Genomic DNA, 72,089 nt, shown 5'->3' on the forward strand with positions numbered 1-72,089 from the left:
CTGCCGCCCACTATCTTCAAGGTCGTTTTTCATATGTTATCGATATACGGTGCGACGGCGGAGAATGAGAGCGAAAGATGAACAAAATTCAACTTTGCTGCTTTTATATCAGTGAAGGGGAAACACATTTCACCATAATAACGTAAAAACCAACACAATTCCAGCTATCGGTATAATCGCAAATGCAATTAGATCGAGTTTACTACCAGTTTATAACAGATTTCACTAGCAGAAACGCAACCGGATTTTTATTGTTTTATGGTAGTAACCCCTAGAAATGTGAGGTGTTAATAGCGTATCTCTGCCTTTATGGTGTTGTTTATTCAGTTGCTACATGCGCGCAGCTTTGTTTATGCGTATCAAGCGTGCCTCCTCGTTTTGTAATTGTGCTTTATTCCCTAAAAATGAGTAAAATACTTAATTAAAAGGTGTGAAAAGGAAGCGTCCTGGTGAAGACACTGCAGATTCAGAGAGAAAAAGAAAAGCAATTATCGATAAACAGAGGCGGACTGGGTCAAAAATTCTTACCCGGGAAAATTTATAGTGGCCTCATACTATGGTTTATGGCCAAAATCACACTGGCCCACCGGGGTTTCCCTGGTAAGGCTTATGGCCAGTCCGCCTCTGTCGATAGAGAAAAAATATGAAATTGTGAAACGCTTTGAGCGAAATGAAAGACCATGTGATATTGCACGTGCTACAGGCCTAAATGAAGCAACGGCGAAAAGCACATGACAATTGCAAACTTGACAGGTTGCAAATTGAAAAGGGCTCAATTGTAAAGGGCTTAAAAATTTTAGAAAACAGACTCCAACGAAGAACACGTTATAGCTACAAAGCAAGGAATAAAAAAATTATCAGCTTGCTACGAAGAAATTCTGCGTGAAAAAAAGAAGGCGCTGTGTCGTCGAACGAATTTGTTAGATTTTATGAAGCCATCGACATCGAAATAACTTTTTAACGTAAGTCATTTGTTTTTTAATACATATTTTGTATTAATATGTATAAAGAACTGCAATTTAATTAATATTTTTCTTCTAAACTAGTGTTTTTTTAGTCCTTGGTCCCAATTAAGCAAATTTTATATGTATTTATATGCAAAGTTGTACCCCGACTTACGCGAATTCGACTTAAGCGATTTTCGTCGGACCCACCTATCGCGTAACTTCGGGGTATTACTGTATTGGTAATTGGATTCAAATTTCTAACCCTATTTTTGTTCCCCCAACAGCATGTTCTGATGAAGGGTATTGGTAAGATACCTGAAACCTTACCATAATGTATAGTAGTTTATGCAAATAGCTTAATAAACTATATTATTAACTTCATGTGGTATTATATTTAATAATCTTGTAGAGGTTTGTCAAATAAGCAGTGAAATTTTATTCGATGATTAAAAAGACTTTAAAAATAATGCAAAATAATATATTTGTATGAAAATATATTTTCTTTTTGATGGAATGCTTGCTTGTCAACAAAATTATGGCTGTGTGAATCTGGAACCCCATTCGGCCATATCTCCATTTAGTGGCCATTTCATAAACTTTTCAGACTTCATATATTTTTCAATATTTGGTAGAGCCTATAAAAAATTTTAATTTAAGCATTTTAATTAATATAAAATTAATTTATAATCTTTAAACTTAACCATTCATTTACTCAAACTAGAAATCAATGCTAAATAACTAAAAATATTTTATGATGTGCATAAAGGATCAAATAGGATCCTAATAAGCGGCAAAATCACTAGCTTATCTTATCAGAATTTATGCCTATGTGAGGTTCAACATTAGGAGTAAATACACAGCATTTTTCTGGAGGGGGGGGAAGCTAAATGTTATAATGATTCAACCAAAGGTATTGTTAGCCTTGCACACTGGAATTTTTTTTTGACTCCTTAAAATTGCAATAAGTGCTATCATCTGAAAGAATGACTACTCATCCATTAATGCACCAAAAGGTTGGCATTAGGAAATTTCCATAACAATTTTAAGTTCAAGGAATGCTCTGCTGAATATTATGTTTCAGTCTTTTATTCTTAATATTAAGATTGTTCAAATGGAATATAGAAATATTAAATGAGGAAAGCTGGTGTGAACTAAACAAGTCTTATTTTGCATGTGTATTACTGTTCACAAAAGGACATTGTACCTTTTATGTGCACTGTATGGTGTAAAAAAAAAAAAAAAAAAAAAAAAAAACCACTTTGAACAACACCAGGTTTATTTCAACAATCAATTACTCTTTGGCCAAAAGCAAATAAACTTGACACTTAACTTCCAATTAATGAACCTATTCAAAGCCACAAACAACCAGATCTCAGAGATTGGCTAATTTCTTGAACTGAAGTCTTCAGTATGGGTACTCTTTTGGGCTACTGGCATGTTACTACTCTTCTCTACACCTGTTCAAATGGATATACATCCATTCTAATTTGAGGCTTCAACATCTATATATGGATACTCAAGATGCTGTCTTATACAATGGGATGGTCACCCCTCTGTGCCTTATGGGAAAATTGCTGGTGCTTGAGGTTGTCAGAAATTCTCTCAGACATGCAAGAAAAGTTGTATTTGCTACCTTGGGAGTCTAAAACACTGATGGAACTGATATTTTAGTGACATTCAAGTCAAGTGGACCCAATTTTGGTGAAGTCTGGACAGTCTGTGACAGCCAAATCCTCTGCTTGCAGCTTCTCAATGGGTGACTATCCAGGTGTAAACCAACAGGGGTTGAGGTGTGACACCCACACCACATGGAGGAATGCAGTCTCTGTGTAAGGTGGTAGAACCCATGTTTAGTCTTCAGCGCTAAGTTCTGGTCAACCCTTTCCGATCTTTTCCCTCATGCAGTATGTAGACATGTATAGTATCTTATGTAGGACGGCACCTGAACGAAAGTTCAACTCCGTCTTTGTACACTGATGGTTACAGAGCGCTGTAACAGACCAGAAATGTGTGTAACGTTATGTTCGTGCAGTGTGTGTGTGTTGTTGTGTTGTTTAGTTGTTTCTGGCCGTTTTGTCACCAGGCAGGCGATCACCTGGAAAGCCTGCCCAGTGTCCGTCTACACCACGGGGAGGTAGGCCACAACTGCGCAAGAACCGGCCAACCTCAACAGTCACGTACTGAATGTCCAAAGAGGGTTTGGAGCCATTCAAAAGAACCCCGTGCCAGCAAGCCGGCAACATCGCACACACACACACATTCCCAGGAGACAGGACAGCAGAAGATGAAGAAATAAGGATGAGAGTGGCATAAAGTAAAAATAAAAAATAATAATAAAAATATATATATAGAAAATATATGTATTAAAAAAAAAAAAGTAAAATAAAATCTTGATCCATTTTCTTGCCCACATCTTTATGCAGTTCTGCCCAAAGTGGTCCACAAAGAGAAAAGGTGTATTGTCAAACAGAGTAGTAATGTCATTCAATCATGATCGGCAGGAACAAATTATAGATATAATTCTGAATTCTGTTAAACTGGAGTGGTGTCAGAAGTCTCTGGTGGATGACGGTATCACTGAGCACAGTTTTAGTTGAAGAGAGTCTTGATAAAGGATGAGTCAGAGAAGTGCAGCATCTGTTAAAATCTTTGCGTGGTCTTGAAAGCCACAACAATTTTGTATATGACGTCATCAGGACGACAAGGCAGCGCACAGTTCTATTATGATTTATGATGCATTTTCAGTTTCATTTCTTGAATTAACATTGAGGTTGAGAGACTTCCTGCGATTAAAAGCAGCATTGCAGAAGGTTTGAAGGGCCTGGAAATTGTTGACAGAAATGAGTATCTTCTCGCCTCCGGGACACAAGTTTGGTACTGTTGCCTTAAGAGCCGATCTTAGATCCTCGTAAATGGAGCATTCAAAAAGTACGTGAGGAGAGTCTTCCGGTAGCCCACATCGACAGGAAAGTCTGAATTGGTAGAGTTTTGCGTTAAGCGAACCATGCCTAGTTAGTATGTAGGAGGTAAACAGTGAGGGTGAAAACCATTTTCTGGTGGATGATGAAAGTAGTGCAGTTACGTCGGGAACGAAGTTTTTGGTGATAGCTCCTTTTTCGGTAGAATTCCATCTGTTCTGCCAAGTGTTCACTAACAAATTCCAGCATCTGGTTCGCTCGGTTTTGGGATCAGTCTGAGAGTTAACAATGATTCACTGAAATTCTGCAGAAATGCCTTTGCAGATGTAAAAGCAAATCCCTCTAAACACAACATGCAAGTCAAGTGGTATGGTGCCTGCAAGAGTCTGTAAAGCTGGAGTTGATACTGTTCGGCAAACATGAAGTAGGCTGAGGAGAAAGCAACGTTGAATAGTGGATAACTTGGTTTGTACTGTTTTGAGTGCAGTACGTCTAAACCAAAGGCTGGCAGCACAGGTTGTAATTGGGATTATGGCAGCATTATAAAATAGATGTAGGGTTTTAGTGTTCAGTCCCCAGTCTTGTCTGGTAATTTGTTGCAGCATTGCGGTAAAACTCTTAACTTTGACGGACAGATGTTGAATATGCTCAGTAAAGGAAAAGCGGTCGTCGATGATGACTCCTAAAAATTTGGTGCTTCGGACAAGTGGAAGTGATTTCTTGTGAAATTTTACAACTGGTGGGCTGCGATAGTCTAATTTGTGTTTAAAAATCATGATCTTCGATTTTGTTGGGGATAATTTTAATTTGTTCTTAGAGGACCAGGACGATAGTTCAAAGAGTACTTTATTGGCATAGAGTTCTAATTCAGATCTTGAGTTTCCATTCACTAAAATGATAATGTCATCTGCATACGCAAGTTGTTGCACATTTTGAAATTCAGTCGTCCTAAGCAGCCAGTCATCGAGAACTAGGTTCCAAATCAAGGGACCCAAAATTGATCCTTGGGGACAACCACGGGAGACAGATCTGTTAATCTTCGTGCTTTTAGTGATGACGGTGACGGTGCGATCAGCAAAGTAGTTTCTGACAAGTTTATAAAGCTGAAGAGAGCAGTGATTGGAACGGAGTCTGCTGAGGGCACTTCCCACCATAAAGTATCAAAAGCGCCCTCAATCCCTCATGCAGTATGACTGATGATGATTTCTGAGGTTATGAACATCATGGAGAGATCCAATCTTCCTTACATTTCGAGGGTACAGTTTGAAAACTGTTCGCAGGCCGGCCACTAGCTAGTACACTGGACCAAACTTATTGGTAAGTCTTTAGGAGGCTTCTGAATCAGCTAGTGTATAATCTTGCTACCTCTACTCTGCAAATAGCGACTGGAGGGAATCTGAGTAGTGTGTACGTGGGGGGCACTGTTGAGGCCACATGCCAAGAATCTGGGTATATTCTTACGTGTACGCCGTACCCAAAAATTTCATTACGTCATACAGCATTTCCCCCCCCCCCACCTTTTCTTACTATTAAATATACCATAAATTCTTAAACTAATAGAGTAAGCTTATCTGCAAAAAGATCTGAACCTCCCAAACACTTCCTAGCTCATTTCACATGTGGGTCTCAACAATGTCCATTTAGAGATATGACTGTATTTTGATGATTGTTTTATTCAGTTGAAACAAATATCATTGTTTATATTTGTATACATATATAATGTAAAAAAAAATGCACTTCTCTTATTTAATGACATAATACAGAAGAAACACTGCTAGAGGAACAATATTAATATATAAAAATTAGATTTATATGAATAGGTACATAAAGTTACTATATAGGAATGCAAAATATTTTTAGATTAAACCATGCACACCAAGCATTTCTCATATTGTGGAGTTATACTTCATAACTGGATTGTCACTATTGCAACAATAGGGTATCTGCCCACCCACCAAGAGTAAGTAACACTAGTCTTCTCCATTGGTGAAGTGTTTTACTTATACAAAGCAGCGCAATCCTCTGCCACTTGTTAAAAGTATTCAACATGAGATATAATTCAACAATGCATTCAATGCTACCTTAGTAGTAAAAATGTATGTGCAGTAACCATGCACAAACCAACTCATACCCTTAGGTATTTAGCCAAGAAATATTTTTAGAAGTTTTAACTTGCTAAAACTCCTTCCAGCAGTGGCTACTGTTGTTGGCATTGTAAGGAATATTTTAAGAGCTTTTTTGATATTTGGATAGGTTTCTTGCAACTCCCATTTATCCAGTATATTTAAAATATCCAAGTGTATGGGGATTTTTGTTTTCTAATATTTCAATTATTTGGTGTTTAAAGCATTTGATTAAATCTAAATTGGTCTTGATTAATTTCAAGGTATTTTTCTAACAATAAAATAGCTTTAGTTCCTAAATCGTAACTTTTCATTGAATGGAATGCTTTGCTAGTCAAAAAAAAATTAGTCTCATCTTTTTTAGATATTCAAATCTTTCATTTAACTGCATTATAACAGAATCAATTGAAAAACAAGAAACTTATTTCAAAGTTTGACAATTCATCTTTCAGCATGCATGCACACCAGGCATTTTTTTTCATTTCACCTTCCTCTTTTCAACTGGTACTACATTTTTTGCAAGTTTCCTCACTTTCAGTAAAAACAAAATTGTTATTTCTTAGATGATCTAAGAAATAATGAATTTGGTCCCTTCAAAGGTATATTCTGGATGGCAAATAGAGCTATGCAGCATGTACTCAGATTTAAGGATGCACGCAGGCTTTAATTACTCTCTGAAAACACTGCACTTGGTGAAAATTAATTTTCATCCCATCACCTACTCTCCACCTTGATTTGACATCTAGGGGGTGACATTTTGTCAGCTAGCCTCATGTGTCGAAATGGCTTGGCACTGATGTAGCCCATCAGTGGTGCCCTTGGCACCTGCCCCAATGCCAAGGCGTTACCTATGCTACTGCATTTCAATAATAACTCTAAAGTTTAAGCATATTAATAATATCTTTTGTTATTAATGTACTTAATTTTTGTTAGGGATGAAGCTCAATTTCAATTAGGTAGCTGTACATCATATGGTTTAAATAGGAAATCCATAATAACCAAGTATAAAGAAAAGATACCTCAAATCTGTTCATGTAGTCCTTCAGGTTTTGGTAGTCACTGAGACAGCCTGGAGCAAATAACACATGATGATCAAGTATTTCATACAATAAGAAATCCACATAAGTCAACTGCAACAAAAATAAGTGAAAATGTAATTACTTTCTCAAGTGGCAATTCAATGTCAAAGAAGCAGCAAGAGAAAAAACCAACTTATTGTGGTTTTGTGTTAGTAATTAATGACTGAAAAAAGTATTTCAATTACTCACAATTGTGAACTGAATTCCTTACACTTTTGAAATTATGATTAGCATGATTGCATATTACTGCTAAATATTTTATAGCATAAAAGCAGTCAGACATTCAAGTCTTTTTTAATCAACAGCTTTAAGAAAAATATTGAAAGATCTTTCTAATAATCAAACATTTTTTAAGCAATCTTTTTGTTAACAGTAAAACCATTTTGAAAAAAAATAACTTTCAAATTAATTTTCAAGTAAAGTTCACTGACCTCTGGCAGGTAGAAAGGTTGTTTCCAATAAAAAAAAATCACTTAAAAATATTATTAAAAAAAACCAAACAGACAACTAAGTGATGGGCACTCAGGATGAAGGATCCATAGTCACAAATGGTCATTAGTGTAGTATCTCAAATAGAGCTTTATGGTAACTGAAAAAGTTACCAGTACCCTGGCTTGGCCTAAAATTGAGGCACTAACAAAAACAGTATTTGATTCTTTCCAGGTGTTGTGAATGACATGGTGGGAGAAGCAACTCAGATTTCTTCCTGGAGAAGAAATTAAAATCTTGGGGGAGAAGTGACTGGCAGGCAAGGGCTGTGCAAGACTCTGCACAGGCACCTCCCACCACTGGCTCTGAGTACCTCTTTGCCAGGACAACTCCAGTTTTGAAAATTGTTAAAAAAATACTTCATCGCAAAGTTTATAAATGACCTTTATAGAATTAACTAACTATTTAGCAACCTTTTTGTCACCAAAAGGAGAGTTACTTAGTACAAAGAAGTGCACAATCAAAGTGCAATAAAAAATTGTTTTTTAATTTTAATACAAAAAGTAAGTGATAGATTTCACTAATCGGAATAGTTTTCCCTTGATAAGCATCGAATAATACATGGCAATTATTTTTAGCTCCATTAGCAATGGAAATAGGGGGGAGAGACACTAAAATTACTCACATTTTCCTGTCTGGCGCTGCCATTTTTAATTTTAAAAATACTCACGCTCTTTCCAACAGTATATAATTAGCTGTAGGTTGTGTACAAATTTTACCCACGTTTCTCAGAAATTTTTGTCAACAATGATCAATATGGCATTATGTTGGCCCACATGATGTATAAACCCATGCAAAATTAAGTCAACAGGTTGAGTGGCTCCAGAGATACAATGCTGTGACAGACTGACAGCCAGCCAGCCAAGTGACAAGGGTCCTTCATTAGACTACAGACCTTAAAAAGAGCAATGAGTTTTTGAAACAGTAATTGTGCCCCAGGCAAATGTCTTTTCTGCCTATAGGATAATGTGCCATTGTATCAAGGAATGTACCAGTAACCAAGAAGCCAAGTGGTTGTACCACTGCTATTTTGAGCATTCAAAGTTTCTTATAAGAATGATTAAGATTTACATAAGGGAAGAAAGTTCTTGTTAAAAGAAATTACCAGGTTGTAACATGTGCTTCTGTACAGTGCACAAGACTTACAAATTTAATCAGCCACAAACCACGAAGCTTTAAGATCAATGTATCATTACCATAACATTGAAATTGGTAATGCATGTTCTTGCCATTTTCTGTTTATTTCTCTTCTTTGAAACTGGAATTTCTTTTACAAAATTCTGCTTATCTTTGGTAATTGCAGACAGACTTGAAACAAAGGTCTGTGGTTATGCTGAATAGTGTTCTAAAGCTATGTGCCAGAGAAGAAAAAACTATTCATCATCTAACTCAGTGATTTTCAATCTTTTTTTTTTTAATAACAGCACCCCTACTCAATTTTCTGCCTGTTAGATCCGATTCTGTGTGTGTATATAAAAAATAATAATAAAAAAAAGTTATATTTATTACAATAATATAATTATAAAAATTACACTTCATAATACAAATTATATATATACAGTATATAATTTTATTCTTTAGAGGTACTAAAGAAACATCAATTATAGATCACAAAATTAAGATACTGTACACCTTTTTATAATTAAATAAAAAAATTAAAAAATAATAAGTTTAAGTAACTTAAACTCAAATTACGTGGCACCCCTGGAATGTTGTTGCAGCACCCTAAGGTGTCACGGCACCCCTGGTTGAAAACCACTGATCTAACTGATCATTTAGAATTCACATTATCTTAAAATTAAAAAATAAATAAAATCTATAAAGGATAAGTCATTTTTTTTTTTTTTTTTTGGCTGGTGCAGCATAAGCCTCAGGCTTCCTTGCACCACATGGCTAATAATAATAATACAGGAAGTTCCTGCTTTACGAGTTGCCGGGTTTAAGAGTTTTTCCCCACCAACAACAAAAGTATCAACAAAATCAAAAATATGAACATTAATTGCAAAAAATGTTAAAAAAACATTCATAAATACTGCATTTCAAACCATGTGCATAGCTATACGATACAGTTTCTTCTTCTTCTTTGGTCCTTAGCTGGCAGCTGGGGGAGGCGGTTGGCCACGCAACCATTATGCTGCTGTAGGTGCCGCAGGGTTTCGGACTTGCTCTGTGATGTTCTTCCATACCTTACGATCCATGGCTTCAGTCCTGGCCTGGTTAAGGTCGAGACGTCGGCTCTTCAAGTCATCTTCCACTTGCTTGGCCCACGTTTTCCTAGGCGCGGTCCATTGGATGCTCCATTGGGTGGGTCGTTGTCTCCAAAGGAGTGTGGATGGTATTCTGTTCGGGCCCATTCTACATACGTGGCCAAACCATCTGAGCCTTCGCTTCTGGATTTGGTCGGCAATGGTTGGTTGCTGTTGGCATCTGGCGCGGATGGTATCATTAGTGATGCGGTCGCGAAGAGAGATGCCCAAGATCTGCCGCAGGCATCGCATTTGGAATACCTCAAGTTTGTTCAAATCTAACTTGAGACAAATCCATGTTTCCGATCCGTAAAGAAGAATGGGCAGGATCAAAGTCTGGAAGAGTCGGATTTTAGTCTTTGTGGAAATGTTGGTCCTCTTCCACAGACACCATTTGAGCGAGGCGAACGCAGTGGCCGCCTGTCCAATTCTGCTGTGAATTTCCATGGTGGATGCAACTTTCTTCTCCTGGACCAGCGACCCAAGGTATTTAAAGTCCTGCACTTGCTCGATCTGGACGCCTTCGAGATAGATGGTGGCTTGCGACCCATCTGTTGTCAGGGCCTTTGTCTTACCAGCATTGATCTTCAAACCATATGGCCGGGCAATGCGGGCAATGTCGTAGAGGATGTCCGTGGCTTCAGCGTCGTTACCGGCAAGGATAGCACTATCATCAGCAAACATCAGGTCAGTCACATAGTGATCCTTGTCATATTGTATGCCCTGTCTGTTTCTGAATGCTTGCCTCATAATGGCGTCGACCACGATGTTGAAAAGCAACGGGGAGGCCACATCCCCTTGGCGGACTCCAGTTTGGATGGTAAATTCCTCAGATAAATCGTTCTGGATGCGCACCTGGCTCGTTAAACCGTTGTATGCAGTTTGGAGGAGTGTGATGACTTTTTGAGGTACATGTTCAACCTCTAGTAGTTTCCATAAGGCAGGCCAGTGGACACAGTCGAAAGCAGACTTAAAGTCAATGAAAACAATGACGGTTCGCTGTCCACACCGGATCCTCTCCTCCATCAGCTGACGAATGGCAAAGATTTGATCACAGCATCCTCGCCCGGGTCTAAATCCTGCCTGTTCTTCTCGACTGGTTTGCTCGCGATGTTTTTGCAGTCTTGACTGGATGATCTTCATAAAGACCTTTCCGATGATGGAAAGGAGGCTGATGCCACGGTAGTTCTTGCAGTCCCAGTTATCACCTTTCTTGTGGATCGGTACGATAATGGCTTTCCTCCATGTTAACGGAATTTGTTCAGTGCACCAGATGGTTTTGAGGAGCGAGTGTAGTCGGCGAAGCAGTACATCTCCCCCGGCTTTGATCGCTTCTGTGGTGACTTGGTCCACTCCTGGTGCCTTGCCATTCTTCAGGGATTGTATGGCTGCTTTCACTTCTTCTACTGTAGGCTCAACATCGACCATGGAGACCTCAGGGGGGGTCGATCGAGAGTGCTGTTGCTGGCGGTCCCTGAGGTGGGTCGTGATTATACAAAGCTTTGAAGAATTCACTCCACCGTTGCAGGCGTTCGGATGGTGATCGCACGAAGGTCCCATCAACATTCTTGATGTCACTAGTCAATTTGGTCTTTCCACTCAGACATCTGAGGGTGCGGTAGAGAGTGCGGTACTCGTTTTTGGATGCCGCCACTTCAAGATCGTCTGCCACTTGGTTCCAGTATGCTTCTCTTTCTGCTGTCATTCATTGTCGGACTTCTCGGTTTAGCTGCCGGTACCGTTCAAAGTCGACCAACTTTGCCTGTTTCCGTTTGTCCACGAGGTCGAGGCACTCGTCTGATATCCATGGTTGCGTTCGACGTCGGGCAGGTGGACATAGGGGCTTGGCACATTCCAGGATGGCATCAGAGATCTGCTTTTCTTCTTCATTTATATCCTCGGGCACGGCCAGCATCTCGAAGCGGTTGGATAGGGCGATCTGATATGCCTGTTTGTTGGCAGGATTCATTAGCTGCCTCCAGTCCAGCTTGGCTGACCGAGATGATCTTTTTGCATGCCGTAATTTGAGCTGCACCTTAGCCCGGATGAGGTAGTGATCAGATCCGCAATCAGGTCCCCTCATGGCACGAACGTCCATGAGTGATGAGCGAAATCTGGCATTGATCAAAATGTAGTCGAGGATTGCTGAGTCCTTGCCAGATGGATTTCGCCATGTAAGTTGATGTTTTTGAGGGTGCTGGAAATGGCTGTTTCCAATGATCAGGTTGTTAGATGCGGCAAAGGACAACAAACTTAGTCCGTTGTCATTGATCTTCCCATGGCCAAACTTGCCCATCGTTGTTTCCCAACCAGATCTGTCCACACCAATATGGGCATTAAAGTCCCCTGCGAGGATGATCACTTCTGTCTGCGGAATTGAATCCAGCGTATGTTGGAGCTGGTTGTAGAAGTCATTCTTGGTCGGGTCCAGGCTAGTCTCAGTTGGCGCATAGGCGGAGATAATATGGGTCTTGATGGTGCCATTGACAGTAAGGACTGCCAGGTGGTCCGATATTGGTTGGAAAGCGATCACACTACTGGTGGCCTGAGCATCGACCATAAAGCCCACTCCTGCTTCTCGTTTCTCACCACCAGAGTAGAATAGCATAACCGCTTCGTTAGGTGCTGGTGGTTGGATGATCATCATTCCAGACCCGGTGAGCCTTAATTCGGATAATGCCGCGATTGATATCTTGCACCTAAGTAGTTCTTGGGCAATGATTTCCTTTTGTCCAACGTGGTGCCCCGTTCGAACATTCCATTCGCCAATGTTAATTGTCCTTTTTGGCGTAGTAAGCTTATTGCTGTGGCCAGTGATCCACTTCACACCAGCACCCTGGGTCCCCAGTGCTGGCGCATCGGCTACCCCAGATGCGGTAACATTGTTGTAAGAGCTTGTTCTGAATTTCATGCAGTTTCTTGCCTAGTTTCCCCGGTTTCCCGGTTCTGGTCATTTCGGCAGGATGACCACCCTCCTCCTTTCGCAGCCGGGCTTGGGACCGTCCAATACAGTTTACCCCACTTTACGATATTAATCCATTCCAGAGACTATTGTATCGTGAAAATATCATATTGTGAACCCAATAACACTTTTTTGAAATTTGTAATTCGCTCCACAACCTTGGAAGTTGAAATTTTTGCTATATAACTCCTTAAAGGTTGTTTTTATAGTGTAAATTGTATTAGTTTCAAATTCAGATCATTAAAATTCAATACACTTTCATATGTTCTGTTATAAGAACAAATTTTGAATGGCTTTGTGATATTTTTCTAAAGCACATCTCTGGAGGTCACAGACCTTAAAAACAATTTGCACTTTCCAGTTTATTGGGTTTTTCTATTACTGCAAGCAATTATAAACTGGTAGTAAGCTCTATGTTATTGCATTTGCAAAAACACTGATAGCTGGAATTGTGGGGGTTTATGTTATAATGGCAAAAGTTATAACAAGGGCCTGCTGTAATTCTTTCAATGGAAAGAATATTTTGATTTAAACTGCCATCTAAAACCAATTCCCCTCAGAACAGTATCTACTGTATGCATACTGCCAAATTTTATAAATTTATAGAAAAACCTTAATAGATCTAGCATTAGCCCAAACATTTTGGAACTGCATTCTAGAATTTCCTGAATGGAAGTTCTCAGACTTTTCTTCTAAATTAATAAGTAATTAATGCATGTCAAACAATGAAACAGGTAAATTACACAGGTCAATCATGATGCATAACATCCAATATGCAAATTTAGGAAATGATTAAGTTATCTTAAAATAATTTACAATTAAATTCATTAAATAATAAAATTAAAATGTAAACTGGTTTCTCTGTAAGCCCGATTTTTAAAAAAAATTTTTTTTAGACTATATAGTTCAAAAATTAATGCTACTGGGCACTCTTTGGACTACTGATTCTGCAAAGGTCTCAGCTAAGTAAACTTTTGGGCACTCACAGTATATATAATAAGTTGAAATCAAAATTTCAGCCCTGCAGTTTAAGCTGGTTCTCCCTCCACGTTAGTCACGTGTTACTGCATCTCTCATGTACAATTATACATTATAAATGTATCCATATGTGGCTGTTTGAAAGGTATGACATTTTCCCAATCCACACTTCCTAGAAAGTGGAATTTATCTGAGTAAATGATACTAGAGTTATGCTCTCTTGGTTCAAGAATATCTACAAAACACATTCAGCAGACAAGGATCTCAACCTCAAAGCTCTGACTTGACAACATTCCACAGCCTTTTAAAAAAAAAGAAATTAAATATTATTTGATTCTTTAATAAAAAGTAATTATTATAAACACTTTGGGGCACTGTGAAGGGCAACATTTATCATTTGCAACTAACAAATGTTTAGGAACTAAAACAAGCCAGAGAACTTGTTTTTTATTCTTATGTTTAATTCCTCCTTAGCACTACTCTTCAGCTTTTAAGTACACCGGTGTGCAAAACTTAAGGATCAACAATATTTATAAAGGTTACAACAACCATAAAATCAAACGAAACAGCCTGTGGAATTTGCATAACTGTGGCTGTTCAGTAGAAAGCTAGTGCACATGCAAAAATTTTAACTGTGATGAGAGGGCTCACATAAACAGATAAAAGCAGCAGTTCAGCAGTTGTGCAAATTACCAAATGGTGAGCACGATTGTTAGATCGTCAATTGGTTTCATACAGTGCTACAGACAATGAAATGGCCAGTAGACATCTGGATGACTTGACTTGGGATCAAATATTTGGGAAGCTAGAGGAAGGTTGAAGTGTGAGGAGTGTGGCTGCAGAGTTTGGTATTGCCCATACCATTGTCTCACGTGCATGGTCTGCCTTCAGAATGACAGGTACAGCTGTTCGAAGGACCAGTGGTCTTCCACGAAAAACGCTCAATGACCACTATATACTCCTACAAGTCAAGAGGGACTGACACCAGACAATGGAATCCATTGCAAACCAGCTGCATAGGACGCAGGATATTACAGTTTACTGTGGCCAGGAGACGCCACAAAGGTGGACTGTTTGCCTGACAGAGTATGCTGTGTCCCTTTAACACCTGCCCATTGGAGACACCGTTTACAGTGCTGCATCAAACACAAGGACTGGACAGCAGCACAATGGAGTAAGGTACTCTTTACTGATGAGAGGAGATTCAGTCTCAGCAGCAATTCCGGACATCAGTTAATCTGGCAAGAGGTTGGCACATGGTATCACCCTGTAAACATCACTGAAAGGGATCAATATGGCAGTTGAGGTGTCCTTACCTGGGGAAGTGTTATCTTGGATGGACGTGCACAAGTCCAGATACTGGAAGGCAGTACTGTAACTGGTGCACGCTACTGTAGTGAGGTAATCATTCCCCATGTGCTTCTGTTCCAGGGTGCACATTGGCCCCGAGTTCGTGTTTATGGATGATAACGCCACACCCCATCACACTGCAGCTGTTGATATGCTTTTGCAAAGTGAGGACATTGTTCGTATGGATTGGCCTGCCCATTCTGCTGATCTAAATCCTATCGATGTGTTAGTCCCATCTAACATATATGGAACGCTCTGTGGAGATGCCTAGGGGAACACCCACACCCACCAGAAAATGTTCACCAGCTGAAGATTGCACTGACAGAGGAATGGATCACAAGAACTTAACATCGTTCTAAGTATGGACAGGTGGTGAAAAGCCTGCATCAACATTAGGGGTGGCCATATCTCCTACTGAGGACCACTTCTTTGTTCCATCTTTGGCAGTGATGCATCTGTATCACGGCAGCCAGTGCAACGTTGCCAATTTTGAATAAATGGCCTCTATCACTTTTTTACATTGTGTCAGTGTTGTTTCCATCATTTCTGTACCTGATAATGTTCCTTATTATGCTTTTCCCATATCCAGGCCACTCCTATGAAAAGCTACAGATGAAAACCTGGCTGGTCCTTAAATTTTGCACACCACTGTAGGTTGCCACTGTTTTGTAAGTACAATACTTTTCTGCCCTGTACATTTCATAGAATAAAAAATACAGTACAGATGATAACATTTATTAATTTTAGAGGTTCATTTTTTTTTTATTTCATCTTGTATTCTCAGTTCCTAAAAGAATGACTATTTTGGGGAGAAAATACAACTACATGAAATTATGATATATATTAAAGATCCATCTTACTTACTTTACTTCCAGCTAGCCAGTGATGTTTGCCCAAGAAATCAGAGATGAGCTTTAATATTGCTGGTAAGTTTTTCAGGTATTCCTCTTTTAATTTTTTCTGTAAAATTAAGACTTTAATGGGTAATTTAAGTTTTTTAAACAGTAAATATTCTGTATAGCAAACAAGGCACTCTTATTGTATACTCAGTGCCCACTAAAATAGCACAGAATGATTTGCTGTATGATGGTGGAGTAATCCACCCCATCGTAATACTTGTAGGAATGAGACGAGTCACTGCTGTCAACTTCCCCACACAAGTGGTTAGAAACCTTGTGGGAACTTTGGCAACTAATGATATTAAGAGTAGGAGACCGGCGGAATTACTTAGCAAGTACAGGTCACTGTTGAAAAAAAAGCCGTGAATTAGGGTTGAATTTGAAAGTGTCTGCAATTCTGCCCAGACACGATAGGAGGGAGTATATGATGAGAGCCTTGTCGATCAATACGGCCCTGGAGGGATTGTGCAAGGCTCAAGGGGTAGAATTTTTTTCAGCCTGGACTGTACTTGTTAACAGGAGAGATTGCTTCTACAGGGATGGGATACACTTAAATAGAAAGGGTGCAAGAATATTTGCTGATGCTGTCGAGGCAGTGTTAGGTGGGTCGGAAAACTGCTAGTTGGGGGGACAAGGACTAATAGATTAACAGTAGCCACTGGCAGAGGTGGAAGTGATTCTTGCACTGCTTCTATTGAAATGAGCAGAAGCCTAAAAAACAAGATGCAGGATATATCAGAGACTGCTGGGAGTCATTGCGGTACAAGTAAACACATGGGTTGTGTTAGGGTAGCTAAGAATAGAAACAGGTGCATGTATACCTGCGTGTACACCAATGCTAAGAGTTTTGTAAACAAATTTGATGAATTTGAAGTATTGCTCAAAACATCAAAGGCAGATATTGTTGGGATATCAGAGACATGGTGTCACACAGATATAAGTAATGCGAAACTGGAATTTGGGGAATATAATGTGTATAGAAAGGATAGACAGGACAGGAGGGGTTATGCTATTAGTTAAGAAACAAAAAGTCCAAGGAAGTGAAGCCAGTCAACGATGGACAGGGCAGTGTCGAGTCAGTTTGGTGTGACATAAGCATAGGGAAATCAAAATTGAGAATAGGAGTGTGCTATAGGCCTAATGACTCTGATGAGTATAATAAGATATTGTACAGGGAAATAGTGGGCCAGTAAATCAGAGAGTCTTATAATGGGGGATTTTAATTTCCCAGATATTGACTGGAATTTGTGGGTTGGTCACTCGCACACTAGCAAGGTATTTGTGGATTTATTGGATGATTGTTTTCTACATCAGCATGTTCGTGAGGCAACAAGAGGGAGCAATACTCTTGATCTGATTATCAGTAGTGATTCTTCATGCATTAAGAATCTGCAGATAAATGAACCACTAGGTGGCAGTGATCACAGTGTGTTGAAGTGGGATTTACTGAAGGAGGTAACTACCATCAGAGGTAAAGGGAAGGGTTTTTGTTTTCGTAAAGGCGACTATGATGGTCTGAGACAGTATTTAAATTCTATACAGTGGGACCAACTGATGATGTTACCAACAGCAAACTCAAAATGGGAAGCATTCAAGGAACTAATCTTGGAGGCTACCAGGCTTTACATACCAACTAAGAAATATTGTTCAAGGTTTAGGCCTAAATGGTTGTCAGATGAACTAATGAGACATGTGGCAGAGAAGAAAAATGCATGGGATACACACAAATTAATGGGTGACCTGGAAGCCTATGATAGATTAAAGTTGGTCTGTAACCAAGTCACAAAGGAGATTAGGCATGCAAAGGCAGACTACGAAAAATCCTTGGCAAAGAATGCAAAGAAAAACAGAAAAGAGTTCTTTACATATTTAAACTCAAGAAGGAAAGGGGTGAATCAGATTGGTCCACTGGATATTGATGGTTCAACAGTTGAGGATCCTGCTCAGGTGGCTAACAATCTAAATGAGTATTTTGCATCCACATTCACACATGAGGAGTTATTCAGGAAGGAGAATGATGTAGGTAAAGTAAACATTGGCAGTGAGCTGGATGATTTTGTAATAACTGAGAGGAAAGTGGAGGAGAGATTGTTGAGGATAAATATAAAAAAGGCACCTGGGGTGGATGGGATCTATCCAGTTATATTAAAGGAGGCAGCAAAGGAAGTAAGCAAACCCCTAGCCATAATTATGAGAGCTTCTTTGGACTCAGGGGAGGTACCCATAGACTGGAGATGTGCAAATGTAACCCCAATTCACAAAGGAGGATCAAAGGCTGACACAAGTAATTATAGACCTGTTAGTTTAACTTCTGTTCCAGGTAAATTAATGGAGACACTGGTTAAAGAAGCACTGCAGGATCATCTAGACAAGAATTCAGTTATAGCTCAGACGCAGCATGGTTTTGTTAAGGGCAGGTCTTGCCTGACCAATTTGATTGGATACTATGATGTAGTCACAAAAGAACTGGATGCAGGGAATAACTTTGATATTATATATTTGCATCTTAGAAAGGCTTTTGATACTGTTGCACATGGAAGACTGCTGCACAAATTGGAGCAGTGTGGCATTGGAGGCAAATTGCTGCTATGGATAAGGGATGGTTGAGTGGCAGAAGACAGAGTGGTAATCAATGGACACTGCTCAACTTGGACTAATGTTATTAGTGGAGTTCCTCAGGGTTCAGTGTTGGGTCCGTTGTTGTTTTCGGTGTTTATGAATGATACTGATGATGGGATATCAAGTTTAATGTCCAAGTTTGCAGATGATACAAAGGTTGGCAGGGTTGTTAAGGACACTACTGACGCTATGCTGCTGCAACAGGATCTGGAAAGGTTGAACAGATGGGCTGAGAGGTGGCAAATGAAGTTTAACATTGACAAATGTAAAGTACTACATATGGGAAACAGTAACCCCAGAGCAACGTATCAACTCTGCGGTACTACACTGACAGTGGTGGAGAATGAAAAGGACCTGGGGGTAATTGTGCAGGCAGATATGAAGTTCTCTGAGCAGTGCAGATGAGCTGCAAGAGTAGCTCATGGTGTCTTGATAATGATATACAGGAATTTTTCTAGCAGGGATAAGGAGGTGATTATTCCCTTGTATAAGGCAATGGTTAGGCCACATCTTGAGTACTGTATACAGGTCTGGAGGCCTCATTTCAAGAAGGATGTAGGGATGCTGGAAAGAGTACAGAGAAGGGCAACAAGGTTAGTGAACGGAATGAAGGGTTGCTCTTACGAAGAAAGGCTTAAGTTTTGCAAATTACAGAGTCTGGAGACTAGGCACCGGCGAGGTGATCTGATAGGTGTATAAGGCTTTGAATGGTTTGAGCATGCTCAATGCCAGTGGGATTCCTCATCTTGCTCAGAATAATCACCTCAGAGGGCATAAATTTAAATTGAGGAAGGACGGATGTCGGATAGATGTGCGGAAATTTGCCTTTGGCCAGTGGGTGGTTGGTTGGTGGAACCAACTTCCATCAGTTGTTGTTGAAGTTGATAGCCTAAACAAATTTAAAGCTCAACTGGACAGGTATTTCGAACGAACAGAGGGGTGAAATGGGAGTGGTGTGTGTTTTTTTTTTTTTTTGGCTGATGCTGAATAAGCTTGCTTTCTTGCATCATATGCCTCTACTAATGCTAAACTAATCACAGTTCCCATAATGAGTCATGTCAAAATGTTGTAATTACTTGAAACTTAGATAACACCCAAGTCACAACATATTTGAACCCAAGATTGCAAAATATGGCTGTCCCCATGTTTTCAATTTAAAATTAAATCAGAAAAAAGTTATTGAACTTCAATACTTTGAAGTTATCAGAAATTAGAGTGGATAGATGAAATTATAAAACTGCAAAGATAGCCAAAAAAAAGTAGTGTTTTAGTTTAATGCTAATTTCTTCTTATCAAATATAATTTATACTGCACTGCACTTCATAGTCAAGGACTATGAAGCCCAAGTGTCCTTTCCAACATATCCCAAACATTCTTAATTGGACTGAGATCTAGAGAATTAAGTGGGCAGGGTAGATGTTAGAATTCTGGGAATGTTTATTAAACCATTAAGATTGCATTGTAGTCTTGAAATAATCTATAATCTGGGTAAAAATAAATTTCCGTAGCATGAAGCTGGTCCAATACAAACAGAAAGATTAATGGACCCATTTTCATACCAACAACACATCCCATATCAACTCGTTCAGCCACTTGAGCAGTCCACCAGATGCATATCTTGATTTTATGAGGTACATGCTATACAAAAAAGTATAGCTTGTACCTAGTGTGCAAAAAATTGCAAGGAAAAAGATTATGGTCATACAATCTTTTTCCACCATTCCACAGTTCCGTCTTGGCTGTGGCAGCACCTTTCCAATTGAGTCTGTTGATTATTTTAAAGGAAAAAAAAAAGATTGCTTTCATATACACACAACTACCAAATCACTGACTCTTCAACCCCCACTCACTACATAGTTTAGGGACATTCCAAACCAAACTGAATTTTTCAATCATTTGCTACAACACTAGGCCTATTCTGTTGCACAACTCACTTTAAATTCCTGTGGTGGTGTTCTTGGAGTACAGTTTTCTGCTGCATTCTTTCTACTTAGATATTAGTTTATGAACAAATTCCCTGACCACTAAGAAATAAAAAGCAGTGTTAGAAAAATGAAAGATAAATGAAGTTGAAGTCTGCTTAGTGAGTTTTCCATTATTTTGTTATCAACAAAATTACAATATTCTTGAGAAACTTCATTTTTACCTGGTTGATTAATAACAGCAATCAGTCTGGCTATTAAAAAGTATGTCACTTAGCACAGCAATAGTGTACTTTACTTTGAAGAGCTACACAGAATAAATCAAACTAATCCTTTATTACAAAGTAATTAACAATAGTGATTATGAATTTAGCTGTTATGCACAAAATAAGTTTCTAAAAAAAACTAGTTTAGATAGAAATGCTATGGGGATTGTTAGAATAATTTCTGACATGCAGAGTAAAGTAATAGCTGTGCACAGAAAAAAAGCTGTACATAACCATGAATTCCTGCAGCTTAGAAGGGAGCACTGATCGTGAAGTCCCCTCAATGGACTACTGTTACCCATCTTCTCCATGCTGCTGCTGAGGACATCCTCTTGCTTAGGAAATGCAGCAATTCCAGCATCGTAACACGACAGCCACTTGTATGATATCCAATAAGCTGCACAGTATATATAAAAACAGAGGCAGCTGCAGTAAAAAGTTGCCAGAGAAAGATATTGAAGAAACATCTGAAGCAGCTAACCAAACACCTATTTGATTTTCTTCCCCTTTAAATGAAGCTAAGAAAATTGTAGCAAGATGTCCAAAACACTGAACACAGTTGTGCATTATGAAGAATGAGATAATTTCATTTGCTGCTATTAACAACTGCATTTGTGGTGAAGATTAAACTTCACCCAGAAGATAAGACAAGGAAGACTAAAGATACAGCAGTTCCTGTTCCAGGAAGGGCACCCACCCCCAACACCAGAAAACTAAGAAATCCCTAGAGCAAACTCTGGTAATGCCACAAAAATTCTAGCTTTATTAATTTATATTTAGTAGCAAGGGGATTAGTCAAATCCATATTTTAAACAAAAATATAAATGTTAACAAGCTCAGAGATAGACTAAGAGGAAGTTGGATAAATGGTCAAGCAGGCATTAGAAGAAAGAGCATATTTTGGAAGTCTTAAAAAAAAAACAGAATGGGATATTATTGAAGAAAATACAGAATAATTATTTGTACTACCACAGTAATCTGTATACCTGTTGAGTATAACAGATTTGGACGATTTTTTAAGTTAATATTATTAACAAGCATTCCTATACAGTTTCTGCATATTATCTAAATTAAATTTCTTGTTTCCAAAATATCGAGGAACTTATTCTAAACCAAATGCATGGTCTTGAACTGCAAGTCATGTCATAGATAGCAGGAGGAAACAGCATCACCAGAGGAAGCAGGAGCAAAAAAGCATCAACAAAGGAAGGAAACTCCTTGCTTTTTAGGTTCCTCTAATGGTATGCATAATAAAAATTTAAGCACTTTCACTTGTCTAGAGTAAAATCTGACTAACTTCTAAAAAAATACAGAAAATTTTCAGGAGTTTTTTGTTACTTCCTGTACTAATTATCCAATTACTGAAGTGAAGACATGGTACAGAAGTACCATGAAACTTTTAGGAGTTCTGTCCTTTAAGAAACTAAAAGTGGACTACTCAGGTTGAAGTGCTTAAATTCTCACTATTTTTCCACTTAGTTGACACTCTGCCTGTGGAGTGACAATTTTGTTCTGGAAAGCAGTCTTGAGAGATGACTGAGGAAGTTGGACTTTAGTCTGTTTAAGTACTTTATTTTCTGTTGAAGATTGCTTGATACGGTCCATATATCAGAAAGATTTAACATTTGCAATGTAGTCTAGCAGCTGATGGCAAGGATATTATGCTGAAATTGGATTCACTGGTCCTGACATTTCCAGGAGTGGTTTGTCAGGAAGGCTGAACACAATGAGGAATAACCTTTGACTATTAACAAAATAAGGTCCTTTTAAATCTCATTTTATGATGTTATAAACCTAATGGACAATTGATTATTTTCAATATGTAAGTGAAGTGAAAAAAAAAAATTTCAATTTAAAGCCTAATTAAGCAGTTCAATTGAGCACAGGTGTTTGATGGGAGTTTACATCTGGGCTCTGAGCTATCTAGTCTAATTTTTTGATGTTATTGTCCACAAATCTGTCCTGTGAATTAGAATTACATACGTGTTCAAAACAGGACATCACTGTCTCAGGTATTTCCACCAACAGAGCAAGTCTGAGCACCAGCCAAAACAGCCTCATACTATGAACACTATCTCCAGACTTAATGGCCAAGACTATATATTAAATAAAATGTTTAAGCTCAATAGGGAATACATGACAATGTCATCCCAATCAAAAAGCTTACATATGTAAAGTTGACATTGAATGGGTATAACGATGTATGTCAAATAATGCCATGATGTCTTGATTCTGTAACGGTACACCAATACCAATTTGGGTCTGTGCTATATTATTGAACTTCAAAACAAGAGCTGACAGTCATCTTGTTCAGTTTTCAAACAAACACTTTAAGTGACTAAATTTCACGGCAGTTTTCATATCATACTGGGTTCCATATTTAACAATTTTACAAGAAACCAGAATTTCTATATACAATCTCCCCCCCACAAAAAAAGGCTGTTAATGCATTTTCCATCAATAGCACTATGCACTAGCCTATTATCACACCCTTATAACCTATACTTATCTCTAATCTTATTAATACTAGGAAAATTAGAGTTAAATGGATGCAAACTTTTACTAAGTTTTCATTCTTTGGGAATTTAGTTTGCAAAAACTTCGTCATTCCCATAAACCCAATCAATTACTTCATTGCCAGTTATACCATCACTATTACTATACATGTTTCTTTTGAGACTTTGGTTTTAGTTTTGGCATATTAAGCACACAATTTTTGAACACTATAGCTGTATTGAGAAAATGCTAACTTGTATCTCCACAAGTATTAGAGAATCCTTCTGAAAGGATGCCAACATATTCCAATAGGTATAGTATGGAAGTGCATTTTTCCACAATTTGCAAGTATATAACTTCAGTTCATGCTCAGGATGAAATAAAGATACCAAACAAATCTTTTCTATCTCCCACAAAAATGGCTCACATAGACAGATGGGGAAGATTATTTTGTAATCATCCAGAAGTAGTTGACAGAAGGTTGAAGCAAACACCATGTATTACACTTTTTCAACTTAATCACCAGAATGACATTTTTGCCACTTCTCAATACACTTCTGGAGGCCTGTTTTGTAGAAAACTTGACTGTCCTTTAAATTGCAACCTGGCAACAGAAATCACCTCACCGTGAGTAGAAAAATGTCTTCCATGACAAAAGGAAAGAGGAAGAAATCCAAGGATGCAAGGCTGGGGGATAAGCAGGATGCTACAATATTTCAAACCCACATTCACTGTAGCATGTGAGGAATGTGCAGGGGCATTTATCATGGAGCAGGTGCACACCTTTTCAGCTTTCCCCAAATTTTTTTCTTTTATAGTAGCACATAGCTTTATGAGGAGGTTGGAATAACACTTTGCCATCACAGTACCACCCTTTTGAGGTTAATCTGTTAGTATCCTGCTGATGCCAAAAAACTGATAGCATCACCTTGCCAGCACTTGGTTGCACCTTTTAACTTTTTTTTTTAGGGTGCTGGTGATTATACATGCTTCTACTTTAACATTTGGTTAGCTTCAGGATCATAGTGATGGTGGCTAGTAATGATAAAACTCCTGCCTTTTCTGGCACATTCACAACATTCCATACTGTGCCTTTTCCTATTTCTGGTAAGGGGTCAAAAGTCTGGGAACCTGCCTAGCAAACATTTGACTCATGCATCTGTTGGCAGATGATTAATGCCTCAAAAATGAAACTCCAAGATGCCTAGCAACTGTTACAGCAGTTGCTGGGCATCCTGGGATTTCTTCGTCATGCACAGAGGTCCTTCTGCATTCGAATTGTTTATACCAATGTGCAATAACACTAACTGGCTAGTCTTCTCCACAAAAAGCAACCATTTCTTTGTGGTTTGTTTTGGGTGTTTGCTTACCAAAAGAGGAGCAAATTCACTGAGCTTGAGTGCTGCAAATAAAAAATGAATTTCAAATTGAAACCAAGATTTGTGTGCTTGCTATAGAGATTAAGGCATCAAGCAAAAAAACAAAAATAAAAACACCACTATCTTTCTATCATAACTATTATTAGGTAAATACAAATCTTTTTGACTCCCCCCCATAAGCAATTTCCCAATAAATGACAAATTATACATATTTATATCATAATAGGAAATGGTTGTGTCATGCCATAATTTATTTTGTCACAATGTATATACACATTATATAAGGAATTAATTCCTTACAAAGTCAGGGCTGTAGTATATTTCGACAAGTCCTGTACGGACGTCTATCAACTGCTGCTCACTCATATCTACTCTGATTTTTTCTTCCTCAGTGCTGCCATCTACAAGGGGAGAGGAAAAAACTTCAATTGAATTTTTTTCAAAGTATATCATGTAGTGACCTTTTATATTCTGAATTAAAAAAATAACACTACATTGAAACATGCTGACAAACAATATAATAACTACAAAATACATTCACAAAGGTTATACCATCTCTAATATAAGAGTAATGTTAAATCAGGTCGATATATTTATCAAAATAAATATCAGCATGATTATGAATGAATTATGAAAAAGGAAACAAACATTAAAAATACAGCAAATTTCTGTGGTCTTTGAGGCTAAACTTGGAAATTTGTAATTCTGCTCTAACAGACTAGGCCAACCTAAAAATGAATAAGATGAAATAAAAAAAGCAAGACAAAAAGCAAGTCTCACCACCAGCAGTGCAAACACATTACCCTATGCACTTCCAAGCACTCTTCAAGGGAATTTGAATGCTTGGACTTGTTTTTATTTGATCATTTTATTTATTCTTTGGGCAGTGCATTTGTACCACTGAAGACATGTTGGTTTGTCTTCCTTATTTTCAGGTTGGCTTGTTACATAGGAGCAGAATAAAAAACTTGCAGAGTTTAGCCTTAATGGCAGCAAGCATTTTCTGTCTTTGTAACACTTCAGTGTTTCCTTTTTTGTTATTCTTAGTAATAAATAACTGTTACTGTTATTTGTTTGTTATTTGGTTTTTAGGAGCATTACCAATTAAGGCCATATTGCTCCAGGATATGCAGTAGTCATTCCCTGACCTTTCCGCATCCTCCATATTTGGTGGTGACTGGCTCGAACCCCGGTCTAATCAAGAAGTATGTGCTACGCACTGCTGCTCCTTCCCACCTAGCTACAGAGGCACCTTAATAAATAACATTTCAGTCACTAGAGTAAAGTATAGTGATACTTGCAGCACCGGAATTCACGACATTATGAGATGTGGCCAGTAACAGATCATGCTTGATTAATTATGTCAGGCAAAATTAGAAAATAACTAAAACTCAAACACTGACAATATACACCGATGAGCCAAAACATTATGACCAGCAAGTCTTTATGCAAATCAAGCAACTGCAGGTGAACTACAGCACATGTGGGGACACTATATAAAAACACCTGATACTGAGCTCCGTTAATCAGGGTTACTCTTGTTCTTCAGATGGGAAAGTAGCAGACTTAAGCAAGTTTGACAAAGCCCAAACTATAATGGCCAGATGACTGTGTCAGAGCATATCCGAAATGGCACAGCTGTTTATGGTCAGCCGTGGTTAGTATCTACGGAAAGTGGCCGAGGAGGGGACACCCACGAACTGCCAGCAAGGTGTTGTACAACCACAGCTCACTGATGCTTGAGATGAGCGAAGGCTCTCCCAGATGGCAAGTGGCAACAGTGGCACAACTCACCGGTAATTGGAATGCTGGTGATGGGAGTAATGTGTCACAACACAGTACATGGAACCCTTGCTGAAAATGGGGCTGCAAAGCCACAGGCTGCTCCATGGTTCACCAGCAACAGCACCCACAATGGGTATGCAGGCATTGAAACTGGACCTTGAGTGATTGGAAGAAGGTAGTCTAGTCTGATGAATCATGTTGCACCATGTGGACGGCCAGATGTGTGTGTTGTTTACCTGGGGAAGTGATGGTGCCTGGATGCACAGTAGGATGAAAACAAGCTGGTGGTGTCATGCTTTGGGTGATGTTCTGTTGGGATACCCTGGGTCCAGTCATCCACCACCTACCTAAACATTGCTGACCAGGTACACATTTTCATGGCAACAGTCTTCCCCTCTGGCAGTGCAGTCTTTCAGCAGGATAATGTGCCATGCCACACTGACCAGAAGTCTTCCTCATGTTCTGTGAACCAAATTCCCCAGAAATCAAATCAGAGCATCTGTGGTTTGTGTTGGAACATCAACTATGATCTGTGGTGTTTTAACCATGGACTTTACAGGAGTTAAAGGATCTGCTGGGTATATGTTGGTACCAGATACCAACAGACATTTAAAAATCTTGTAGCATCCATGCCTTGCCAGGTATGAGCTGCTTTGGCTGCACGTGGAGGACCAACGTCATATTAGGTAGGTGGTAATAATGTTTTGGCTCACTGGGCCTGACATAGCCGAGTGGTCAGGAGTGAGAGTGTGTAGCATGCGTTCCTTGAGTGGACTGGGGTTCAAGCCCATGACTTCTAAAGACTATAAATATTTGTATTGACAATTTATTGTCAATTCTACTGACTTGCTTGTCGTGCCAGAGTATAAACAGAAAATTTATGTTAATATAATATGTCAATATCAACTAAGTTGTATGCTGATGTTAAACATTCACTTGCAAACTTGTCTACTAGAATGACTTATTTACTTTTCTGCAAATCTAGTAGCTCTCAATGTTTTTTTTAACCCCTCAACACCACACCCTCTGCCAATCCATGTGCAAGGGTAGTATTGGTTTTAATATTTTTACACAAAAACTTTTCCTTTATTTTCTCCACTTTTACATTTTTTCTAATGACTAATATTTCTAAGTTTCCCAAACATTCACTTGACTTGATTTTTTTTTTTTTTTTTTTAAATTTTCCCACATCTACGATACAAATTCTTTCACAGAAAATCTTACACCTAACTGACATGATTCCCATTAATTTATTTTACCTAAATTCTGTCTTAACCCACAATGCTTAAATTATCTTTCTTTTGAGATTCTTTACACTGACAGAGGCACTGCTATCTCATTATATGCAATGAGATAGCACCTCTTCCCACCTAAACCTTTACTTTTATTTCAATGTATTGGATATTGCACTTAAATAAATTTTCTGTTTATACTCCGGGACGACCAAACAGTCAGAGGAGTTAACAAGATAGACAGAATACAAGAAACGGCACCGTATTCAGTAGTCATGGGCTTGAACCCCGGTCACTCAAGGCACGTGTACTTATGCACCCGCGCGCCTGACCACTAGGCTACGGCGGCCCTTAAACATTTTAACATGCAGTAAAACTGATAGAAACATTACCATAACATTTCATTGTCAATTCCTTCACAATCAGTTATAGTATATCAGTGTTTCTCAAGTATGCCACAGAAAATGCAAATAAAAAAACATCTAAGCATTACAATAAAAATTAATTCACATTGCACCAATTCATGTGCCTTCTGCCAGTGAATGTGATGTCAAGTTTTGATGCCTAGTTCTCCTATTCTTTCAACAAATATAAAATTTCATGTATGTTCAAAAAAAGAGATTAAAAAGCATTTAAAACAAATAAGTGTATTATTAAATATACCCAACTTTTTGTTTGTGCATAAGAGTATAGTAGTGATTGCAGTGTGCCTAAAATTGAGCATCTTTAAAAGTTTGCCGCAGCAACGAAAAGTTGCTGCGGCACACTTTTCTTTCTTACTTACAGTTACTTTCCTGTGGCCCATATATTTAACTTTTAAAATACCCACAAGTTTAAAAGGTTTTCTGGAAGCATATCCTCACTTGCAGCAAGGAATTAGATCATGGATACTGTCAATGGTGATGCACATGCCTCTACAATTCCAATGCCTTAAATTATTTGGTTTTAAGAGTGGAGACAGTATTTTTTAAAGTGGATTGCTTGAACTATCAAATATTCATTTTATATATTTTAAAGAGAATCATATGCCTAGGATCCACTTCATTATTTGCATGAAGTTTTTTAAACAGCATCACCTAGATCAGTTTGTTCATCAATATCTGTTGATGTGAAGGGTGTTGGTGGTTGCATTTTAGAGGTTTCAGTCATTTTCAGTTTAGCTGTCTTAACTCCGAAGGCTTAGTCAGGGTACACAACGGATTCAAACCATTTTTGTGAGTGAGTGAAAGATTAAGATGGAAATATCCTGTTGAAGGCTTGCTTTTAACCAGTTTAGTTGAGAAAAGAAGTCATGCTCAATATTAAGTGTCATATTGCATGTTTATTGGCTACAAAGACCAAACATGTTAAGGTTCATGTTTACGCCTTTGGTACACTAGAAAAGTAGAAAGAAAGCTACCAGAAAGTGTGCTTGCTTCCTGGACTGTTTAGAATCTGCAATAGAAGTTTACTTTATAATATGAAATCTTCAGACTCTTTTGCAATTTATTTTGATAAACAAAAACTATGAAAACATTAAAATGTAGTGTAATAATCAATATTTTTAAGCTTAACTCAATGAGGATTGTCCTTTTTGAGACAGTTTGTGTCTGGCAGGTTTAAGTTGCCTAGAAAATATAATGGTCTCAATCTCAATAGATGTGATAATGCAATATAGTAATTAGTCTTTAATTTCAAAGAAATGGCAATCTATTTGTTTCATAGTTAAGTCAATGGCCAAACAGTAGTAGTAATAACTAACAACCTCTCTCAAATATTTATGAGAGAGAGAATACATTTCTAGGAAGAATTCTCCAAAGCTGGATGTGCCATTCAATAAGCCATCAGTTAAACAGCTCCTGAATTAAATTCAAAAATTATGAAAATACTTTAATTCAACAATTAGTCAAATTTACTAAAAATACAATGAAGAACATCTGACATTAAAAAAACCATTCTGCATACCCAGCTTGTGTTTCCTTCCAAGGTAACGCATTATAGCTACGCTCTGGGTGATTTTTACATCTCCATCAATATAATATGGAAGCTAAGAGAATAAAGGGAAGAAGAAAAAATTAGTCTTAATCAAAACCAACATTCATTTTGGACAAATTTTTTTATTTTGATATATAATACAGTTCTCTTGAATCTTACTGATATCACTTAAAATCTGCACAGATGTTTATATATTGGAATAGTGAGTGTGGAGAGGGTTCTGGTTATACATATATAAAAAAAAATTAATGACTTTACCTTGGTCTCTGACATCAAGTTCAGGAAGTAGACTATTCTTGCTCCACTCCTTTAAAGCTGCAGCTAGTTTTTTGCTTCCATTATTATTACTCATTATTTCTCTCTGATTGGGGGTTTCACCTCGTGATAGGTATTGCTACCAAGTACACAGGGTGGTTATGTCTGGTGTTACTGTTGGTCGAGGAACTGACTACCCTACAGGTGTTCAGGATTGAGACTTTCTGGAATTCCTTGTAGGTGTTTGCTGCTAGGCTGTTATGTAGAGTCGTTGGCACCATGCCTGTGGTTGACACGATGATTGGGATGGTCGTTACTTGTTGCATATGCCACATCTTTGATCTCCTGTCTTAGGTTTGTGTACTTCCTGATTTTTTCCCCATGGGTTTTCTGCAGGTTGCCAGTGTTGGGTACCACTATGTCAATCAGATAGGTAGCTTTTCCTTCTTGTCCACAAGGGTTATGTCTGGTCTGTTGTGCAAGATTGTCCTATCCATTATTATGGTGCAGTCCCAGTACAGCTTGTGGGTTGGGGTCTCTAGTACTGCCTGGGGTTTGTACTTTTAGTACATTACACTTTCTTCAACCAACTGGTATTTCTTTGCTAGCTTCTGATGTATTATCCTGGCTACCTGGATGTGGCTGTGAGTGTACTCAGTCTGGGTCATCACCTTGCATCCCGCAGTAATGTGTTGGATCATTTCTGAGGCCAGATGGCATTGTTGACATGTCATTGAACACTCCGGGCTCCTTGGTGATGTATTTTATATAGTTTGTGGTGTTGATTACCTTATTATTATTACTATCCACAGTACAAGGAAGCCTGAGGCTTATTCTGCACCAGCTAAAGAAGAAAATTCCAAGTTACCAAGAAAGAGAAAAATGATGATATCCAGCTCAGGACCCTGGGTGTGCCAGGCCCATACCCACCAGATGTGAGCTCCTGTGGTTTGTAATTGAAGAAGATTGCACCCACTGGAAACAGTTTTGAAAAAAAAAATTATGGAGGAATAAGAGCCCAAAGCCATCTTAAACATTGATGAAACAGGTTATTTTTAAAATGTTTGCCAGACAAGAAAAGTTGCAGTGAGAATGAAACCCTCCTCTTGTTCAAATGATTTGGATAAATTGAAGCATTATTCTGGCTTTCAGTTGTGAGAAACAGTGAATTTTCTATATTCTTCCTATTTCTCACAATTGAAAATTGCAGGTTCACTGTGTTATTCTCCTTAAACCACTGTTTAAATGACCACACTTTGTGACATAGGGCATTATTATGCTGATATAAATATAGCTTTTCTCTAAAAAACTGCCACAATACAGATTAAGCAGAATTATTCTGAATATCAACACTTGGACTACATTCATCATTTCATTGATGAATGTAGTGGTCCAAGTGAACAAAGTCAAAACTACATAAATGAGTGTAGTCGCCTGTGAACAAAGTCCAAACTACATAAAATAGGTCCATACTATCACACTATCACAAATCTTCATTGCTATTATATGTTAAATTCTTAATTTAACCTGAAATGATTTCTTTCATGTTTACTTTTGATTTTCTACCTACATGCATTTCCTCTATCATAATAGCAAAACACTGCAGAGTTGAACTGACGTTCCAGGTGCTGCCATTCACTAGACAGTTATTCTAGTTGTAGGGCCCGATTTAGGCTGCAGGCCAGAGGATGGAGGTATACATAAATAGATAAATAGCAGTTGAATACAGAATGGAATAGTATTTCCAAATGTCATTGAAGAGGCCTCTGGAGTCATGAACTCCATAATTCCTCCGATACTACTGAAAAACACTACTATGATTAATAAGAATAAAATATAAAGTTAAGTGCTAAAAGAGGTGTTTAAAATCTAAGAACCACTAAAACAGGAGCTTTTGGCAGCAGCCTTCATCAACAATAATGGTTACAGGCTATCCAACACCCCCCCCCTCCCCACAGCTCTGCAACAAGAACTATGGCATCTGCACATGGCTCACTTCTCGTACACTGGAACTGGAAATTGGACGGGCCACTCCAAATCGTTAGTCTCTTCTTAGGATAAGGACTTCAAAGAGTGGATGAATGCGACAGCCCTTATCCCTATTAAGACTGCAGCATTCAGATGAACATATCCTTAAACTCTAGCCATTTCTGGTTCCAAAAGCCATGTGCCCTATCCACAATCACAGCTTTTTTAGTTGTAATACCATGCCCAGTTTCCCAGGCATGTTTGGCTATGGCTGAACCTCTGTAACTGGCAGTCTTGAGGGCTCTATCATGTTCCCCCAGGCGATATTGCAGTCTGCGTTTTGTTTCCCCCACAATCAGGACACTCAATTTCATATATGACCCCACTAGTGTCATTACCCGCAATAGGATCTTTGGTTGTGGACACTACTGCGTGCAGTCTCCGTCCTACCAGCTGCACACAGCATAACTTATACGAACGTAAGATATGGTAAATGGGTTCCAAAATGCCTGGATAGTAGGGAATGTATGCAACATGTAGAAGCATCCCTGCAGCTGTTACCCATACTGCTTAAGCACCCCTCAATAATGCTCTGGGGGTAAATGCACGTTACTAGGTCAGCCATAACCCTTTTAATCTTGTTGCCTCTTTCTTCAGATTAGGAGTAGAGGGATCCCACCCTTTCCACACTATTTTTGTGGCAGCCAGCATGAGCAGTTTTAAACTGCGTGTATTAGCCACGATATACAGGTTTTATGTAAACCTTAGTCTTCAAGTGTCGGCATTCTCTGTATATACACAGATCTAGGAACGGAACCCCCCACCCAACCTTCGAGGTAAACTGAATACAGGGCAAACCATTATTTAACCAATTGAGTATTTCTGTTTTGTATCCTCTTATTACCGTGAACGTGTCTACATATCTCTTCCATGCCCAGCATGGAAGAGACACCTAATGGGGAGGACTAGAGCTCCCCAGCATCCTTTCTTCGAACTCCTCCATGGCTATGTTAGCTATAATTGCACTAATAGGCAAACCCGTGGCCACTCTATGGACCTGCTGGTACATAACATTTCGAAATGACATGGTAGTACTAGATAAACATAAGCCTTCACAAATATCCTTTGTGAAGGTATTAATGTAGTCACTCAGGGCAAGTTCATTCATAACCCAAGTGACAAAGAATTAATGAATGAACAGAAAGAATTATTAAGTCTAGGCACCAATTTCAGTTTAGTTCATGGGCTCCCCATTGCAAATATGGGAATGGGTATAGAGAGGGCTGTAGCCAATCTACCTGAAGTCACAGCTAATGAGATCTGGATTAGGATGTTGTGTGCATTAGGTTCAGCACAGCCTTTTCTCCAATTTAACAGTTGCACAAAGAGCATTAGGAGAATTAAAACAAGATGATACTATTGTAATACTATGCACAGACAAGAGTAGATCTATGGTAGTGTTGAACAAAGATTATCAGGAAAAGACCCTTAATTTATTAAATGATAGGCCTACATATAATCATTTGTAGGAACCCCTGTGCAGGCTAGAACGAGTTAACAAATTAGTCAAGAGTTGGTTGAATTGGAAAAAATATCTGAGGAGGTTTCCTGGAGGTTGCATGCATCAGGCTGTCACTTGCTTAGATTTTACAGCCTGCCTAAAGTGCACAAGGCTGGGGTACCTCTCAGACCCATTGTCTTTTGTGGGCAGTCCGACGCATGCACAATCCAGATTTTTAGCTGAACTTTTATCTCCCATACTAGGACACTGATTGTACTATCAAAAACAGCTGGGAATTTGTGCAGTCCGTCAGTAGATAGAAGAGGGAGAGATTACAGCATCTTTCGATGCATTTCTTTGTTCACATGTATACCCATCAAACATGGCTTGGATTGTGCACAGAATGCTTTGAGTAGGGAAGGCATTTCTGAAGGTGTTGGCTTATGTTTATCTAATACTACCATGTAATTTCAAAAGACTATGTACCAGCAGGTCCGCAGAGTGGCCGTGGGTTCACTTATTAGTGAAATTATAGCCAACTTAGCCATGGAGTAGTTCAAAGACAGGATGTTGGGGAGCATTAGTCCTCCCACTCTGTGCTACTGCACTCCCCCTCCTGACCACTTGGCTACACTCTCCTTGAGCAGAGCAGGGTTCAAGCCCCTGACTGCTAAATACAGTCAATCTGCCAACACACACTGGACCAGCATGGCAGATTATGGTCCGTTTCCCTCAACATAAATTGAGGAGGAGGCTTCCATTCTGCAGTGGGTTGATAATGGCTACAGTTTACCTTTTTTTTAATCCTCCCCATTACACATGTCTCTCCCACGCTGGGCATGGAAGAGATATGTAGACAACATGTTCACAGTAATACGAAGAGGATATGAAACAGAAATACTCAATTGGTTAAATAATGTTAAATAATGATCGGAAGGGGGGAACCCTTCCGTTCCTAGATGTGTGTATACAGAAGGCCGACACTTGAAAACTAAGGTTAACAGAAAACCTGTGTCATGGCCAATATACACTTTAAAACTGCTCAGGCTGGCTGCCGCAAAAAACAGCCTTAATGGAAAGGGTGGGTCCCACAGTTCCTCATCTGAAGAAAGAGAAGAGATTAAAAGGTTACAGCTGACCTAGTAACATGTTACCCCCAGAGCATTATTGAGAGGTGCTTAAGAAGTATGAGTAACAGCAGCAGGGATGTTTCTACACCTGTTGCCACCACATACATTCCCTACTATCCGGAACTCATTTCTTGTATCTTACGTTCATGTAAAATAAATACGCTGTGTGTAGCTGCCAGGATGGAGGAACATGACAGAGCTCTCAACACTGCCAATTACAGTGGTTCAGTCGTAGCCAAACATGCCAGGGAAACTGGGCATGGTATTATAACTAAAGAAGCCATGATCGTGGATAGAGCACATGGCTTTTTGAACCAGAAATGGCTAGAGAGTTTAAGGATATGTTCATCCAAACTTGTCTTAATAGGGTTAAGGGCTGTTACATTCATCCACTCTTTGAAGACCTTATCCTTCGAAGAGACGAACGGTTTAGAGTAGATGTCCAATTTCCAGTTCCAATGCATGAGAAGTGAACCGTGTGCAGACGCCATAATTTGTGTTGCAGACCTGCTGAGATGCGCGCGTGTGTGTGTGTGTGTGTGTGTATATATATAGATAGTCTGTGCCTGTAACCGTTATTGTTGATGAAGGTGGCTGCTGAAAAAGCTCCTGTTTTAGTGGTTCTTAAGGATTTCAAACACTTTTTTAGCACTTTTATTTTATTCTTGTTATATTTCATTTTATTTTAATATACAGTTTATACGATCAGTACACATAATTTTACGTTATTTTATATTTTTACATTATCATAATAAAGGCATTTTACAGAGGTGAGTTTTTTAGTAGCATCACAGAAGAATTACTTCAATATGACTCAAGTATTAAAGAAATCAATATTATATTTACCCCAGGGGTTCACATCTGGGGAGTATGGGCTTGGCAAATCCAGGGTCCTGAGCTGGATATCATCATTCTTCTCTTTCTTGGTGATGCCTTTCTACTTCTCTCTCACACACAGACAGGGGGGTAACTTGGGATTTTTTTTTTTTTTTTGGCTGGTGCAGCATAAGCCTCAGGCTTCATTGTACCAATGGCTAATAATAATAATATTTTATTGCTGAAAAATCTTGATATTATGGAGCTATCAATACTACAGAATATTATGCATCAAGTGGTAAATGCATCTTTGTACCTAAACAAACTGCAAGGAACATCTGGTACACGAGCAAGAGCTACAGATTGAATAGAAAGAGGCAATGCAGAGGAGGAAGGTGCAAGATGAAGTTCATCTATTTAGTCTAGGTTCATTTATTTAGTTTAGATAGGATTAATGGCTATCTGAAAAAAAAAAAACTATCTATGAAGTTAGAGAATGCCTTTTGTGCAGATAGAATATACTGAATTAGTTGACAGGCATTAGGAATGGGAATAGTAAAGCAGACATCATATAATCAGAAATTTAAGATAGTTACTGAATTCAAGAAATACAATACATGTTAATAGTAAATAACCAAGTTTTCCACATTTCTTAAAATGTGTGGTTAATATTTACAAAACATAATTAAGATAAAGTAAAACTGAACTTACATTTGGAAAACTTAGACCCAATGAAAATTTTTCTTTGTACCAAGCATTCTTATCATAATCTGGGGGTGGGCCATAATAATAATATTTATCTTCAAATTCAGTTTCTGTATGTGCAAGAATCAGTCTAATTGACTGGCCATACTATAAGAGATAGGAGGGGGGAAAAAAGTAAATTAAACATCTTATTTGTATAAAGGTCTACAATTATATGTGCTAGCAAATTATATAAGCTTTTGATACAGTATTTAAAGATTAAATGCACAAAGCATAATGATATGGTTTTAAATTAACTATATAATATCGGTGCAGACACCATAGTTTAACCATAAATTAAACTATGTACGTAGTGTGAAGGCATTGTTTTTAATTGTATCTCATTGTGGCTACCTTCACACAATGAGATATCAGGTATTGCACTACTTCGAAGACTACTAGTATTTATTCTCAGTGGAAACGACCACCCAGATGGCACCATTTCAAAGCTGTTGGGTCTATGGATTTAAATTAATTATTTAAACTATGATAGGCCAGCTTTCAAATAGTGCCATCTGGGTGGTGGTATCCAATGAGAATAATGGTAGTCTTCTCTACTAGAAAAGCATTACTTGTAGTGCAATGCCTGGTATCTCATTGTGAAGGTAGCAACAATGAGATGCAATTAAAAACTGCCTTCACACTACATACATAGTTTAATTTATGGGTAAAGTATGGTTTATCTACACCATTGTTATAAGCTTTTGATAGAAGCCAACAGAACAATGCAAACATTCATACAGGGTGCTTCTAAATAAACTATCAAAATTCTGGGGGCAATAAGTGGGCAAAAGGCTACCAAACATGCACCGGAAATCATTAAGGAATTACTGATTATTTTCCAGACCAACAGACACAAGTTACACATGCTCACTGCATGTGCCAAGTATTTACAAACTTTTTTTTTTTTTAAAAAAACCCAAACAAAAGGTATCAGGAACCTATACTATTTAGTACTGTGCATGGATTGAAAGCTGAGAAGATATCTGTTAGCATTATACTTTAATTTTGCAGATGATAATTTTCTGGGAATACTTATGAAGGAAGATTGTTCCAGAGAACAAAAGTAGAATAGATAATTTGAAGTTGGATAGTGGATGCTGACTGGTCTCGAAGAGAGCAGGCCAATTCAGATGGAAGCATCTATAGAAAAAGGGATTAGCATTAGTAGAGGCATTTGTTGCAAGAAAGCAAGCTTATACAGAATCAGCCAAAAAAAAAATAAATAAAAAATAACCACTTCCACTTCACCCCTCTGTTCGTTCAAAATACTTGTCCAACTGAGCTTTAAACTTATATAGGCTATCAACTTCCACGACAAGGGATGGAAGTCTGTTCCACCAACCAACCACCCGCTGGCTAAAGGCAAATTTCCTCACGTCTATCCTACATCTGTCTTTCCTCAATTTGAATTGATGCCCTCTCAGGTGATTTTTCTGAGCAAGAGGAAGAATCCCATCAGCATTGAGCATGCTCAAACCATTCAAGGCTTTATACACCTCAATCAGATCACCTCACTGGTGCCTGGTCTCCAGACACTGTAATTTACAAAACTTAAGCCTTTCTTCGTAAGAGCACCCCTTTGTTCCATTCACCAATCTTGTTGCCCTTCTCTGTACTCGTTCCAGCCTCTCTACATCCTTCTTGAAATGAGGCCTCCAGACCTGTATACAGTACTCTAGGTGTGGCCTGACCATTGCCCTATACAAGAGAATAATCACCTCCTTATCCCTGCTAGAAAAATTCCTATATATCATCGACAATACACCATGAGCTACTCTTGCAGCCTGTCTGCACTACTCAGAAAACTTCATATCTGCTTGCACAACCACCCCCAGGTTCTTTTCATTCTCTAACACTGTCAGTGTAGTACCACAGAGTTGATACATTGCTCTGGGGTTGCTGTTTCCCATATGTAGTACTTTACATTTGTCAATGTTAAACTACATTTGCCACCTCTCAGCCCATCTGCTCAACCTTTCCAGATCCTTTTGCAGTAGCATAGTGTCAGTAGTGTCCTTGACAATTCAGCCCTGGAAAGATTGTGCAAGGATCAAGGGGTAGAATTTTTTTCAGCCTGGACTGTACTTGTTAACAGGAGAGAGATTGCTTCTACAGGGATGGGATACACTTAAATAGAAAGTGTGCAAGAATATTTGCTGATGCTATCGAGGCAGTGTTAGGTGGGTTGGAAAACTGCGAGCTTGGGGGGAGACAGACTAATAGATTAACAGTAGCCACTGGCAGAGGTGAAAGAGATTCTTGCACTGCTTCTATTGGAATGAGCAGAATCCTGAAAAACAAGATGCAGGATATTTCAGAGACTGCTGGAAGTCATTGCAGTACAAGTAAACACATGGGTTGTGTTAGGGTAGCTAAGAATAGAAACAGGTGCATGTATACTTGCGTGTACACCAATGCTAGGAGTTTAGTAAATAAATTTGATGAATTTGAGGTATTGCTCAATACATCACAGGCAGATATTGTTGGGATATCAGAGACGTGGTGTCACACAGATATAAGGGATGCAGAACTGGAATTTGGGGAGTACAACGTCTACAGAAAGGGACGAGCGTTATGCTATTAGTTAAAAAACACATAAAATCCAAGGAAGTGAAACCAGTCGACATCGATGGACAGGGCAGTGTCGAGTCAGTTTGGTGTGACATAAGCATAGGTAAATCAAAATTGAGAGTAGGAGTGTGCTATAGGCCTAATGACTCTGATGAGTATAATAAGATACTGTACAAGGAAATAGAATGGGCAAGAAAATCAGACAGTCTTATAATGGGGGATTTTAATTTCCCAGAGATTGACTGGAATTTGTGGGTTGGTCACTCACACACTAGCAAGGCTTTTGTGGATTTATTGGATGATTGTTTTCTACACCAGCATGTTCAGGAGGCAACTAGAGGGAGTAATACTCTTGATCTGATTATCAGTAGTGATTCTTCATGCATTAAGAATCTGCAGATAAAGGAACCACTAGGTGGCAGTGATCACAGTGTGCTGAAGTGGGATTTACTCAAGGAGGTAACTACCATCAGAGGTAAAGGGAAGGGTTTTTGCTTTCGTAAAGGCGACTATGATGGTCTGAGACAGTATTTAAATTCTATACAGTGGGACCAACTGATGATGTTACCAATAGCAAATTCAAAATTGGAAGCATTCAAGGAACTAATCTTGGAAGCAACCAGGCTTTACATACCAACCAAGAAATATTGTTCAAGGTTCAGGCCTAAATGGTTGTCAGATGAACTAATGAGACATATGGCAGAGAAGAAAAATGCATAGGATACATACAAATTAATGGGTGACATGGAAGCCTATGATAGATATAAGTTGGTCTGTAACCAAACCACAAAGGAGATTAGGCATGCAAAGGCAGATTATGAGAAATCCTTGGCAAAGGATGCAAAGAAAAACAGAAAAGAGTTTTTTACCTATTTAAACTCAAGAAGGAAAGGGATGAATCAGATTGGTCCACTGGATGTTGATGGTTCAACAGTTGAGGATCCTGCTCAGGTGGCTAACAATCTAAACAAGTATTTTGCATCTACATTCACACATGAGAATGTTATTCAGGAAGGGGAATGTCGTAGGTGAAGTAAACATTGGCAGTGAGCTAGATGATTTTCTAATAACTGAGAGGAAAGTGGAAGAGAAATTGTTGAGGATAAACATAAAAAAGGCACCCAGGGTGGATGGGATCTGTCCAGTTATATTAAAGGAGGCAGCAAAGGAAGTAAGCAAACCCTTAGCCATAATTATGAGAGCTTCCTTGGACTCAGGGGAAGTACCCATGGACTGGAGATGTGCAAATGTGACCCCAATTCACAAAGGAGGATCAAAGGGCAACAAGTAATTATAGACCTGTTAGTTTAACTTAGGTTCCAGGAAAATTTATGGAGGCACTGGTTAAAGAAGCACTGCAGGATCATCTGGACAAGAATTCAGTTATAGCTCAGACACAGCATGGTTTTGTTAAGGCGAAATCTTGCCTGACCAATTTGATTGGATATTATGATGCAGTCACAAAAGAACTGGATGCAGGGAATAACTTTGATATTATATATTTGGATCTTAGAAAGGCTTTTGATACTGTTGCACATGGAAGACTGCTGCACAAATTGGATCAGTGTGGCATTGGAGGCAAATCGCTGCTATGGATAAAGGGATGGTTGAGTGGCGGAAGACAAACAGTGGTAATCAATGTTATTAGTGGAGTTACTCAGGGTTCAGTGTCATTAGTGGAGTTACTGAGGGTCCATTGTTGTTTTCTGTATTTATAAATGATATTGATGATGGTATACCAAGTTTGTAGATGATACAAAGGTTGGCAGGGTTGTTAAGGACACTACTGATGCTATGCTGCTGCAACAAGATCTGGAAAGGTTGAGCAGATGGGCTGAGAGGAGGCAAATGAGTTTAACATTGACAAATGTAAAGTACTACATATGGGAAAAACAGTAACCCCAGATTAACGTATCAACTCTGTGGTACTACACTGACAGTGGTAGAGAATGAAAAGAACCTGGGGGTAATTGTGCAGGCAGATATGAAGTTCTCTGAGCAGTGCAGACAAGCTGCAAGAGTAGCTCATGGTGTCTTGTCAATGATATACAGGAATTTTTCTAGCAGGGATAGGGATGTGATTATTCCATTGTATAAGGCATTGGTCACGCCACACCTTGAGCACTGTATACAGGTCTGGAGGCCTCATTTCAAGAAGGATGTAGAGGTGCTGGAACGATTACAGAGAAGGGCAACAAGATTAGTAAATGGAACAAAGGGTTGCTCTTATGAAGAAAGGCTTAAGTTTTGCAAATTACAGAGTCTTCAGACTAGGCATCGGCAAGGTGATCTGATAGAGGTGTATAAGGCTTTGAATGGCTTGGGCATGCTCAATGCTGATGGGATTCTTCCTCTTGCTCAGAATAATCACCTGAGAGGGCATAAATTCAAATTGAGGAAGGACGGATATCGGATAGATGTGTGAAAATTTGCCTTTAGGCAGCGGGCAGTTAGTTTGTGGAATAGACTTCCATCACTTGTTGTTGAAGTTGATAGCCTAAACAAATTTAAGGCTCAGCTAGACAGGTATTTCAAACGGAGGGGTGAAATGGGAGTAGTGGTTGTGTTTTTTTTTTTTTTGGCTGATGCTGAATAAGCTTGCTTTCTTGCATCATATGCCTCTACTAATGCAAATGTTAACCCTGCCAACCTTCGTATCATCTGCAAATTTGGACATTGAGCTTGATATACCATCGTCAATATCATTTATAAATACAGAAAACAATAATGGACCCAATACTGAACCCTGAGAGACTCCACTAATAACATTAGTCCACAATGAGCAGTGTCCATTGATTACCACTCATTGTCTTCTCCCCCTCAACCACCCCTTTATCCATAGCAGCAATTTGCCTCCAATGCCACACTGCTCCAATTTTTGCAGCAGTCTTCCATGTGCAACAGTATCAAAAGCCTTTCTAAGATCCAAGTATATAATATCAAAGTTATTCCCTGCATCCAGTTCTTTTGTGACTGCATCATAGTATCCAATCAAATTGGTCAGGCAAGACTTCACCTTAAACAAAACCGTGCTGTGTCTGAGCTATAACTGAAGTCTTGTCTAAATGATCCTGCAGTGCTTCTTTAACCAGTGCCTCCATTAATTTTCCAGGAACAGAAGTTAAACTAGCAGGTCTATAATTACTTGTGTTGCCTTTTGATCCTCCTTTGTGAATTGGGGTCACATTTGCACATTTCCAGTCCATGGGTACTTCCCCTGAGTCCAAGGAACTCTCATAATTATGGCTAAGGGTTTGCTTACTTCCTTTGCTGCCTCCTTTAATATAACTGGATAGATCCCATCCACCCCAGGTGCTTTTCTTGTATTTATCTTCAACAATTTCTCCTCCACTTTACTCTCAGTTATTACAAGATTCTCTAGCTTACTGACCGAGTTGAATACACCTCTTGCATTCCCCTCGCTGAATAACTCCTCGTGTGTGAATGTCGATGCAAAATATTCATTTAGTTTGTTAGCTACCTGAACAGGATCATCAACAGTTGACCCATCGATATCGAGTGGACGCAGAAGAAATTGACTATCCACAAAACAGTGTAGAGATTTTTTTTAACAGACTAGTCAATCAACCAGAGTATTTTTCTTTTGAATAAAGTCTAGGTAGCTGAATGAGGTTTTAGAGACAAGACGTCATATGGTGAAAGAAAGCCCAAGGCTGTCCAAAAAAAACAAAGAGGAGTTACCCAGAAAGAGAGAGAGAAGTAGAAGGGAATCACCAAGAAAGAATGATGATATGCAGCTCAGGACCCTGGTGTGCCAACCCATATATGGGTATCATATTCCATAGTAGATTTGTATAAAATCAGTAATTGTTTAGAAGAAAAGTAATATCAAGAGAAAAAGAAAAGATTTTTTTTATGCAAAAACAATGAGAAGATGCAACATTTGTTGTTTTTATGCCAAAGATTAAAAGCCAGGGTAATCCCTAATAGAGATGCAATCTTATCTAGAAATCAGTGATATTAAAGATGAGCATAGGAGCATACTTTTTTACTTTATAAAATGTATTTACGATTTATAAAAACTATTTACGATTATGCCTCTACGTTGATGAATGTTAGATGGAAGGAACACAAATGGGCAGAATCAGACACTTGCTGTTACAATGTATATGTGAGACGCATGCCAACATTTGTGACATCAGTACAACTGCCTCCATAACATTCACCAACCTCGTACATGTGCTTGGGACAACAGACTGACTATTGGAATTAGACTACTGAAAGTTGAATTGAGGTCCTATAGAGCAACATATTTCATTTCAGACTCTTGAGGTTTGACAATTTAGTACAGATCAGGAGAATGTTTCATACCATTCTGTATCATACAACAGTGAAGTTTGGTGATAAAAGTTTTGATATGCACCTAAAACCATGATAGTTATATTCCTACTTTGATCTTCGGAATAGCCATTGCTTTTTTTTTTTTTAGAATGCACCGGAACGGTGTTCTGGCACCTTTTTTCAATGGATTTTCCAAGATTTAAAAGTAACTTTTGAAAATTTGATGTCTGGACTTGCCCTGTCGAGCATAGCAGGTCGGCAGCAAAATCATTAAAACAGTGAATGCAGGCTGCTTGTGTGTGTTAAAGTCCGATGCATGCAGATTTCATCTGCACTGGTTGTGATGGCACTGCTCGGCTTGTGATTGGCTGTGTGGCTGCACGCTGAGTGCTTACTGTGGGCGGGGACCATTATGTTTTGTTACACAACTGTGTGGGTATGTGTACAGTGATTGACTACGTGCGAAAGGTATAATTTTTATTTTAAAAAATCATTGGTGAATTGAAAATCTTTTTTTAATTTAGTGTAAAAGTGTGACCCCAAATTTAAAAATGAAAAAAAAAAATTACTAATTACTTCTCAACCACCGGTCCTGCTAATAAAAAGGCCAGAATATTAACAGACAATGACAGAACACATGAAAATAACAACACCTCTTGATATTTCTGAATCTGATCTTGAGAAGCAAAGCCAAACTACAAATGACTGGCTGGACTGCTGGACCTATGATCAAAAAAATGATTTTTGCTTTAAAAATGAATGGCTCTGTGTTTGCAAAATGAAACTTGGCTGTACACCTTGTAGAAAAGTTGAAACTCTTGGAGTTGAAACGAAAATGGGAATGAAACTTTCCAAAGAATGGACCAACAATGAGATAACCTATTCTGGCAAAGATAGGAAGCAACAGTTGAGCTCACTTTGAAAAAAAATTTGATTACAGAATCTGCTGCACATAAAGCAGCATTAAAAACAGTTGCTGAAAGCAAAAAAATGACTCTTGAGAATGTTTTTTTAACGTCATTATCTAACGAAAAAAATAATAACTGCAAAAATTTTTCGAACTGCATATAAAGTAGCAAAGGAAAATCAATCATTCCATCATTTCGAAACTGAAATTGATCTGAAGGAACTGAACGGAGTTGAAATGGGTCGTATTCTTCATTCTACAAATGCGTGTATTAACATTGTTAATCATACAAGTGAAGAAATGAGGAAAACTGTGGTTAAAGAAATTGTTCAATCCAATAATAAAATTTCATTGATAAATCATCCACAATAAGTAATAAAAATTACCATCATAGTATATGTTCGATGCTGTATCGAAGGTGTTGGAATGAATTCACTGATAAATTTATTTTTGGACTTGGTAGAACTTGAAAAAGTAGTGGCAGAAGGAGTATTTGATTCCTTACTCCAATATCTTCACTCTTATGGGATGACAGAAGATTATTTAAAAAAATATTTGGTTTTTCTGGCATGCAACAGCACTGCTATGATATTAGAGTAAAAGTGGAGTGAAAAAATTGCTGTCAGAACATTTTTCCTTCTATTATAGTTTGGCATTGTGCTTATCACAGACTAGAATTATCAGTAGGTGATGCTGCCAAGGAAACTTCAGGAATAAATAGATTCAAATCATTTATTGGTAAACTTTACGTCATATACCATGCTTCAGCAAAGAATAGTGGAGAGTTACATTTATGTGCAGAATTACTGAGGGCTGAGCTGCTGAAAATTGGAAGAATTTTAAGTACCCGATGGGTGTCATTAGTTTGCGTACAGTTTTGGCTGTGTGGAATAATTTTTAATCCCATGTGTATCATTTTGAAGAAGCAATGCATGATCCTACAAGAGAAAAAGTGATAAATGCACTTATGGCTTGAAAAGAAAAATCACATCTACAAAATTTTTATTGGACCTAGGATTGATGTGCAAAACTCTCCGGGAATTATCAGAATTAAGTTTGGACCTACAGGACCGCAACATGGACCTGTACAAGGCAAATAAGAAAATAAAGATACTGGTACAAGTTTTTGAAGAAAGAACTTTGGGCCCTATTATAAATGCGCTGTTGCTGCTGTACGTGATCTTTGCTTTCGTGGAGTTTTACTTCACGAAAAAGATTCAAGAAAGGATCCTCCCATTGACCCAAATACATTTTATACAAAATTGAAAGAGTCAATTGAAAAAAGATTGCTTGATAGCAAAGACGATGAGTTGGCATATTGGTCTCGTGTACTTTATCAAAAACATTGGCCTGAAGATGTTAATACTCAACTGACATTTGGAGAAGTGGAAATTAGAAACTTGTCAATCAGACTGGAACTAAATGAAAGAGAAATGATTCGTGGATTCCGTGAATACATTCTCGAAAAGACATATCCAGAAAAACTGTTGCACTTGATGTGGACTCTGAATACCATTCCATTTCTTCAAGTGAATGTGAACGTGGGTTTTTGCAGATGAATCTAATTGCCACCCCAACAAGAGCTTTGTTGAAGACTAAGACAATTTCAGCACTTTTATTCATCAAACTCGTCAAACCACCTCTGAGACTTTGATCCTTTCAAAATCTCTGAGTAACCTGTGGTTACTCAGAGGACGACATTCGGCCATAGATACTAACAGCAAGGAAAGGAGTCGAGAAGATTTGTCAGACGAGAATTGGACAAAACTTTGGAATTTACTATGAACATTTGCCTTAAATACAATAAATTAAATTTATGTTAAGAACTGAATATATAATTTTTTTAATAAAAAAATTAAGATGAGTTCTGGCACCTTTTTTCTTAGAAAAAAAAAAAGGCACTGGGAATAACTGTACCATCTATTGTATTTTAAATATTTATATAGTTTGTAAATATTTTAGTCTTGCTCTTTCAGATGCAACAATATTTCTCCTGCATTATGAAATCCAAAGCAAAAGGTCTTTTCCTAAGTGACCTACGTAAATGCATTAAATAATTATATAGTGATTCATTTGAACTTGAGAATGCATATGTGGTGGGGATAGTCATTTGGAGAAGAGGGATGTAGTTACGTGGTACAAGTGGGAGGGGCAATTAAGTCACTACAAATGCAGAGGTAAATAATTACATAGGTCATTTCCAGATTAGATATTGATAAGTGTGTTTCAACAGTATTTTGCATCTACATTCACACATGAGGAGTTATTCAATGAGGAGAGTGCCAGAAGTTTATCAAATGCTAATAGGGAGCTAAGCGACTTTGTAATAACTGAGAGCAAAGTGGAGGAGAAATTGAAGTTAAACATAAGGAAGGCACCTGGGGTGGATGGGATCTATCCAGTTATATTAAAGGAAGTAGCAAAGTAAGTAAGCAAACCCTTAACCATAATTATCAGAGCTTCCATGGACTCAGGTGAGGTCCACATGGACTGGAGGTGTGCAAATGTATCACCAATTCACAAAGGGGGGTTCAAAAGGTGAAACAAAAATATAGACATGTTAGTTTAATTGTGTTCCAGGGAAAATAATGGAATCAGTGGTTAAAGAAGCATTATGGGATCATTTAAACAAGACTGCAGTAATAGTTAGGACAACATGGGTCTTCTCTGATCAATTTGATTGGATACTATGATGTGGTCACAAAGGAAAAATAATTGATATGATATACTCTGATTTCAGGAAAGCTTTTGATACTGTTGCACATGGAAGACACTGCTGTACAAATTGGAGGTACAGCATTAAGGGTAAGTTGCTACAATGGATAAAGGGATGGTTGAGTTGGAGACAGAGTGGTAATCAATGTACATTGCTCTTCGTGGACAAATGTTATTAGTGGAGTTCCCCAGGATTTGGTGTTGGGCCCATTGTTGTTTTGTATATTTATCAATGATATTGATGAAGGTATATCAGGTTTAATGTCCAAGTTTTCAGATGATACAAAGGTTGGCAGGGTTGTTAACAACAGTATGCTACTCCAACTAGATCTAGATAAGTTGGGAAAATGGGCTGAGAAGTGGCAACTGAAGTTTAATACTGACAAATGCAAAGTACTGCATATGGGTAGCAATAACTGAAGAGAAACATACCAACTGTGTGGTAATACACTCAGGGAAGTGGAAAGTGAAAAATACCTGTGGGTAATTGTGCAGTCAAATATAAAGTTTGCTGAGCAGTGCAGATGGGCTGCCAGGCAGGTCATGGAGGTGATTATCCCGTTATACAAGGCAATGGTCAGGCCATACCTAGAGTACTGTGTACAGGTCAGGAGGCCTCAATTTAGGAAGGAAGTAGAGTTGCTAGAACAAGTACAAAGAAGGGCAACAAGATTGGTGAGGGGAACAAAGGGGTGCTCTTACCAAGAAAGAATGAAGTTCTGCAAATTGCAGCACTTGGAGAGTAGGCACCTGCAAGGTGATCTGATTGAGGTGTATGAGGTCTTGAATGGGTTGAGCAAGCTGAATGCTGATGGGATTCTTCCTCTTGCTCAGACTAAACCCAAGGGGGCACAGTTTCAAATTGAGGAAAGATACTTGTAGAATGGAAGTGCAGAAATTTGCCTTTAGCCAGCATTGTGGAAGCTAATAGCCTAAATAAATGCTGAACTGGACAGGCATTTGGAACAAATGGAGTTTTTTTGGCTGATGCTATATAAGCTTGCTTTCTTGCATATTTGCCTCTACTAATGCTAATAGGTGTATCTTTTATATAGAAAAGATGGGGGTTGGCAAGCAGGGGGCAGAGCTCCCTAGTGTATTATTATTGTTTATACATTCATATTTATAAAATTGCTTTCAATATGTATCCTCTTTCTGGATGACTTCCTCAACCAAGACCTTGGTAACATCAGAGCCCAAGCCAGGTTCTGACACTAGCCACTGACAGCAGGCCCAACTGGAAGCACCTGGCAACCAGAAAATCTGCAAAATTAGGCTACCCACCACAACCCATGTCTTGCCATCCAAAACCTGCTCCATACTGCTGAAGGGTAACCTTCAACTGACCTGAACCCCACAAATCAAAATCCAGGGTAGAAGAATAAAATTAGCAGCACAACTAAATAAAGTACCTGGGACTATTTGACAGGAGCCTATCATTCCAACCTCATTTAGCCTACATCAGGCAGAAGATAAGAGGCTACTCTGCCCTAAAGGAAAGTGTCACCCATAAGGACTGAGAACTCAAAAAGAACTTTCAGCCTCTTCTATAAGGCAGTAATCCTACCTGTAATCACATATGGCATTCCTGTATGGTACACAAGAGCCACTACAGTAATCAACCTAAGAAAACTTGAACCCATACACCACTCAATCCTGCTCACCATCTCTCAGGTGTGCTGCACTGTCACAGTATGCAGTCTCCAGGTCTTGATGGGAGCCTTCCCCTGGACCTGAAGGTCATCTGGTACACCATGCTCTACCACCTGGCAAAAGACATGTTACCTTGCTGAACTTCACCGCTGATCTGGCTAACAACCGCTCTGTGAAGAAATGACAGCTTGCTACCTTAAATTTGTTCCGGACATTCTACCCGAAGTCACCAACCTGGTTCTCCCCAGGTCTCCTAACAACAACCTATCTGCTGACTGGACACTGCACTATCAAGGGAAAACTTTTTACCCTGGGCCTCACCAACAACTCGTTCTGTTCCTGTGGCCAACTCTAATCATGGAAGCATCTGATGCACCAGTGCCCATTATATGAGGACCTTCGATGCATTCTGATATCAAAAATTAAATTCATCCCAAGACTCCAGGAATCAGAGGAAACCTATGCTGAATTTTCCAAATTTGCCCAAAACCTCTTTGGAAGGCATAGGGCTCTCCTGCCACCACAGAACCTACCTGATTTAGTCCTACCAATTTTCCTGGATGGCACCTCAGGACAACAGCTATGACCTTCAGCTCCACTGCCAATGCCACCTGGCAGTCTGAATAGGGTGCTCTTACCTGATTCACTTTAACTCCCTATCCCTGTCTCCTCTCTACCACCCCTTTTCTTTCTGGTGGGGCACAGGTGTGCCTCACTGACTCCTTGGGTTCTTACCCACCACTCTTCAGTCTGCCCTCCATCTTCACAACTAGTGTCCAACTGATGTCGAAATTTACCGATTATTGAGCCCAACACCCAAAATTTTAATCTTAAATCACATAACTTGCATATCTATATTCCTTTCAGCCAAGCCAAATCCTAGTTTCTTTTCTTTAGGTTCTAGCCACCGAAATCTCAGGAAACCAGGTGGCAGGATCTGCCAGAGTACTTTAAAAAATTACTGGGTACCTAACCTGCTTCCCAGGCATACAGTGACAAACAATGGTACACAACACTACACTCTACAATATCCATACACTCTACAGTGTTCAGCACCACACAAACATGTATGCTACACAGAGATGGGGAGCAACCCCTGGTGCCATCAGACCTTAAAAACAATTATGCAATAATGAGGATACATTATCTGTATCCTCATTATTACATAATATAATTATTTCATTATGCATTGTTTCAAGTTAGACTTGTAGACTTGATTCAGTAGTAGCTATGGTGGCACTGGAATTTAGTTCTGCATTTAATGTTTGGAAATTAAAGGCTTTACAGATTATGGTATAGCTGTAGGAGGCTTTATCAACAGGTGTGATGATAAGATGTTTTTAGGTCTGCAAATTGTTGTTTTAATATGAAAAAAATGGAAATTTAATCCTGTTGATGTTTGTACTGGTGGTAATGAAGACTACTGCTGTAGCATCAAAACTAGTACCAAATTAATAGATAGTTGGACTGCTTCAATGAGGATCTTAAAAAGGTTTCTTTCCATCATAACATTACCATTGAAGCATTCCAACTATGGATTAATTCAGTAGTAGCTATGATGCTACAGCATTATAAGTCTTTATTACCACCAGTACAAACATCTGCAGGATTAAATTTCCATTTTTTCATATTAAAACAACAATTTACAGACCTACACACATTTTATCATCACCCCCTGATGATAAAGCCTCCTGCAACTATGCCATAATCTGCAAAGCCTTTTATTTCCAAACATTAAATGCAGAACTAAATTCCAGTGCCAACTACAAGTGCATCATTAACAGCAGTATTATTACAAATTTACTTCATACCTAAGTTGCAGAAAAACCCCATAAGTTTCAGGTTCATCACTTCCTGCAAGTGCAATTACACCCATAAACCTGGCAAAACTTTAGAAAGGTTACTTAAACCTATCATGGACATCCTTCCTGATAGTAGAATAATTAGCAATAATATACCAGTTATTAATACCCTAAATACTGGCAACATCACTCGTGTTCAGACTTTTGACTTTAATAGTAGTCTATTTACAAAGCCACATCCGTAGCCAGAGTGGTCAGGAGCAGGAGTGCACATGCTCTGAGTAGACCGGGGTTCAAGCCCCTGACTGCTGAATACAGTCGATCTGCCAACCCACACTGGACCAGTGTGGCAGATTATGGTCCATTTCCCTCAGCATGAATTGTTGAGGAGGCTTCCATCCTGCAGTGAGTTGATAACGGCTGCATTTTTTTTTTTTTTTAATTTACAAGCATAGACCTAACTTAAAATCAGTCTTGAATGAAATTTACAACTACACACATTATTGGTTGTAATTGAGTTTATCAGAACAATCTCATAAGTCTCTGCAATTCCAATACCACATTTCTTCGATTCTAAGACACCTTAATTTCAGTACTACCAAAGGAAAAAAAGCTAGAGTATAAGAAAAAAATATAAAATGCTAAAATATATCTAACAAATATTTTTATTATAATAAAATTCAATTTACTAACAATAGTATTTATCAGTAGGTATGTTATTCATCACTTCCTTCCACATCTTCTGAGCCATTGATATCTACATTTGAATGAATATCAGAGTCTACTTCTCATTCAGAGTCTGATTCTTCTGAGCCATTGAGAGCTTTGCAGATGCAACATTTTTGAAATGAGTGCTGTACTATTCTTTCTGGGATTAGCTTCCAAGCTGTTGATACATATTCTGCCAATTGCTTTAATTTTTCTGGAAGGTGTCAGCAGAAGGTTGTCAGTCAAAGCCAGGATTCATATTCATTTCTAAAGTAATCCTTAAATGGTTTGACTGAAACGTCGAGTGGCTGCAGTTCGCTAGTTATGCCACCAGGAATCACAACCAAGTCACCACGTTTTTGGATCAAGTACTAGCATGCTAGGTGGGTTACGAAGACTTCCAGGACGTTCTTTTCCACACAACATTTAGCCAGTCTTCCGTAAGCTCTGGCGACATCCGTTTTTTGTGCATGCAAATAACATCTTTGGAGAAAATAGCATTGTTTCGTATGGTTTTTGATTTAAAATTAAATATGGTGGCAACTTTCAACCATCAGTGGTGATACACTGCTTTTTATAGCCTGTGCTTATAATCTTGATTTCTCTAACACCTTGAGCATTTGATAGTGTAATTTCAAGGCATATTGAAGAAGACCAGGGTTTCATCAGCATTTCCAATTTGACTAAACTGATGTTTTTTCCTTTAATTTCGTCATGTCACAGAAAGTTAATCAGCTTCTGTTGAAAGACTGCAGGAATTTTGACAGATAAACCCCTTGGAATAAGCCAAAGATTTGTCTACAGAGGCAATTGATAGGCACAACAAACAGAATTGATGACAGACTCCAGTCTGGTCACCCAAGAACTGAGGTCCCCTACAGCTATCAAGGCATTGGAGAACAGAATTTGTATGAATCCCATACAAAAACAGGAAATCATGTCCAGAGAAATGGGAATATCACCAAGATTGGTGTCACACATAATCAAAAGTGATCTAGGGATGAGTGCCTACTGTAGGAGAACAGGACAGTTCTTAACTCCAGTTCTGATGGAATGGGGGCAAAAAAGATGAAAGGCACTGCAGCGTCAGTATGCAAATGGTAAGCATCTACAGATACTCTTCACAGATGAAAATTTTACTATTCAGGCGAGTTACAACCATCAAAATGACAAGGTGTATTTTGCCCACAGCTCTGCAGAAGCATATCAGGCCATTAGGATTGAAAGGGGTCACATCATCCAGCATCAATAATGGTTTGGTGGGGAGTCTCCTATGAAGGTGTAACAAAGATGCATTTGTGTAAGGAGGTGAAAACCAGTGAAAGGGTGTACCTGAATGATATTCTGGAGCCACACGTGAGACCCCCTCCATCAGACTCTTCAATGGTCAGCACTGGATTTTGCTACAGGACTCAGCACCTGCTCACAAGGCAAAGGTCACCCAAACTTGGCTGACAGAGAATGCACCCAAGTTCAAACATGACAAATGGCCTCCTGTCAGTGCAGATCTTAATCCACTTGATTACAATTTGTGAGCTATTTTGGAAGGAATGGTCTGTGGTAAAAGGCATACCACATTGGAGAGCCTGAAAAGATCACTGGAGCATGCTGTGGTGGCCAATTTCTCGCTGGATGTTGTGCATACTTCTATTGATAAATGGCTTGAACATTTGAGGTCTTGTGTAAAAAAAAAGTGTGGGGGGAAGACATCTTGAATGTGTGTGTTGTGTTGCTTCATTTGCTTGGTGTTCAAGAATAAACCCACAGTTTTGAGTTCCTGTGTCTAAATGCAGTAACACATGCGATAGTATTTATAGCAGTACTGTACTATTTGATATTTCTTCGTAAAATTCCTCACAAGAATTAGCAAAATTGCACTTAACTTTCAGCATTTCTACAGTCAGCTGTGTTTTTGTTGACATCCACAACTTATTTACTATGGAAAAAAAAAACCACCTCTTTCCATTGTACCATTGGTTCCAGCAAACAACACAAATGATTTGCATTATGTTTGCCATTAAGTATGGAGGCTACATGTCCAATCTGGGATAGTTTGCAATGTAGGGCAAACTGTCGTGCATAATCCAGGATGTCTGGTCACTTCAACATAGAACAAATTTGACCAGTTCCAGAGGGTCTTTTTGCAGACCCCTAGAACTGGTCTACAGAACCTCAGGGGTCTGTGGATCCCAGATTGGTAAACTCTGGATTAACTGACTGGTCAAACAAAAAAAAAAGGAGGGGGGAGTCTATACCATTTGCAATACCTACATTATGGAGAGAGCTAAAATACCATGATAAAAATTAATTTTTTAATATGAATGTAACTAGATTCTTGGTGAAGAATAAGCACAAGATTGTTTATCCAAATCTAGATTCAATGATGAAATCAATCCTTCATGATCACAGTATGCCTAAAATGAATTGAATGACTCAGAGACCTAGCCCTCTCCAAAGAGAGAAGCTGAACTTACCACCCCAAGACTAAAGCAAAAACCTTGGTTAGGAAGAATGTCAATTTATCGTTATAAAAAACCTTTTGATACTTTTGGCCTGTTCCACTACTAACATGATAAATAGTTTTTAGAGAATTGTCACAGGGGCAATTATATCTGAATAGCACCTCTTTACTGACAAAGCTGTTCTCTTGCATAATGGGAACTTAAAGCCATTCATCCCCATTGCCCACTGTTCATCTACAGCAAGACATACTTCAACATAAAGACACTGTTTGAAACAATTAAACACCTCACCCTATGGCAGGCCTGACCAACCCAAATCTTTCTGTGGGCCACCTCTACAAACCACATTTTGCATAGGGCACATAAAATAAAACAATCTTTTAAAAATAAGAAATCAAATGCCATAATTTATTTTATTCATTAATTTTTATGAGATGTTTGCTTTTTCTCTGTGATCACTCAATTTTTTTAAAATTGACATCAATATTAGTAGTTGCACATCTTAATTGATTTGTTATTGAAGCTTGAGATTTACTTTTAATAAGTTTCATTTTTGAAAAGTTTCACAAATTGATGTGGATCCAAAGGTGACAATTTTTTGTGCAAAAAATTTTAATTTGGGATGGTTTTCTGCTGTCACATGTTGTAAAAGTTGATTTTTTTGATGTTGTAGCATGTATGTGTTTTAATTCATTGTTGCACTGTAAATCAATTACTTCCATCTGCAGAGTTTCCATTTCAAAGAAGGGAAGAAGTGGTGGGGATTCTGAGAAGTACAGCTGGTCTAGTATTATATTTCTTGTTATTTATCATGCCTAGTGCAGCTAGTGAATTTCCCACGGATGTAGTCAGCAGTATAAAAATCATCTCACGGGCCACAAAAAAAAAAAAAAAAGTGGCAGGCCAGTTCTTTGAAAGATCTGTGGTGATTTCAATGTCACTCACATTAATGGGCTTGCAACATTGTGTCCCTATATCGGACAACCAATCTATCACAGCCTGACACCAGATGTAGCTGGCTTCAAAGAAATGAATATGAGCAAGGAATAATAAGTAGTGCACAATGTTCCATCAGTGGATCCAAAAACTGATTTTATTTCAACCTCATTACACTTGGCCTAAAAAAAAGTTTTGTAAAAGTGATGGGTAAAAGAAATTTGAGGATTTCATTACTTAAATGAAAAATTTACAAATTATTGCTATGAAAGTGAAAGACCAAATTATCTTCACAGGGCCTCAAAATCAGAGCTTTCTGATTGAGATCTCCACAAAGATTCCCTCTCACTTTTGCAACACTGATCTTTGTTGTTATTTGGTTTTTAGGAGCATTACCAACTAAGGCGATATTGCTCCGGGATATGTGGTGGTCATTCCCTGACCTTTCCACACCCTCTGTATTTGGTGGTCACAGGCAGCGATCTTTGAAAACTTTCCCAATGTATTAGAACTAAAAGCATGGCAGGCTTTGTGGAAACCTTTTTGGGCACCTGCATACAGAGATACAATTATTCAGAAACTGCTCAATGCATATAAAGAAATGGGATGTCATTTGTCACTGAAACTTCATTTCTTGCATTAACATTTATACTTGTTTCCATAAGACCTTGGCATAGTGAGTGATGAACAGAGGAATGATTCTATCAAGACAATGGAAAGTAGCTATAAAAGTTTCAGAAATGAAAATATATTGGTAGATTACTGCTGCACATTGTATCAGGACATTATGGACAAAGTGTACCTAAGGAATTCATTCACAGATTTTTAAATTTTATTTCTCTTTTTACAATAGTGTACCATATTATTTAAGTATGTGTATAAAGTAAATTGGGTTTAAACTGTAAAAGTGATAAAAATGGAACTGTAACCAGACTTGTGTTTTGTAATCAAAATCACCTTAACACATTGGCAATGATGTGGTACATTACACAGACTGCGGCCATTGCTGACCACCAATGGTACACTTGTCAATACAATTTCTATATAGCTAAAAATCTTGCAATTAATAGCAAGACCCTCTATATTGGGTATACAGCTATAGCATAGGTACAAGTTGTTTGGTGTACCACCAGTGATGCACTCATCTATAAATATGGATGTTAGAAGTTAATAAAACCAGGATATAAAATGAAAAAAAAAATTTATTTTGAAACAAATACAGTTGTATTCTAAATAATGAAGTCAAAACTAATCAATAAAAACTTTAGTAAGTAGCCCAAAACTAATAGTTATTACTTATGTTTTTCACTGAAACACATAAGCACAGTCTTCACTAAATATACAAACAGTATGGTACTACTTCTTGGCCTCTTTCTTGCAGGTGGTCAGTTTTCTTGAATTTCAGCATCATCTTCAGCCTCTGTATTTTCATTTTCAGTGTCCAACAATCCTCTTATTTTTTGAAGCTGTAGCATATCCAATTTCTTGCTGTCACAGAAATTATTATATATTACCCAAGTATTCACGACACATGTGCCAAGAGTTATTTCAAAGAAAAAACTTGAAGTTTTTCTAAGGCAGTATAATAAGATGACATTTGGTCTGAGACATCAATCCCCTTTTCAGCTTTGTCATAAGATAACAGCTGGAGGTTTCAATGTTACACCTGAATGTGATGAACAGCCTGATCAGAGGAATCTGAAGTAAAGAAATAATTTTTCTTACCCCTGACTCATTGACTTCTTTTCAATTAGATATCTAATTGAAAAGAAGAACATATGACACAGAATGTTATTTTTTTTATTCAGAGGCCACCTTTTCATTCAGTGGTACATGACAGCCCCAACAAAAAAAAAAATAAAAAATATATCATTCGAGCCATTGTGTGTGCCACCAGTAGTACACTAAAAAAAATTGAGTCAAAAGTGAAAAAAATAACCAAAAGTATAGTTTATAAACATTTAAAACTCAAATTCTGCTTTCATAAAAAAACTATCAAAAAATATTTTGCCCACACACTAAGCATACCTTTTCCAGCATCATTGCCAATGTGTTAGCCTGTACTATTATCATCAACAGTCAAAACATTTATATCTTTAAATAGGCAGGAAATTAATTTTTTTTGACCATTGTATTTAGAAGGGAGGTCCTTAACTATTTTTGGAAATAGGCTGGATATAAGCAAATTTCCACACAAAAGGAAAAACGCCAGTTGTGGAAAAGTGACAAAACACTGTATCAAGAAAGTTAGAAGAATTCTGTCAAAAGACCACAGGAGACTATTTGGTATGGTAGGTTTTACAGAGAATGATACAAAAGTTAAGGAAATAAAGTAAAATGCTAGTAAATCTACTTTATCCTTAGCTGATGATGCAGTAGTAACAAAGGCTGTAACAGAGGTGGGAATACAGACGGATAAAAGTTGCATCCAGTAGCTTAGGCAAGAAGCAAGTTAACAACTCTGTTCAAAATAGTTTGGATTGATTAAAAACAGTAATACAACCAAGGAAAAGAAAACACAAGTGATACTGTTCATCCAGTGATGGGCTGTGACTATTTTAACAACAGGCTCACAGTTTTGGTAACTTTTATTTTTTTTTTGCAACTAGGGAAATAATGGATACACTTTATTCATGATACAAATTAATAATTTAATATAGCATTAAATATTTCCCACATCAGAAATAAAACCATCACAAAACATTCTAGAATATATATAAAAAACTATTCAAGAAAATGTACACAAAAATCAAAGATTACGTGAAAAAAATTACATAAACATTCAAGAAAAATTTATTCTAAAGATTGCCATATAGAATTTACTTTATATTTGTTGTACCATCTGCTTTGCTCAACAGCTAAGCAATGATTACAGAGGAAAGATTTAATGTAATGATCCAATCAAAATTAAACATTGGTTTTATTTAGATTTATGGTCATCATAACTGCAATGTGTTTAATTATCAAAGATGTTCTTTTTAGTTACAATTTTTCATTACACTGAAAGTTTGCTCAGCTTCAGCACTGCTAATTGCAATGGTTTCAAGGATATTTCTGGCCTTTTTAGTTGAAAAGGTGTTGGGTTTTTTAACATTGGCAACAAAGGGCATGCTGCTCCGTATATATTATCTGTAAAATATTACTTGTGTTCTGAGATTATTTTCTGTTTGCTGGATGAAAAATCAGTTTCCAGAAAAAACCCATGCTACCCATTACCCAAGTAACTTTTTCTTTTATGTAAACCCCAAACATGAGGTATTAGAACCCATAGTATTAGTACTGTGCTTGGAGATTTCTGAAAACTCACATTTTGAAAAAGACCCAAAAATTCCTCACATTATCAACAGGATTCAAACTCTGATCTTTTCCATCTGGTATAGGGTTGGATATTCCAGTACAGTTCTAAGGGATCAGAGGAGCACCCAACTTCACCTTATTGTAACTACTTTATTAGAATAAATAAGCCAGCAGAACAGTTAATGATGGGCTGTGTATATCTTTTGTGGAAGGGTAAGGAATCTCTCTTGCAATGTGAATACATTACTTTGCTTATATGTAATTTAGTAAATGTGTGCAAGCTTCTTTAAGAGGATGTAGAGCATATTATTTCATTCAGGGGATCAGTAGCCACTTATACCAAGTTGTTCCATATTCACTATATGTACCAATAAACATTTGCTTTTAAAGTAATTAGCTATTGAGAAAAACATACTACTACCTAATCTTGTGAAACTGGATATCAGTTCATTAAAAGTAGATTAGATAAATTCTTAGAAGAAATCAAAGTGATTACAGATCTGCACAGCCCAGTGTTAAAATAATGAAGAGCAGTTCATCTCAATTAACATGACCATAATTACAGCCTACTGTTAATTGGTAACAGATTGCTAGTTTCAATGTGAAACTGGAAATTAAGCAGAATATATTTTTAAAAGGATATGCTGTTAAGCTTTGCTTCTTGCAGCTTTCCAATATATTGCATAATTTCTTTGCAATATTCTCACTCCCATTTGCTTTATTATTCTGCTGCCTTTCCACGATTTTTCTACCAGTTGCACATAGCCACACAAAGCTAATTATTACACCCCTTCGCACTAAGTACTGCTGGCAGGTTTCTAATTTTTTCAAAACAATTGCACTATAGATTTTTATTCAATTTGCATGAACAACTGAATGCTACAATTCAGTGGTCTCTTCAGCAAGTACTTTATCAGTGGCAGAGAATGATGTTGAAACATCAAGATGTGTATATAGCTACTTCTCTTATCTAAAATTTGAGATGAGTTCTTGCTCTTATCTCAAGCTTAACTAAGAGATATTAGGATTCAACTGATGAATTTAACATTCTTAAATAGTATTGGGAAAAGCTACTATCACCTAACCTTGAGGAATCAGATATCAGCATATTAAAAGTAGATTAGATAAATCTTTGATTTATTCTAAGTGGGTTTTTTTTATGGTTCGCATACGAAAGTAAAGATTGCTATTAATACTATACCTAAACTAAACGGGTAATATGCCTAATGGGAGGAGATTATTATTATTACAAAAATTTAGTAATCACAAAGTATTAGAAAGTTTTGAACTTGATCGTCAAACGGATTCAAGTGCATAATTTTTTCTTAGAAAAAAAGAAATTCTGCTCTTTTTGGACTACTTGAACAGAACAGTAATGTTTCCGTTTGGTTGGATACAAGCCCTTAGACTGGCCAATAAATCTGTGGTGTTAATCTTCTTCAACAAGAAGTAAAAAAAAAAAAAAAAAAACAAAAAAAACAATTGAAATTATTAATGTCTCAAACAAACTAAAATGCATACTGGTATTGCTGAGGTAAATAAAATATGATAAACGTGGCACATTATTCAATAGGCACGAGGCACTAAAATACGAATGAATGAATGCAACAATGTATCACCTCAGAAAGTACAATCTTTCTTTGTAGGGCTTTATGATGTTGACCATTGCCGCAAATTAATTGTTGGTCAAAAACACAAAATGGAAAACAACGCAAAAATAAGTTTTAAAAACAGAAGCTATTAACATTATTTTACATGAGTTTTCTTTTTTCTGACACTCGCTATCTTACGTAAAAATAATCATAACCTGGAAATAATTGTTTTATTTAAATTTCCAATCTAACTGCTAAATTGGGTGTGGCCACAAACACTTAATTGCATATAGTGATTTACAATTAATACACGCATGGCGCAACTTTCATAAACTTACTCCTCGAATGTTCCAGTAGCCAAGACGAACCATTACGATGGGTGTAGTAAGTTATCTTGGACGGCAAAATACAACCGAAACAAGAAAGAAAAAGCCGGTTCCGCGAAAGTTTATAGGTAAGAGTGCGCCCTCTAGGATTAAGGAGAAGACGTAAAATAATTACTGTCCACGCAATTTGCAGCGCCAAACCTGACAGTAACAATAATAATAAAGATTAATAATTAAAATGGTGTACATCCACTTTGTAATAGACAGGTTAATAAAAGATTAATCCTTACTTCACAGCTTTGATCACTCAAGTTATCACTCTAAGAAATATTGTTCAAGGTTGTCAGATGAACTAATGAGGCATATGGCAGAGAAGAAAAATGCATGGGATACATACAAATTAACACGTGACACGGATGCCTATGATAGATACAAGTTGATCTGTAACCAAGTTACAAAGGAGGTTAGGCAGGCGAAGGCAGATTACGAGAGATCCTTGGCAAGGGATGCGAAGAAAAACAGCAAAGAGTTCTTTACTTATGTAAACTCTAGAAGGAAGGGGATGAATCAGATTGGTCCACTTGAGATCGATGGGTCAACTGTTGATGACCCTGCTCGGGTAGCTAACAAACTAAATGAATATTTTGCATCGACATTCACACATGAGGAGTTATACAGCGAGGGGAATGCCAGAGGTGTATTCAACTCTAGCAGTAAGCTAGAGAATCTTGTAATAACTGAGAGCAAAGTGGAGGAGAAATTGTTGAAGATAAACACAAGAAAGGCACCTGGGGTGGATGGGATCTATCCAGTTATATTAAAGGAGGCAGCAAAGGAGGTAAGCAAACCCTTAGCCATAATTATGAGAGCTTCCTTGGACTCAGGGGAGGTACCCATTGACTGGAGATGTGCAAATGTGACCCCAATTCACAAAGGGGGATCAAAGGCTGACACAAGTAATTATAGACCTGTGAGTTTAACTTCTGTTCCCGGAAAATTAATGGAGGCACTGGTGAAAGAAGCACTGCAGGATCATCTAGACAAGACTTCAGTTATAGCTAGGACACAGCATGGTTTTGTTAAGGGGAAGTCTTGCCTGACCAATTTGATTGGATACTATGATGCAGTCACAAAAGAACTGGATGCAGGGAATAACTTTGATATTATATACTTGGATCTTAGAAAGGCTTTTGATACTGTTGCACATGGAAGACTGCTGCACAAATTGGAGCAGTGTGGCATTGGAGGCAAGTTGCTGCTATGGATAAAGGGGTGGTTGAGGGGGAGAAGACAGAGAGTGGTAATCAATGGACACTGCTCATCGTGGACTAATGTTATTAGTGGAGTCCCTCAGGGTTCAGTATTGGGGCCTTTATTGTTTTCTGTATTTATAAATGATATTGATGATGGTATATCAGGCTTAATGTCCAAGTTTGCAGACGATACAAAGGTTGGCAGGGTTGTCAAGAACACTACTGACACTATGCTGCTGCAACAGGATTTGGAAAGGTTGAGCAGATGGGCTTCGAGGTGGCAAATGAAGTTTAACATTGACAAATGTAAAGTACTACATATGGGAAACAGCAACCCCAGAGCAACGTATCAACTCTGTGGTACTACACTGACAGTGGTAGAGAATGAAAGGGACCTGGGGGTGGTGGTGCAGGCAGATATGAAGTTCTCTGAGCAGTGCAGACGAGCTGCAAGAGTAGCTCATGGTGTATTGTCAATGATATATAGAAATTTTTCTAGCAGGGATAAGGAGGTGATTATTCCCTTGTATAAGGCAATGGTCAGGCCACACCTAGAGTACTGTATACAGGCCTGGAGGCCTCATTTCAGGAAGGATGTAGAGCTGCTGGAACGAGTACAGAGAAGGGCAACTAGATTGGTGAATGGGACAAAGGGGTTCTCTTACGAAGAAAGGCTTAAGTTTTGCAAATTACAGTGTCTGGAAACTAGGCACCAGCGGGGTGATCTGATAGAGGTGTACAAAGCCTTGAATGGTTTGAGCATGCTCAATGCTGATGGGATTCTTCCTCTAGCTCAGAAAAATCACCTGAGAGGGCATAAATTCAAATTGAGGAAAGACAGATGTAGGATAGATGTGCGGAAATTTGCCTTTAGCCAGCGGGTGGTTGGTGGGTGGAACAGACTTCCATCCCTTGTCGTGGAAGTTGATAGCCTAAATAAGTTTAAGGCTCAGCTGGACAGGTATTTCGAACGAACAGAGGGGTGAAGTGGAAGTGGTTATTTTTATTTATTTATGTTACTTTTTTTTTTTTTTTTTTTTTGGCTGATGCTGCATAAGCTTGCTTTCTTGCATCAAATGCCTCTACTAATGCTAATGCTAATGCTAAGTTCAATTCCCTGATTATCAATTCATTCCAAGCAGAAACGTCAGAAAAGAGAGTGGGGGGGGGGACGATCACCGTCACCAGTGCCGGACTTCACATATGGGTTTTCCACACCTGCGTAGGAAAGAGGAAAGGTGGTCATGGCTATTTGACCGCGTCCGAGCTAGCTTGAAGTCCCTGCTTACTGGGATGCAGTTTTTAGTGATAGTATTCGTATTAAAAGTGGCAAATGATGTAGCAAGCAAGCTTATATACAGCATCCCTCAAAGGAAAAAAAAAAACCTTATCACCTATCCACCCATCGAATAGTTTGTCTAGTTCTTCTTAAATTTATTCAAACTACCCACTTCCAATGAGACCTGCATTGTAAAATGGGAACCTACATCTCCACCTTAGAATCCAGATTACAAGATTACATTAAAATTACATTACAATTTTAGTATTAGCATTAACATTGGTAGAGGCATACGATGCAAGAAAGCAAACTTATGCAGCATAAACCAGAAAAAAACCCTCCATTCGTTCCAAATGCCGGTCCAGCTCAGCCTTAAATTTATTTAGCCTATCAACTTCCACAACAAAGATTAGAAGCCTGTTCCACCAATCATCCACCTGCTGGCTGAAGGCCAACTTCTGCACATCCATTCAACAACTGTCTTTCCTCATTTTTAATCTATGCCCCTCACGTTCTTAATCCGAGTGAGAGGAAGAATCCCATCAGTATTGAACCTGCACAAACCATTCAAAGCCTTGTACACCACAATCTGATCAATTCGCAGGTGCCTACTCTCCAGGCACTGCAATTTTTGCAGAACTTAAGCCTTTCTCGGTAAGAGTACCCCTTTATTCGTCTCACCAACCTTGTTGCCTTCTTTGTACTCGTTCTAGCAACTCTACATCCTTCTAAAAATAGGCCTCCAGATCTGTACACAGTACTCTAGGTGTACCTTGACCATTGCCTTGTACAACGGGATAATCACCCTATCCCGGCTATCGAAATTGCTATATATGTCATTGACAAGGTTCCATGACCTGCATTGGCAGCCCGCCTACACTGCTCAGCAAACTTCGTATTTGAGGGAAAAATTACCCAGAGGTCTTTTTCACTTTCCACTTCACTGAGTGAAGTACGACACAGTTGGTACATTTCTCTTGGGTTATTGCTGCCCATATGCACTACTTTGCATTGGTCAATATTAAACTTCAGTTGCCACTTAGCCCATTTCCCACCTTACCTAGATCCAGTTGGAGTCGCATACTGTCTTTAACAACCCTGCCAACTTTTGTGTCATCTGCAAACTTGGACATTAATCCTGATATACCTTCAACAATATCATTGAAGAATACACAAAATAATAACGGTCCCAATACCGAACCTTGGAGAACTCGACTAATAAAATATGTCCACGAAGAAAAGTGTCCATTGATTACCACTCTCGGAGGTCTCCCACTCAACCATCCCTTTGTCCATTGTAGCAACTTACCCTTAATGCCATACCTCTCCAATTTGTACAGCAGTCTTCCATGTGCAACAGTATCAAAAGCTTTCCTGAAATCCAAGTATATAATATCAAAATTATTTTTGTCATTCAGTTCCTTTGTCATTCCATCCAATTTGATTGGGTACTATGATGTGGTTACAAAGTAACCACATTATAGTACCCAATCAAATTGGTCAGACAAGATCTCCCTTTACCAAACCAGGGCTGTGTCTTAACTATTATTGCAGTTTTGTCAAGATGATCCTGGAATGCTTTTTTAACCAGTGATTCCATTATTTTCCCGGGAACACAAGTTAAACTAATAGGTCTATAGTTATTTGTGTCACCTTTTGAACCTCCCCCCCTTTGTGAATTTGTGAATTATTTGCACACCTCCAGTTCATTGGGGACCTCCCCTGAGTCCATGGAAGCTCTCACAATTATGGCCAAGGGTCTGCTTACCTACTTTGCTGCCTCCTTTAATATAACTGGATAGATCCCGTCTACCTCAAAGTGCCTTTCTTATGTTTAAATTCTACAATTTCTCCTCCTCTTTGCTCTCAGTTATTACAAAATTACTTAGCTCCCTGTTAGAGTTTGATAAACGTTTGGCACTCCCCTCATTGAATAACCCCTCATGTGTGAATGTAGATGCAAAATACTCATTCAGTTCATCAACTGCCTGAGAATGATCATCAACAGTCAACCCATCTATGTTAAGTCATTCCTTTTCCTTCTAGAGTTTAAGTAAGTAAAGAAACTTTTGCTGGTTTTTTTGCATCCTTTGCCAAGTATTTCTCGTAATCTGCTTTCGCTTGCCTAACCACTTTTGTGATTTGATTACAGAAAAGCTTATATCTGCTATAGGCTTCTGTGTCACCTGATAATTTATATGCATCCCATACATTTTTCTTCTCTGCCACGAGACTCATTAATTCATCTGATGTCCAATTAGGCCTGAACCTTGAACAGTATTTCTTAGTTGGAATGAAAAGCCTAGTAGCCAGCAAGATTAAGTCCCTGAAGGCTTCCCATTTAGAATTCAACGTTGATAACATCATCAGTTGAACCCACTATACAGAATTTCAAAACTATCTGAGACTCCTGCTGTCACCTTTACGAAAGTAAAAGCCATGCACACCTTGATGGTAGTTATATCTTTAAGTAATTCCCGTATCAGTACATTGTGGTCCTTGTCACCCAGTGGTTCCTTTATCTGCAAATTCTTAATGCATGAATAATCACTGATGATAATCAGATCAAGAGTATTACTCCCTCTGGTTGCGTATCTGATGATGTAGAAAAAAATATGCTGATGTAGAAAACAGTCATCCAATAAATCCAAAAAATTCTTTCTAGTGTGCGAGTGACCAACCCATAAGTTTCAGTCAATATCTGGAAAGTTAAAATCTCCCATTATAAGATATTCTGATTTTTTGGCCCACTCTCTTTCACTGCACAATTGATCATTATACTCATTAGATTCATTAGGCCTATAACAAGCGCCTACCTTTATTTTTGCTTTCTCAGTGCTTAGGTACCACCAAACAGACCCAACATTGCATTGTTCACTAACATCACTTGGATACACTTCCTTAGATTTTATGTGTTTTTTGACTAACAGCATAACCCCTCTTTACTTCCTGTCCTGTCTAACATTGTACACATTGTACTCCCCAGATTCCAATTCTGCACTGCTTATGTCTGTGTGACACCACGACTCTGATATCCCAACAGTATCTGCCTTTGAGGTCTTGACTAGCACTTCAAGCTCATCAAATTTATTAACTATGCTCCTAGCAATGGTGTAAATGCAAGTATACAAGCACCTGTTTCTACTCTTCGTTACCCTAAGAGAGCCCATATATTCATTTGTTCCACTACGACTCACAACAGTTCTGGAAATCTCCATTGCCTTTCTTTCCATGCTGCTGCTCATTATAATAGAAGCAGTGCAAGAACCACTTTTGCCTCTGCCTGCGGCCACTGTTAACCTTTTAGTCTGTGTATCCCCCCCCCCAATCTAGCAGTTTTCCAACCTAATGTACACTGCCTCAATAGGGAGCATTCAAAGAATTTATCTTGGGAGCTAATAGGCTTTACATACCAACTAAGAAATATTGTTCAAGGTTTAGGCCTAAATGGATGTCAGATGAACTAATGAGACATATGGCAGAGAAGAAAAATGCATGGGATACATATAAATTAATGGGTGACATGGAAGCCTGTGATAGGTATAAGCTCGTCTGTAACCAAGCCAGAAAGGAGATTCAGCAAACAAAGGCAGACTATGAGAAATTCTTGGCAAAGGATGCAAATAAAAACAGAAAAGAGTTTTTTTACCTGTGTAAACTCTAGAAGGAAAGGGATGAATCAGATTGGTCCATTGGATATTGATGGTTCAACTGTTGATGATCCTGCTCAGGTGGCTAACAAACTAAACGAGTACTTTGCATCTACAATCACACATGAGGAGTTATTCCGGAAGGCGAATGCCAGAAGTGAAGTAAACTCTGGCAGTGAGCTAGATGATTTTGTAATAACTGACAGAAAAGTGAAGGAGAAGTTGTTGAGGTTTAACATAAAAAAGGTACCCGGGATGGGATGGGATCTATCCAGTTATAATAAAGGACACAGCAAAGGAAGTAAGCAAACCCAGGGCTCACATCTGGTGAGTATGGGCTTGGCACACCCAGGGTCCTGAGCTGGATATCATCATTTTTCTCTTTCTTGGTGATTCTCTCTCTCTCTCTCTCTCTCTCTCTCTCTCTCTCTCTCTCTCTCTCTCTCTCTCTCTCTCTCAGGGTAACTCGGGAAATTTTTTTTTTTTTTTTGGGTGGTGCAGCATAAGCCTCAAGCTTCCTTGCACCATATAGCTAATAATAATAATAATAATAATAATACTAATAAAACCCTTAGCCATAATTATGAGAGCTTCTTTGGACTCAGGGGAGGTACCCATAGACTGGAGATGTGCAAATGTGACCCCAATTCACAAAGGAGGACAAAGGCTGACACAAGTAATTATAAACCTGTGAGTTTAACTTCTGTTCCAGGAAAATTAATGGAGGCACTGGTTAAAGAAGCACTGCAGGATCATTTAGACAAGACTTCAGTTATAGCTCGGACACAGCATGGTTTTGTTAAGGGGAAGTCTTGCCTGAAGAAATTTGATTGGATACTATGATGCAGTCACAAAAGAACTGGATGCAGGGAATAAGTTTGATATTATAAATTTGGATCCTAGAAGGGCTTTTTATACTGTTGCAAATGGAAGACTGCTGCACAAATTGAAGCAGTATGGCATTGGAAGCAAATTGCTGCTATGGATAAATGGATGGTTGAGGGGGAGAAGATCGAGAGTGGTAATCAATGAACACTGCTCTTCGTGGACCAATGTTATTAGTGGACTCACTCAGGGTTCAGCGTTTAGTCCATTTTTTGTATTTATAAATGATATTCATGATGATATATCAAGCTTAATGTAGAAGTTTGCAGACGATACAAAGGTTAGCAGGGTTGTTAAGGATACTACTGACAGTATGCTGCTGCAACAGGATCTGGAAAGATTGAACAGATGGGCTGAGAGGTGGTAAATGAAGTTTAACATTGACAAATGTAAAATACTACCTATGGGAAACGTATTAACTCTGCGTATGAACTCTGAAGCAACGTATGAACTCTGTGGTACTACACTGACAGTGGTAGAGAATGAAAAGGACCTGGGAGAACTTCATGTATAGGCAGACATGAAGTTCTCTGAGCAGCAGTGCAGACGGGCTGCAAGAGTAGCTCATGTTGTCTTGTCAATGATATACAGGAATTTTTCTAGCAGAGATAAGGAGGTGATTATTCCCTTGTATAAGGCAATGGTCAGGCCACACCTTAAGTACTGTATACAGGTCTGGAGGCCTCATTTCAAGAAGGATGTAGAGCTGCTGGAACAAGTACAGAGAAGGGCAACAAGATTAGTGAATGGAACAAAGGGGTGCTCTTACGAAGAAAGGCTTATGTTTTGCAAATTACAGTGTCTGGAGACTAGGCACCAGCGAGGTGATCTGATAGAGGTGTATAAAGCCTTGAATGGTTTGAGCATTCCTCTTGCTCAGAATAATCACTTGAGAGGGCGTAAATTCAAATTGAGGAAAGACAGATGTAGGATAGACGTGCGGAAATTTGCCTTTAGCCAGCGGGTAGTTGGTTGGTGGGACAGGCTTCCATCCCTTGTTGTGGAAGTTGGTAGCCTAAATAAATTTAAAGCTCAGCTGGACAGGTATTTTGAAAGAAATGAGGGGTGAAATTGTTGTGGGTTTTTTTTTTTTTTTTTTTTTTTGGCTGATGCTGCATAAGCTTGCTTTCTTGCATCGTATGCCTCTGCTAATGCTAATGATAGCATCAGCAAATATTCTTGCAATCTTTCTATTTAAGTGTACACCATCCCTGTAGAGTAATCTTTCTTGTCAACAAGCACAGACCAGCTGAAAAAAATTCTACCCCTTGAGCCTTGCACAGTCTCTCCAGAGCCGAAGTGATCTACATGGCTCTCATCATATACTGCCTCCTATCGTGTCTGGGCAGAATTTCAGGCACTTTGACATTCAACCCTAACTCGTGACTTTTTTCAACATTGACTGTACATGTTGAGTAAATCTCTAGATCTCTTACTCTTAAAGTCATTAGTTCCAACGTGTACAACAATAGCGCCTTTTAGGCACTTAAAAGATGATATCTGCTCTACAACGTTATCAACTTTTGCCCCTGGCAGCATACCCCCGGCCCTATTCTATCTATCCTTTTTACACAATGTATTTCGGGTTTCCCCTGACAATAGAGTCACCAACAATAACTAATTCCTTTGGGACCAACGCATTCTACCTTGTAGATTTCTACAAGGTAGAATACATTCTACCTTGAAGATACGACTCCCGGCGTCAACACCGGGAGTCGTATCTTCAAAAAATCACTAGTTAAATTCAAAATAAGAAGCTAACGATCGGTACTAAACCTATTTAATATCTTTGTAAAACACAATGTAGTATATTAATTAACGAAGAATACGGTAAAACTATCTAAATACTTATCCCTTTAGAGCAGCCAAAAATCCACCGATTGTTCTCTTCCGCGACCATACCATTTGATTAGTTTTGTTGTATGGTGCTGAGACATGGACTCTAAAACCTAACACCTCCAAAAAACTAGAAGCATTTCAAATGTGGACGTACAGAAGAATGTTAAAGATACCATTGACAGCAAGAATAATCAATGATAGTGTACTGCAGAGAATTAGAAAAACTCGTGAATTGCAGAAAGACGTAAAGAAAAGAAAAACGGCGTATCTTGGACACCTGATGAGGAACAACAAATACTCAATTCCATTGCTAATTATTCAGGGGAGAGTGGAAAGAAGAAGAAGAAAGACTGGGAGAAGACGCATATCATGGCAGATAACATAAAGAATTGGACGGCACTGAACACCGAGCAGCTGCCCAGAGACCGACAGACATTTGCAGTTGTGGTCACTGACCTTCATTAAGAGATGGCACATGGAGAAGAAGACCAACTTCTACAACAATGGATGGAAGCTTGTTCTGGCAATCAACCACTTTGGCTGAAGGCTAACTTCTGCACATCTACTCTGCAACTATAATTCCTCAATTTGATTCCCATCGGCATTGAGTTGCACAAGCCACTTTAAGCCTTAAACACCTCAATCAATCACCTTGTAGATACATAGTCTCCAGATGTAGAAATTTACAGAACCGAGGCCTTTCTTGGTAAGAGACCCCTTTGTTCCACTCACCAGTCTAGTTGCTCTTCTCTGTATCCGTTACAGCAGCCCTATATCCTTCCTAAAGTGATGCCTACAGACCTGTATGGAATACTGAAGATTTGGCCTGACCATTGCATTATACAATGGACTAACCACCTCCTTATCCCTGCTGGTAATATTCCTGCATATCATTGACAAAACTCCTTGAGCTGTCCGAGCAGCCTATCTTCACTGTAACAGAACGAATATCCTCATACGTTATCCTCACACAACTGATATGTTATTCTGGGGTTACTGCTACCCATATGCAGTACTATGCATTTGTCAATGTTAAACTTCAGTTGTCATTTCTCAGCCCAACTGACTAACTTTTCTAGATCTTGTTGCAACAGCAGACCTTCATTATTGTTATTAACTATCCAGCCAACCTTTGTATCATCTGAAAAGTTATACGTTAAGCCTATTATGCCATCATCAATATTATTAATAAATACAGAAAACAACAATGAGCCCAGCAACGAACCCTTTGGAACTTCATAATAACCTTAGTCCACGAGCAATGTCCATTGATAACCACTCTCTGTTTGCTCTCAGTCAAGCATCATATTATCGTAAGCAACACTACTCCAATTTGTACAGCAGTCCTTTATGTGCAATGCCATGAAATGCTTTCCTGAAATCTAAGTATAAACATCAAAAAAATTGCTTAGGAAAAGGCCTTTTGCTTCGGGTCCCTATATAAGAATATTGTCACATCCGAAAGGGCAGGAACTAAAATATTTAAAAGGTATGATACAAAAATATACAAATTATAAAAACAAACAGGAGCCTTCAGGACAATGGGTCCCTTCATCATCTAACGTTAATATACAAAAATGTTACACTGGAATATCAAATAATTTTGGTCATGTATTAGACAAGTGAAGTAGTGCACGAAGTAAGTGAAAGTTAAATGGAAGAAACATTAAATGGGTTACTGGGCAGACTGATATACTGTCTCCTGAGAATTAAGGGCGCGTAGGTGGGAAGTATGCCAACGTTCGCGCATTGCAAGACAACTGCTTCCATAATTGGGTGCATACGCACACCTCTGGCGCGATTGAAGACACTATAGCAACTGGTTATATGTATTGCTTCAAGCCAAGATCGTTGACGGTAGTTATATGACTGGTCAACGATCTCGACATCTCATTGGGGAGAGAGGTTGTGTTGCTCGGACCAATAGTGTTCCGCGACTGAGGAGTTCCCGGCGTCAACAGATCGGGGGGCCTTTTCATATTCGGAAATGCGATCTCAGAGCCTTCCAGCAGTTTCCCCAACCTAACAACTAGCGCAATCAGGGCAAGTACGATATACAGAACTGTTGCGTATAAAGGAGGGGGATAGGTGTTTTCACCATCGACATAAACGAGCGTAGTTTTCTGCCTCGAAGTTGTAAACATTTTGTATGATAGACACACAGAATTCTGGAATTGCGGTCTGAAACGTGTGGATAATAAGGGACTTAGGCAGTAGAAATGGTTTCGTTAATCCGGATTAGATTGTGGTACGCAGCAAGATCACGAGCGTTTGTCTCACTTGTCTAGGATATGAATTGGGTATCCATAACTTAAGAGGTCAGTTCTTGTTTTCGAAATTTCCATTTGCCTGTCATTCATAGAGCTAGAGTAGGTCCGGGCGCGGGTGAGTAGGGCGCGTGCAATACTTATTAAAATGGCTGGGAGCATGCGCTGACTTGTAGTTTGTAAACTGGCCGGTACACATGGGGTTTCTATAAACTGAAGTAGTAGTAGTAGTAGTAGTAGTAGTAGTGGCATGTGATGCAAGAAAGCAAATGTATGAGCTTATGCAGCATCAACCAAAAAAAAAAAAAAATCACACCATTCCCTCCAAATGCATGTCCAGTTCCTCCTTAAATTTATTCAACATGTCAACTTCCACAACGACAGATGGAAGTTTGTTCCAGCAATTAACCACCCGCTGGCTAAAGGCAAATTTCCGCACATCTATTCTACATTTGTCTTTTCTTAATTTGAATTTATGCCCCCTTAGGTTCGTAATCTGAACAAGTGGCAAGATCCCATCAGAATTCAGCGTGCTCAACCCATTCAAGGCCTTATACACCTCAATCAGATCACCGCACAGGTGCCTAGTCTCCAGCCACTGCAATTTGCAGAACTTAAGCCTCTCTTGGTAAGAGGATCCCTTCATTCCCCTCACCAATCTTGTTGCCTTTCTCTGTACACGCTCAAGTAATCTACATCCTTCCTAAAATGAGGCCTCCAGACCTGTACGCAGTACTCAAGGCGTGGCCTGACCATTGCCTTATACAGAGGGATAATCACCTCTTTTCCCTTCTAGCAAAATTCCTATATATCATTGACAAAACCCCATGACCTGCCCTGGCAGCCTGTCTACTTTGCTCAGAGAACTTCATATCTGACTGCACAATTACTCCCAGGTCTTTTTCATTTTCTACCACCTTAAGTGTAGTACTACACAGTTGGTACGTTTCTCTGGAGTTACTTCTACCCATATGCAGTACTTTGCATTTGTCAAGGTTAAACTTCAGTTGGCACTTCTTAGCCCATCTGCCCAAATTATCTAGATCCTGTTGCAGTAGCACACTGCCATTACTGTCATTAACAACCCTGCCAACCTTTGTATCAGCTGCAAACTTCGACATTAAGCCTGATATACCTTCATCAAAATCATTGATAAATATACAAAACAACAGTGGACCTACCACCGAACCCTGTTGGACTCCACTAATAACATTAATCCAAGAAGAGCAGCACCCATTGATTACCACCCTCTGTCTTCTCCCACTTGACCATCCTTTTATCCATTGTAGCAACTTACCCTTAATACCATTCTGCTCCAATTTATACAATAGTCTTCCATGCGCAACAGTGTCAAAAGCTTTCCTGAAATCCAAATACATGATATCAAAATTATTTTTTGCATCCAGTTCCTTTGTAACCACATCATAATATCCTATCAAATTTGTCAGACAAGACTTTCCCTTTACAAACCCATGCTGTGTCTGAATTATTGCTGCAGTCTTGTCTAGATGATCCTGCAATGCATCTTTAACCAGTGACTCCATTATTTTACAAGGAACAGAAG

General features: G+C 38.5%; 1 protein-coding gene across 1 annotated transcript; it reads right to left on the reverse strand.

The window, feature by feature from the left end:
* Positions 1-1,449: 1,449 nt before the first annotated feature.
* Positions 1,450-59,487, reverse strand: LOC150090156 (glutathione S-transferase Mu 2-like). The gene is made up of 7 exons (XM_090368978.1): positions 59,365-59,487; positions 36,046-36,186; positions 29,635-29,716; positions 24,974-25,074; positions 15,957-16,052; positions 7,008-7,118; positions 1,450-1,582 (listed from the first exon to the last, which is right to left on the reverse strand). Exons 1-7 carry the CDS (start codon positions 59,395-59,397, stop codon positions 1,481-1,483), a joined length of 666 nt encoding a protein of 221 aa, XP_090225104.1. The 5' UTR covers positions 59,398-59,487; the 3' UTR covers positions 1,450-1,480.
* Between the last annotated feature and the right edge of the window lie 12,602 nt (positions 59,488-72,089).

This window comes from Mastigoproctus giganteus, chromosome 2 (genome assembly GCF_048544385.1).
Source record: "Mastigoproctus giganteus isolate SK-2022 chromosome 2, ASM4854438v1, whole genome shotgun sequence".
In the NCBI taxonomy this organism is placed as follows: Eukaryota; Metazoa; Arthropoda; class Arachnida; order Uropygi; family Thelyphonidae; genus Mastigoproctus; species Mastigoproctus giganteus.

Coding starts and splice junctions, on each gene's coding strand:
- LOC150090156 (XM_090368978.1), bottom strand. CDS start 59,397: ATGGTTCGTCTTGGCTACTGGAACATTCGAGGA. Junction 36,187..59,364: donor GCTACTGGAACATTCGAGGA/GTAAGTTTATGA, acceptor TATCTCTTATAG/TATGGCCAGTCAATTAGACT. Junction 7,119..15,956: donor ACTGGCTAGCTGGAAGTAAA/GTAAGTAAGATG, acceptor TTTTTGTTGCAG/TTGACTTATGTGGATTTCTT.